Here is a 69,326-nt window from a genome sequence, read left to right as displayed (position 1 = left end):
TATGGTCTTTCAATCTGTAGAGCAATCTTTATAACTCAGGAAAAATACGAATAGAGCTATAGTAATCTTTGCAATTATTATTCAAAAAAAAAAAAGATCTTTGCAATTTCATTGTCAACTGGAAAAAAAAAGCGTTTAAAAAAAGCTTAATTATGTAACAAGAACTCTAATAGAGAGTCAGAGTAGCTGCTAGAGTGTTAACATCTCATCATAACGTTATACATGTATACAACCAAATACCCTCTTACACTCGCCCCTGATAAGGTGAAAACTGAAACCAAAACCAAATAAAAAAAGAACCTGGTTCGAGCACAATATATACATACAATAAAGGTTCTGGTTTTCAGATCATCACGGAAGCTGCTCGGAAGTCTGCGGTTAGACTGCAAACTGACATCAAGAACAGGATTGCAACTACGGCCGCCCTAAGAAGTCCTCCGGATGAACACCTCACGGACACAAACTTTCTAAACAATAATCCGGTTTTGTTCTTTGATGGCTTCCCCTTCTTCATGGCTTCTCCATCCCTATCCTCCTCAACCTGTGTGTGTAGCATTCAATTTGTTAAGATGTAATCCCAAAGAATAAAAAACAAGAGAAAACCGAGTAAGTCATGTGAAGGTGGTTATTATTCTTACCTCTCTCTTGATAGTCTGAAGCTCTAGACTTCTCGATTTAATACCTTCAAGGTTACTTTGCAGACGCAACCTTTTTGAGGCACTTCCATGGACTATATAGTCAGTGGCACAACCTGAGGGTTGTTCCCGCCGAGCCTGTAACTTGATGATACCTGTTCTTGAAACATCATTGCTCATGTCACCTACCGAGTGCTGTGCATATGCAATCTGATGTGGCGCTGACCCTTCCTGCTCTGGAACTGCGTCGTCGTCTGGGAGATCAAGAATCGAGTCCACAAAGTCGGATATATATGTATCCACTTCGTTTGTACCGTACTGAGTCTGAACCTGGGAGCTGTTGCTGTGGTTCCCTGAAAAGTCACTCAAGCCAGACTGAAATGCGTTGAGAGAGAATCCAAGCTCGGATTGGAGTTGAGAGTGTGATGGGGAGAACATTGTGTAGTTCAGTGACTCCAGCTCCGGAAAAGCCAGATAATCAATATCTCCAAGCTGTGATTCAATATTTAAAAAAAAAGAAAAAATCATTTAATTTGCAAAAACTACACTTCAGACAGCATTTATCTAAGTTAAACTCTGCAATGTCCTCACCTGGGCGGTTGTAGCCTCAACGCAAGCACTGGAGACTAGAAGAGAAGATTCGGAAATGTCATAACGCTTCACGTCTTCTGTTTTAACGACCACTGATACTTGAGATCTAGTCTCACCAGGGGAAGATGTTGCAGCAGTTGGAGACAAGACATCCTGTTCTGCAGCTTCATCCAACTTTGAATCTTCATCGGCTAAACTCAGGTCTTGTTTCTTGAACAGCTTGCATATAACAAAAGGACTCTGCATATATATCAAAAAACAAGTACATTATGGTTGTCAATGGGTTACAACTAACTCTACATGTGTTAGCATTTTAATTTACCTGGCCAGGATTGGTGCCACTGAGGTCATCCTCGGTGGCACGGTACTCGTGCATGATCCAGTTGGTTCGTGTCCCCTTAGGAGCTCGACCAGAGTGGAAAACCAGAGTTCTCTTCACGCCGATGATGCTGTTCTTGCCGGATTTGATCTTCCGGTCTTTCCCTGTGGCTTTCCAGTAGCCTGCGATTGTTGCCCGGTTCTGTCTACTTCCGTTTGGGTACTTCCGGTCCAATGGACAGAAGAATAACCACTCTGAGTCGTTTGTCTTAATCACAGAGAAACCTACAACACATATGATCACAATCAAACACCCAAAACCTATAACTCCTTAACATATTCCTAAAATAGGAAAAAATTATAACTTAGATTCAAGAAAAAAGTACAAATCGTGAATCTAAGTCAAGAAGAAGAAGATAAGGTACCAGGTAAATCCCAAGGTTCCCATTTGCAGATGTCGATCTCTCGGATGGCTGTGACGTCGTCATCGTGGCCGTTGATTTTCCTGTGGAGATAGAAGCGGACTAGCTCCTCGTCAGTTGGACGGAATCTCAACCCCACTGGTAACGAATCTAACGTCAATACTTTTATATTCTGATTCGTAGATGCCATTTTTTTAACAAATCGGGACAAGGAAGAACCACCCAATATTGAAAGATTCCTTTTTTATTATTAGAGATGCGATTCGAAGGTATCGAGAAGAAGAAGAAGAAGACAATAAAATTTTCACAGTTGCCCTAAGATTGGTTGGATACGATTTGGTAAAGTGAAGAAGAAGAAGATTGTGAAGTTTGATTTTTCTTTATCATTGTGGTCAAAAGTATTATAGAGGTGATTACTGGCGCGTGGGGTCAATTGCTATATACACGCGCCAAATTACGCGGTTTGGGAAATTACTGAAAGTACTGTTTTATCCTTGACGATCTTTAAAAAGAGCGTAATACTGAGATTATCGCAGGGGTAAAGTAGGGAAGTTGATGACATGTAAAGTAAATTGTTTAGTGTTATGTCAGAGTACAAATGATATCATGACACGTGGATTCGAGCAAGGAAGTTTCGGTGTCGGCTCCACTTGTTGAGTTTCTCGGATGGTTCCTTGACTTGGGAAAATTGTTTTTGTTTTTTTTGTTTTCGATTCTCTCGGACAATGAAAGAACAAAAATGTTGTTTCTTTTTCTTTCTTTTTTTTTTTTAATTCAGACGTTGTTGCTTCATACATTTTTAGTTATGGATAACAATTATGATATGAGGTAAGACGACCATGACTCAGTCATATGACACAAAGTCTCCTTCGTTATTCCTCCTCAATTGGCAATTTATGTCATGCCCTAGTTTTTTTGGTTATCACTAACGGTGACATTAGGTAACTTACAATGCTGAATAAATATCAAGTCCCCCTGCGATTAGTGAATTCAAAAACTCTATAATTTCTCTCTCAGATTCAACATTCAACAGTAAGAATGAGTTGCACAACTTGTTACGCTCAATCCTTTACCTTCTCTACAGAGCAGTCTCGAGCTGACTGTCTTTGCAAGTTTGCCCCATCACAAGTTTCCTTCATGAGAAACTTGCTAATAGACACCAATGTGACATATAATTTCATTTCTACTATTACACCAAACCAATGTGACATTATTTTTTAAAAAAATTGATCATCTTCTTCACATGTATTTCTTCTCCTTTTTCACGATTGCCATGGTGTAGCTGATGTTGTTCTCTCATGATCAAACTCTTCCTCATTACTCTATTCATCTCTGTTTCAGTTTGCTTGTGAGAACAAATACAATAAAAGGCAAAGGCCCATGGTATTGGAATCATTTCGTGCCAATCTTACTACACAATACCGCCGCCGTCTAGTCGCTGGTTCCACGGTCTCTCCTTCTCCGCCGACGTCTAGTCGAAAAGAGCAGTTCCTCCAGTAGAAGCTATGTTGCCGTGAATCATCATCACATGACCCCCCTCTTACCATCGTAGATCCGACTATCATGTTCCTCTTTGTGCTATCCTTCTGATTTTTTTCATCTCTTTCTTTTGTTTCTCACTCATTTTTTTCACAAATCAGATAAGTTCAACTTTGAGTTATCACTATGCTTATATGCACATATATTTGATGTTTTCCAATTAATGAATCGTCGAATCCAGATGTTAATGGAACAAGTTGACCATAGCATTAGCTGGTTTAATTAATTTTAGTTCGTTTGGCTAAGAGTAAACTGAATAAAACTAGCAAACCGATGTAAAATTATGGTGTTAGGATTTAAACCTTTGCCTAGTGCTTTAAACTTAGATTGAAATCAATATCAAAAGCTCTTCCCTTTATACACTCAAAGAAAACTGTTTCTCAAGAACAACTATAGAGATTACAACCAATGATTAACACAAAAACCCTAACACTCGTAATTGCTTAATCTCTTGTTATCTCTCTTATGCTCTTGCTCTGTCTCTCGGATGATTTCTTTTTGGGATAATTCAGAAGCCACGAAACCACCTCCTTTATATATAACATGATCACCTCCTTTGTAAAGTCTTTGACCGACATCAACTAACGTAGTTTCCTTTTTATGCAGGATATTTTGTTGGGCTTCGAAGGATTTGGCCCAATAACTCACAATCTCCACCTTTGGGCCCAATCTTCTCATCGTCTCCTTTTCTTCGATAATACCGTAGAAGCTTTCAAGCTTCCATCTCCTTCCACCTTTGATCTGAAAAGCTATCTGTGACAACTTCGCTGTTGAATCACCACTGTCTGCCATGCTCCTTGTCCTTATATTTGCAGTGAGCCATGAACACCAAACCAGAAACGGCTATCTTCACTCATCTCCCTTTTTCACCGAGAATCTCTTGCGACGGTGATGACGTCTCGCCAACGAATTCTTCCGTCTCCGGCGAGTCCCGTTTCTTCACCCTATCTCACTTTGATTCCTTATACCGGATTGTGATGAAGACGACATTCGCACCTCCAATGGCGATGAAGATGACCTCTGAACAGAACCTATATTATCTGGTGAGTTTTGTTTCTCCAACCAGAGTCACATCCATCGTTAGCTTTAAGCCCCTTGATGGTCTTTCTCTTTTCTGATGATGATATCAATTCTGTTTCAGATTAATTCTGGCCAAAACCTGCAAACTTGGATGTGTTCCACAAGACGAGCTTTCTCCTTAATGCGATCAAAACCATTGATGGCATTTAATCGGTTATCCGATTCCTCTGTCAGAGAGTTCTTCAACTTCTCAAGTCTTCAACTCAACCTCCTGTAAAATCGCATCATCTGATAGTAACACCACCTTGTTCTTCATCGTGAGATGCCCGTAATCTCCAAGAAGCTCGCGATTTCTTCATGGTGACTGACGAATTTCTAACTACTGGTGTTGATTGATTTAATCTGTCTTGCCGATGATACTGCAGCTTTCCGGTAAGATCATATGAGTTGTGACTCTGCTTTGAAGACTTTCACTTATTTCCTTGAGAAGTTATAAGCACTAATCCCTTTTGATTTTTGACAGTCCTTCCTGCGTTTCCGGTGACCCTTTGGAGAGTCCTCTGTTTACTACGAACCTGTCTCCCTTCCTGGTAAGGTAATTCTCGTCTCTTTAACCTGATTAAGATGATGCCTGTGATGTTATACTTGTCTGGTGATCTACTTTGATTTCCCGGTTGTGATACTCGTCTCCCTTCAGCTCTCCTTGGTGTTTATCCTCCACCACAGCAGCTGTTTAAGACGTTCTCTCCTCTCCGGTGATCTATTTCTTCTTTCCTCGACCTAGATACTCGTCTCCCTTCAGCTTATCTTGCTGTTTAAGACGTTTTTTCAGGTCATCCCTTTCAACTTTAAATTTTCTTTTAAAGTATACTCCTCATCCGACTTTTCAAACCTTTTGAGCGACTTTTCTTGTGTTTCAGCTACTCCACCTTGAGCTGAAACTTCTGCCTCGCATCTATGCTCACAGGTAACTATCTAAACTCCACCTTGAGTTTTCCATTATCAATATAAACCTGAAACTGACTTGTTTCTCCTCCTCTGTCTCTGCGAGTTTGAGACAGCGTTGATAATGGAGTTACCTGGAGCGTCTTCCTTCTTAGGCGGAATCGCAGCGAACCTGAAGCTCCTCTCCAGGTACTGCGTTGATTAATACTCCTGCTCGATTTTCATTGGAATGGTTCTTAGATAGTGTTATATTCTCCTTGACTCTATCTCCGAAGATACCCTCTCCCAATATATGTGACACTTTTCTCACAACGCCATTCCCGAGTCTTGTATTCACGTATTCCCTTTTTCCAGCCTTCTTCCAGTCTTCCTCGCAGTCTTTAGATTCTTCTTTTGTACTAAGCTCTTGAGGTGCAGTCAAAACATGTGCTGAGAGATCACCATCTTTATGCCTTACTTCTTTTCCAAACAATACATCATCCGTTGAAGATTCTGTTTTCTGAGATTCTTCACTGCTCGCCTTAGACTCAATTTCTTCTGATTTTTCTGTCAAGAAAGAGTCTCCACCTTGAGCTGATGAGTCTTTTGTTTCAAGACCATATGGAGTAGGTCCCTGAATCAGAACTTTTGCGAACGTCACCGTTTTTGACGTCTTCTTCTTGATTATTTTCTCCACTCTAGGCATATTCTTCTTACTCTTAGCAATTGTGCCTTGTAGATAATAAACTCCCTTGTGATATTTTCCTGATATCACCCTCTTATTATCTTTGTAGAAGTGCACCATAAAATTGCTTCCTTTGTACTTGCAACCTGATTTTTCTAACATCCCATAAGAAATTAAATTTCTTCTCACCTCTGGAATGTACCTGACACCTGTGAGTATCACTTCAGAGCCATCTGAATTCTGAATCTTTATTTTCCCAATTCCTTTGATGTCACACTGAGTGTTATTAGCCATTAACACTGAACCACCATTGAACTCCTTGAGATCAAACATAGCCTCCCTGTCTGATGTACTATGATAAGAACATCCAGAATCCATGATCCATTCTTGCTTAGTGTCTTGCACACTAGCTGTTAACACTAACGGTTGCTTCGGCTCCGTCGCAATGTTTGCAGATTCTTTATGTCTCCTCTCAGGACATTCTCTTTTCCAGTGTCCTTCTTCTCCACAGATAAAACAACTTGTTTTGCTTTTATCAAACCTTTGTCTTGACTTAGATCTACCTCTGCCGTTAGATTTTCCTTTGTAACCCTTTTTATCTGATCTCCCCCTTGAATCCTCCACATACAAACCCTCTGCATCAGACCTGGATTTATTCAGCAATCCCCTTTCCTTTAACTCCACTTCTTTGGAGTATGCTGAATTTGTCACGTCGTTCATGGTAAGAGTTTCTTTTGCAGTCCCGTACTTGAGCGTGTCAACTAGTGAATCAAATTGCTGGGGCAAGCTAGATAGAACTTGAATTGCCTGGTCTTCATCGCTGATGTTGATGTTAAGACTTGCAAGATCTGAAACTAGCTTAAGAAAAATATCTAGGTTTTCCTCGATGCTCTTGTGATCATCCATCTTGAAGCTCGCAAACCTCTGCTTCATGTAGATCCTATTAGGAAGTGTCTTCGTTTGGTAATCTCTTTCCAAAGCCTTCCAAACTCCTAACGCAGTCGTTTCCTTCATCACCTTACGCAGAACCAAATTTCCTAGGCTCATGCATATTAGATTCTTTGCCTTCTTATCCTTCAACGGATCTACTTTGACCTCAGGTAGTTCTTCGTCTTTCTCCTTGCCTGTTTCAGAAGGCGTGACCGTAATTTCCTGAATTGTAGAATCTAACCCTAGAAGCTCCAACTGCATTAGCATCTTGTACTTCCATAACCCGAAATCACCTTTTCCATCAAACCTCTCGACCTCGAACTTTCCAAACTTTCCGGATATCAATTCCATATCTCTCCTAGCACTTGCAATCAAACTTGGATTGCTCTGATACCACTTGTTAGGATTTAAACCTTTGCCTAGTGCTTTAAACTTAGATTGAAATCAATATCAAAAGCTATAATGTGATATAACAAACTAAGTCCCACATTGGAGAATTAGACAAGGAGTGTCTAATATATAAAGAGATGTCCAACTCTAATAGTACGAGGCCTTTTGGGATGGAAACCAAAAGTAAATCCATGCGGGCTTGCCAATTAGGCCCAAAGTGGACAATATCGTACTAATCGGATAATAGAGAGTTGGACATGGGGTTTAACAATCCCAACAATTGGTATCAGAGCCAGGTTGACGAGAAATCTGCAAGAAAGACCTAAATACCCTTTGAGTGATGAATGAGTGATGAATGGGTATCCTATGAGTTAGGAATGAGAGGTGTGTGGCAGAAATCAAGTCAGAAGATTCTGGAAGTCAGTTGTGGGACACGAGATGAATGTGATCCTTAGTTTGAAGGGAAGAATGTGATATAACAAACTAAATCCCACATTGGAGAATTAGACAAGGAGTGTCTAATATATAAAGAGATGTCCAACTCTAATAGTACGAGGCCTTTTGGGATAAACCAAAAGTAAATCCATGCGGGCTTGCCAATTAGGCCCAAAGTGGACAATATCGTACTAATCGGATAATAGAGAGTTAGACATGGGGTTTAACAATCCCAACATATGGTTTATGGGTAATTAAGTTTTGAACTATCGTTTCGTGGAAAAATAGATTTGTAACCTTCAATTTGTGGTGATCTAACACGAGGTTATAGTTTGGTGGGGTTCTAATGCTATATGATACTAGGGACTGTCCCGGGCTACGCCCGGGTTTTTGTCAATAATTTTAGTATTTATAACTTAACATTTGTATTTGTAAATGTACATTAGAATTTATCATACGTTACAAAATAATAAAAAATCTAATTTATTTTTGTATTCATTGTTTTTTTCAATGAATTCAAAATGGTTAAAACTCACAATTAGTTGTGTTTTTTTACATTGAAATTTGTATATAGTATTGTGAGAAAAATGTACTGACAGTTATTAAACTTTAGTAATGTTCAGAAATATATTTTATTTCAATTATTTTGATGTAAAATAATTGATAAATTTATAAATGATGTAACCATTGTTATGGCTTTAAAATTATTGAGCTCATGTTTATAGGTCTTCCGTCCTCAAAAGAAAGTACAAACCAACATATTAACTGGCTTCTTACTTGGTTTATTTCAATTGAGAAATTAAGTTCATTGGTCTAACTAAGTTTACAGCTAGGCAAACTTTGTTTGACCAAAACTACAAAAGAGTATTGTCCTCCAAACCGGGGCATAGTTCATGAAAACACAATACAAATTAGAATATGACATAAACAAAACTAAACCAAAGAAAAAATCAGGCTTTTCTGAAAAACTTGACATTTTTTTTTCCAGAAATAAGCTAAGCTTCTTTGCCGAAAAATAAGATCCCTCACTCATGTTTACTAAGTGAGGAACCAATGCTCTTTTTTTTTGGCATCGTCCTCCTCGTCATCGCTTGTTAAATAATCTTTCTTTTCTTTCTTTACTACTGGATTTTTTTTTCCTTTTTGGTTGTAAATGCACTTATAAAATAGTTTTTTGTGATATCATAGGACACAATCTAATTTCCTGTGTTAATCTTTTCATAAACTTAGAAACTGTCGTATTCAGTTAGTAGAAAAAATCCATATAGACACGAAATGGTCACTATAGTTCGTGACTATTTTTAAATTAGATACGAAATTGTCACAAAACTAGAATCGTGACAAAGAAAATCATGAAATTGTCACGAAACAAAAACCGTGACAAAAAAAGTCACGAAATAGACACAGATAAAAAACGTGACTGTTGAAAAACACGCTTTTGCTATAGATATTTGGTGACAAAATGATCATCAAGATAAACATGAATAAAAGTGTGACAAATTTACAAAAAAATTTATCTTTGTCACGGTTTAGTCACTAATATATTCGTGACTATTTGAAACCCTAAACACTAAACGAAATAGTAAGCCCTAAACAAAATTTTAAAACCCTACAATATATACAAAACCTTTAAAATCTAACATTTTTTTATATTTTAACTTTAAATCTTCAAGATTAAACTCAAAATTTGATTCCAACCTTAATATAAACCCCCCCCCCCCCCCCCCCCCCCCAAACAATATACTACGCATCTACTTATCCAAACTCCAAAACATATATCATATATCTGATTTAAAATTACTTTTCATTTTACTCCAAATTCACTCTCTAAACTTTAACTTTAAATTTCAAATTTTAACCATAAACTATATAATATGAACCATTAAATTATTTTAAAATCTTAATCCCAAATATAAACTTAAACTTTGAACCTTATTCCTAAATTTCAAACCACATGTTATTGTTTACTATAATTTTAACCTTCTACCTTCTCTAAGAAAAGTTTTTTTACATCAGGCTACTTTTAGTTATTCAGTTATAAACGAATTGGACCATAAGCATAACTCGTAAAACACACCCCAAACCCTGAACTTCTAACTCGTAAACACAAACACTATCAAGTTTATGTTATTACGTCTGCGTCAACTTCGAAACAATAAAAAATACTTATTTAATTAGTAGGTGGTTTCTCATTGGCTAGTTTATGAAAGAGCGGATTGCACTTTGTTTGTTATCCACCATTGATAGAGAAAAATCTAACGGACACAAATGATCTATTCTTTTCTTTCCTCTTTCTTCCTTCACTCAACTCTTTTCTTTCTTCAGATTGAATCTTTTCTCCTGCTCTCTTCGTTACACGTTAACATAGAACGTCTATGATTAAGTGATTTTTTTATTCTCTTCGTTTATCGTCATCTTCCTCGTCTTATTTCCCTTTTCTTCTTATACTAATTGCTTGCTATTTTTTTTACAGATCTGAGAAATGAAATAAGTGATGAAACGCAAAGGAGAAGTGGTGGCGTGATGAAGCAGACGCGGTGGTGGCGTGAGGATCGGAGGCAGTGTGACGAACTGGTCCTCTGAACAACGAAATGAATTTTCACAAGAGCCTGAGATGACTCGGTGGTTTCAGTTTAGATGACTCGGTGAGTTCGAGAAGAGGAAGATGGAGATTGGTGAATGTGTCCAGGCTAGGCGGCGGTGGAGGCGAGACGAATGAAAGCTTACCGGTAGTGGACGTGTGATACGGAGGTGAACCGGAGGCGGAGGTGACAAAAGCGGTGGCGGAGGCTCAACGTAGAAATATGTTTTTTTATTTGTTATATTTTATAACTAATTAATAAAAATATTTTTTTTTTATCTTTTTTTTTTAATAATAGTCACGTATTAGTCATAAACAGAACGTGACTAAAATAGTCACAATTTTTATATGTCTATAGCGTGACCAAATTAGTCACCAGATTGTATGTGGCAAAAACGTGACTATTTAGAGCATCTCCAATCCATACCTATTTTTTTCTTTATAATTTTCACAAAAATAGAGTAACTCTTTTATAGAGTAAACCATTGGAGCAAAACTTATTCTATAATAGAGTTACTCTATTTTTGTGGGAATTATAGAGGAAAAAATAGGTATGGGTTGGAAATGGTTTTAGTCACGAAAAAATCACGGTAAAAAATGGTCACGATCGTATAGCCATTGTTTTTTTCTGTGACTTTTCGTGTTTATTACACTATATAGTCACGAAATCTTTAGCTTTACTCACGGAAACTACCGTGGCTATAGACAATTATTCAATGTAACTAATTAAATAACTTCTTAAATTAGTGTTTTGGTTTGGAAGGCCAAACTAAATTTAGTTGTTACTTATCAAATCCACCACAAATGCAATTGCTAAATAAATCTCAAATCTATTTCAACAAAGAATTTTATAAAAACATATATATACACACATTGTAGTCATCATCCCTATCTTTTGTAATTTCTTCTCTTTTTGTTTGTTCATTTTTTGCTTAGTGTATTTCTTCGTAACTTTGCTCCTGATTGAGTGAGTGATAAAATAAAAATTTAATATCTTTTCTATAGTCTGGTTTATATCCTTCTGCTGCGGGCTTGCTTGTAACATCTGAAAGAAAACCATTGGTTATGGATGTTTTGAACGTTATGGACTGGTGCATTCATGATTATGCATCTGGCGTTCTTTTTTCATTGACTAAAATGTTATCTTTTTTATCTTCAGCATAGGAAGCGGGGATACAAATACATCCACAGTGGTGAAACCAATGAACATGATCATATTCGTGGAGCTTCAGGTCCATGACTTAATCTAGAAAAAGATATAGGTTTTCTGCATGATATTTTTCTGACGCATGTTGTATTTACCTGCAACATACTTTTATCATTTCTTTTGTTTTAAGCGAATTTACTATGTTGGTTCTTCGTGGAACAAACCCAAAACCTTTTCTAGGAGAAGTGAGCCGAATCAAAAGAGACAGAGAGTCATAAAATATTGTGAAGCTTATCCATCTCTAGAAATCTGTAGAGGAAAACAACAGCGTCATCTCTTCTCTCCCGCAATTTCAGATTCCTTCTCCCCATATATCTCTCCCTCGCACCCATCTTCAACGCCAGTCTTCCAACACCCTAACCCCTTTTATTATCCTCCTCCTACCACTGTATTTACGACTCCAGTGGCGGCTATGGCGATGATAATCATGACTACAACAGAGGTGAAGTCAATTTCCCTCGTTGATCCGCACAAATGCTCTCCATCTTCTCCAAGCATCCATTGTTACTCACAGTTTGAGAACATGGGATCTGTGGAGCCATTAAATACTGTCCACAATGGAAGACTGCTTTTTACTTCAGACCGTTCAAGCTCTTTCCGCTTCAGTGAAGCTTTGTCGAGCTCTTCAATCACATAGAAAGAGAAAACCTGGGATGAAAAGAAATAGTGAGAATCTTCACTAAATCAGTAACATGTACGATCATGTTTAGAGACCTCCCTTAGCAATAAAATATTATATTTGAAGGAGAGGAATACAAACCTGGAGAATGCGCAGTCTAGGATTCAAAAAGAAATTGGTCGCTTACCTTTAGAAGTTGAGAGATAATAATATCGAACATCATAGTCTGAGAGAGTTGGATAAATGACTTTAAAATCATTATTGATCACATGACTGCTTGTACATTTGGCGCATTAGCATCTCATTTATCCCCACAGCTGAATGCTTTCACATCCAAGAGGATGACAGTGCTTCTCATCACACTGAATAGCCATTGGATTTGCCGGGTCCTGTAATCATATTGAGAAGTAGAACAAATGTGTTTAGTTTTTTTTTTGTTTATAGCCATTCAAAAACCTCTAAACATACAAAAAATGTCAACTCCAATCCCAGAAAATAAAGTAAAACCAGAGTATCTCAATATACACCTCTATATTGTTGAGTTTATTTTATATATATATATATATATATATTTCCAAACACGGCACGTTATCTCTTCCCAAGTCTCACTGGTGCCAAAGAACGTTGCTAGTGGAAAAGATAATGTAACACTTGAAGTTGAACTAACAGCTAGAAGCTGCGACTTGAGAGGATATTAACACATGTGCGGTTAAACAAATTGCATATAAAACTTAACAGGAATTGCAGTTTTAATACCAATTTCATTATATATTAGATAACATGAATTGCAGACCTGATACATATAACCTTAACAACAATGAGAGGACTGAATATGACCGTCGATATATAAGCTGCACCACCCACTGACTTCTCTTCCCTCTCCACATGTTCAACCTGTGAGAGAAATATAAACCAATTCACAATTTTATTTTAAAAATATGTGTAAGAGACTCATGACTCATATGAAGATACCCACATAACACACATTTTTTTTGTTCTTTCTTCTTCCTTTCCTAAACTCTTCTGCTTTATTTCCATCCCATGTTTCTCCATATAAATAAAGAAGGTCAGGCTCTCCTCTCATGGAAAACTCAGGTAAACATTCTGGAGAGGCTTTACCTTTCAGGAACATCGTAGAGACAAATCCTTGACAATGATGAAATGCGAGGCAATTCTCGGAGATACAACTACATGTCATAGAATTTCAAGCTCTGTTACTGACAATTTATCCCCAGAAGCTAAAGTCTATTACTTCACTCTTAACATCTGTGAAGCACAAGTTTGATCCCTAACAAAATCAGAGACTTGTTAAGGCTTGAAGTTTTTTTTTTTGTTTCACCAGCAATTCTCTTCCCGGTGATTGTGAATCATGTCACTAAAGGTCTCGCCGTGAAAAATCTCTCCGGTAGACTTCTGCCGTTGAAAGGAAACCTGAAACATGTTCAGAAAATAGGTAATCAATCACTGAGGTTGACAGGTAACATTGAAAAGAGTTTTAAAGATGTTCTTCGAGAACATTCTTAAACGTTTGTCGGCAAATCTTTTCCTATCCTCCTTCTGCAATGATGTGCATAGCAGCATCAGAAAAACTCGGTGCAATTCTCACTGATAGAAACTAAAGATCGATTATCAGAAAATAATTCAGATTTTCAAAGAATAAACCTTTTAATGATAGCTAAACCTGAGTGCAAACTGCAAAGATTTGATTAAAACCTAAGACAAAATCAAGAACTCACAGTGCTGCCATGTGTTTCGGCAACGCGTCCCGTCTTCTTTGCAGCTTGGGCAACCTCCTACCCCATCTCCGAAGCGTCCCTTCCACAGACCATCTTGGCTGATCTAATTATGAGAGTGTGAGAGAAAGATCAGTGAAGGTCAAAGACTCAAAACTTTATCGTCGGTTTAATGAATCTGTGAATAGAAGTGAAAAGGAAGACATACAGACTTGTAATTAAAGGGATGATAATGAGACAGAAAGAAAGGTGAAGAGACTATTAGTTTCAACGGAATTAAAGAGCTCTATCGATTCATTCGCAAAGAAAAACTTACGTTCTACTGCTGATGTGGCAAAAGTATAAAAATTGTGGTTAAATTTTTATGCTTATGTGGATAGCCTGAATGTTGAGTATATTCAACTTTTAGTATTGTAAGATTATTATGGGAAAATAGATCGTATCCTTTTATTTGTAAAAATAGTTTGTTGTTGGTATAAAACAATTAGATACAAATCCATATAATTTTATAGAAAAATATGCATAATAAATAATAGATCATTTTCAAATAAATGACCAATAAATATTTTCATATATTGTTTGGAACGGTGACAATAAAAATGAGATAATAGACTAAATTAATTGATGGATCTTAAAACAAATGGGAAAAAAAGGAAACTTTCTTTTCACTAATTAAAAAAAGGAAAATTTCCTTTACTCTATTATCGTCCATCTCCATCTTCTATAAATACAGTTCTTTGGATAACAAATGAACCCACTCACTCAAGTTGCAATCCATCCCACAACAAGAAAGCACTTACACCAAGAAGAAGAAAGAAACTCTTAGAGGGGACTTGACGATTGGACCGATTGGATATTCTCTCTCCTAAAAGTTTTTCTCCTCCTTCTCTCTACTCGACAAGACTTCAGCGCGACGTTTCTCCGGTGGTCGCCGCCGCGTCCTTAGCGTGGCCGCCGGAGCCCCCTCCCCGTGTTTTCTGTTTCTTCTCCGTCTCTCCCTCTGTGTTCTCTGCGGCGGGTATAACTCCTCCTTGGTTTAGATCTGGGTTCAGATCCGTCTGCTCTGGAGTCTCCTTAGTCGGAAGCTAGGAGGTGGCGCCGCTTGAGGACGTCGGCTGCTCCTTCTCGTTACCGGCGAAGGTCTCGTCTAGGGCTTTCTACCCATCAGTTTTCCTCTGCTAAGGTTGAGTTTGTGTGCGAGTGGAGGTGAGTGTGGCGTCGTTGAGGCCTTTCCGGTGCCTGTGTTCCTTTCCGGCGTGACAGTGTGGCGGCGGTGGTACGCAAAGCTTCGGTATCGGTTCGGATCTGAGATCTCGCGAGTCTAGGGTCCGTCCCCTTTATCTCCACCGGTGGTCTGTGGTGGAGGCGCGTGGGGTTCTTCGGAGGTCGCGTTCGACTCGATCTTCCGGTTTCTCCAGTGGCAGCGCGTGGTACTAGCGACGGCGCGTGGTGACGGCGCGTGACGGTCCGGCAGCATGTGGTGGCGGCGCGTGTGGTCGGTTGTTCTTCATTGGCTCCGTTTTTTAGCGGCATTCTGGTTTTCCCGGTTGTATACCTCGTCTCTTCCTTGGGGCTCTCGGCGGTGAGGCCATTCATCTTCCTCGTTCTACCCATTAAGGGTGACATTGTCTTGTTTTTCCTATGGTCGATGCGGCCATTCTCTTGTTTCTATGCGGCAGTTCGGCACTTGGGTTTGCTGCTTCTCTTGTAGGTTCACTTCTGGAGGTTTAGCTTTTGTACGGTCCGCTCTCTCTATATGAGATTTCGGTTCAATGGGTGTATACGGTCACAAAGGGTCGGGTTTGGAGACGGCAATCTTCAGGTCTGCCGTTTGAACGACGGCATCGTCGCGTGAAGGCTCTCTCTCGTGCCGTCGGAGGTGCGTCTGTCTGGTTTGGTAGTAAGTCTGTGCTATGATTCTTCGAGTTGGTTGTGTTGGGAAGGTGGTAGGAAGCTGCAGGAGCCGTAGCTTCTAGGTTTGAGGGCGCCTATCTATCGGTAGCTCGTGGTAACTGGCTATCTATCTCCGACCTTCTGGTTTCGCTTGGTCTTAGCGCGTCTCGCTGTTTAGCTAGTTATTAGGTTTGTCGCTCTTCTTTGGTTTCAATTCATTGTTGCTTTTGTCCGTCTGTTTAGTTTCATTATGCAATTCCGCTACTAGTTGTCTCTGTAAACTCTGTCAAAACTCGAAAATGGTATAATATTTAACATTTTACCAAAAAAAAAAAAAGAAAGAAACTCTTAAACCTGAGAAAATGGAGATTTGCTTGGACTGCAAGAAATCTACCGAAACAGTGATAGACCTAAGAACCGGCGACACAATCTGCACAGAGTGTAGCCTCGTCATCTCCGATCACTACATCCACGACTGCCAAGAATGGAGAACTTTCGCTAACGACGACAACAGCGACCGAGACCCTAACCGTGTAGGTGATCCGACCAACCCTCTTCTCAAATCCGGCGGTATCGGCACCATCATCGAAACACGCAAAGAAAACACTTTGTCCTCCGTCCCTAAAAACAACGACATATTCGGTTTGTCCCGGGCTCAGAATCTCGTTAGGAACAAGGAAGAAGATGTGTTCAAGAAAGCGTGCAACGAAATCAAGAGAATGACTGAGGATCTTGACCTAATAAGAGGTGTCGAGTTTAGGGCTTGCGAGATTGTCTCCAAGTTTGATGTTGACAAAAGCAAGAAGTTACGCAGAGGGAAGCAGTTAACAGCTCTCTGTGCTGCCTCTGTTTCAACGGCTTGTCGTGAGTTGAAACTCTCGAGGACGTTGAAAGAGATCTCCACGGTGGCTAATGGCGTGAGTTTGAAGGATATAAACAAGGCCAGTATGGGGATAAAGCGTCTTCTAAGGTCAGATCAAGACGAGGCTGTTTCTGATGCTCCTCCTCAGGTGATACTCAAGACAGGAGAACTTGTTCGCCGCTTCTGTTCTAAACTCGACTTAAGTGAAAAAGAAAGAAAGGCTATTAGAGAGGCTGTTGAAATGGCTGAGAATTTCGATATCAGGAGAACCCCTAAGTCGGTTCTTGCTGCTATCATCTTCATGATCTGTCAGCTATCTCAGACCAAACAGAGACATATTTCAGATATTGCGTTGGCTTCAGAAGTCGTGGAGAATACCATCAAGAAGTCTGCTAACGACATGTACCCTTACGCCTCCAAGATTATACCCAAATGGTATGCTTCTGAAGAACACATTATCAACAAGTTAGGAGGTAACATAGGTTCTTGGGATGGTGCAAAACTTACAGTATAAGCAAGTCTTTACTGCGCAAGAAGTTTTTGGATTTATGTTGAAGGATATGTTCTGATTAAAGATCTATGGGATCTATTTCTGCTTTAAATAACAAGTTGTATATAGAGAGAGATTTGTTGACACACAATGTTGAATGAAAATATATAGACCTTCAGAAAGTAATATTCGTTGAAGTGCATAGAGACTAAGTGGGGCTTATTGGATTAGGGATTTCATAAAATTTTAGATTTTTGCCAAATCCTCCCTTATTGGATTAGGTATTTATAAAAAGTTTTACAAATCTTCCCTTATTGGATGTATCATTTATAAAAACCCTATTAAATCACCCCTTATTGGAAAATATGGATTTCATCAATGAATTCATGAAAAGTTATTTTGGATTATTAAAAACTATCATTTACACTTCAAATCTAATAGAACAAAACTAGATTTTGACCCGCGCAGGCGCGCGGGTGTATATTTTGAAAAATATGTTGATATTTGTTTTTCATGTAATTATTAGGATTTGAAAAAATGAATCCGAGGAACATAACCGATACCGATCCAAAGATATAGTACCAAACCCAAACATAAATTGATTAAATATTCTAATTATTCAAAATTTTGTTATTTAGAGAACCGAATCTGATCTGAACCGAAGTATTTGGGTATCCGAATTTATCTAAAAATAGATTTATATACTTATATATATTAATTATTTTTAGATTTAACGTATATAAAACATCAAAAATGATACTTTTAAATTGGTTTAAATACTTGAAAATATATATAGATAGTCAAAAGTAAATATCTGAAATAGTTAAAGTATACTCAAATCACCAAAAATACTTAAAATAATTATTGATTTCATATCCAAAATTTTAAAGCAAGCCAATTGATATGTTAAGCTTAAGTATTATGACATATGTTATTCAAATTTATACGTAATATATTATTTTATTTATACATTTTGAGAAATTTAAAATATATAATGATTTAAGACTTTAAAAATAATTTAAATTAGTTATCCAAACCCAAACCAAACCCGCAAAGATCCAAATCGAACTCAAACCAAAATTTAGAAACATTCTAATAAGGCTGAAATCTTTGACCCCGAAAACCTAAAATACAAACCGATCAGAACTATACCCGTATGGGTATCCAAAAGCCCATCCCTAGTCATTATTATATATCGTATTTTATCATCATATAATTAATCGTATTTTATATGTACCATCATATAAGTAATCATATAATTAATAGTATTTTATACATACCATCATATAAATAATTACATATATTATATTTTTAAAACTTAATATGAAATATGAAAACCATAATTTGAGTTGGTATTTCAAATTGGGCTTTGTATTATATTTTTCTTATATATATTGACAATATTTTTTTATAATGGTTATTGAAAAATAGTTTAGTAAAAATCCATTTTTGAATATATGTATATTTTTGAATCAATTTTTGATATAAATCAAATTTGAATTATTATTTTGATTTGAAATATGTATATAAAGTTTAAATTTTGTTTTATGGTTAGTTTAGAAAAAAAAATTTTAGGGAATTAGATTGACCCATTTTGGTATATTTTAAAAGTGGCCTAGATAACTTTCAATTTTTTAAAAAAACATAAGCCCATTACTTTTTTTCTTAATACTACTATCCTTGTTTTCAAACAAAAATATTTTTTTTTAAAAGACTGCAATCCATGTTTCCAAACACTCCAAATTTTTAAAAGTCCTATTCAAGTTTCCAAACACTCCAATTTTGTACTTGAGTTTTAATAAGATAGATACCATCTAAAGAGATGGAATTTAAGAAAAAAACAGATTATTTCATATTTACTACGATTTCCACGAGATCTTTGCGACAAATCTAAACTATCAGAGCTTGTAGCCACAACATTGTCCACAAAAAGGTCTGGAAATGAAGATGGCGTTGAAGGCAGGGAAGAGTTATAAACAAATTGAGTGCTGGTTTCGACTGATGGGGACATAGACTGAGAGAGGGAGGTCACAACATCCAGCTATATATCTTCTTCTAACATGGCTAGATTAGCAAATCTGTTTGATCCTTTTGCATCACTTAACTGTAAGCAACTATCTGGAAGGCCATCTACACTGGATTTACATTTCAAATCCACCACAGGGATAGACAGTGATAGTGTACCTGCAGCAGCAAAGACTAAAGGAGCAGAAGAAGTAGGTGAAACAGAAGTTGATGTAGTGATGTTCCCAATGAAACCTGAATCAGTGTTAAATTGTGTATTTCCGGAACACATACTATATCAGATGGAGAAGCGCTAATAGCTGTGGAATTATCTGCTGGTGAGCTTATAGGAGGGACTGGATCAGTTTCCATTGAGGCAGAATGAGTTATTTGGAGGGTTGAGACATTTGCATCAGTGTTGTATGCAGTAGCTTGAGATGGTACATGGAAAGATACCTCTTCAGCTAACAAACCTTACTTCTCTTGCGGTCTTCAACATCTCCTAAAACAATATATCAGGCAAAAGATGTTGACGTAAAGTAGCTGGTATTGAACGGAAACGTATCAGAAGTTTGCGATCTGAAGAAGCGGCCATGCTCCGCCTTCAAGAGCTAGAGCTGGTAGAAAATCTCTCTTGAGTTCTTCTTTAACTTGATCTTGCCCGTAGCTTATCCCATTATGTGAAGAATATAAGTAGATCTATGGGGCCAAAGATAAGACCATCCATTGCCACTTCTTCTTTTTGAAAGAAAATCCATCCATCCAGCCATCCATCCATTGCCACTTCGGCTGCCACTGTGCCACAAAACGTGTTGACTTTGGTACATATCGAAGCTTTAGTTTTATGAATTTATCAAGACCTCCGTACCTGCGATACCGCAAGTATAACAGTTTTGCTGGATTAGGTGAGATGCAAACATGGGGATTTATAGCTAAATGATTATGAAAGAAGCAGGAAAGAAACCAGAAGTGGCCAACAATACCGACAAAACCAAGTCCAAACATGCTTGTGATAGCTTGAAATCTGCATCTTTATTTGTGTCCTGTTATATGGAAACATAGATTAGCAATATATTAATAGATCAATTCATCCGGCAACCTATATATATGTCAATACTTTAGCCACAAAATCATAGCAATATATAACAACCGCAAATATAATTTTTTTCCCCTACCAACCTATATCCATAGACCTTAGTTACAAATAGGAATAGAAGGTTGTGGCCGAAACTATTATTAAAATATTTTGGAAATATCTTACCAAATCCTATCAAAAGTCTCTTTTTAATTCTCAATCAAAATCCCTGAATTCAACAAAACCCTCCATCAAAATTATAGAATTTAACAAAATCCTCTAAATCTTAAAATCTTGAAAACCTTCTCAAACCCCTAATTCAATAAGCCCCCCTAAGAAGAGATTAGTAATTCACATATTCTTTATTCTCTCGTTCTGGATAGACTAATTTACATATGACAATGTATTTTAATTTGATCTTTAAAATATTCTAAAATGTCTTGACTTATTTATTCTCAAAACTAGGCTTACTTCATTCAGGGACGGCCTGAGATTAGGGGGCACAAACAATTTAATAACAACTTTTAAAAGAAATTTAAATAATTTGAAGGTCTATTATGTTCATATATCGCGAATCGAAACCAATATTCACTTGACTATGCTGAATACCGGCTCTGACCTCATTCAAACCTGGACTAAATTATTTGCCCTCTCAAGCTTGTTAGCCACCCTCTTTCTTCATCATATTAGTCCAACAGGTAGGTATATGTACGTTTCTTCTTGTATCTGTTTCTTCCGTTTGAGGACCTTAGTAACCATCTTACTGACCGCAGAATATCACATGCATAGTGATTGATTGGCCGAGCACTAATGCCTTTACTGTTGTTAAAACTATAACGGTGTATATTTTCTGCTAACGTTTTGCTTCTGGCGTGTTCCCTTTTGCTACACTTGTACATTTCTTATGAGGAACTCGGTTGGGTTTAGTGGTCTTTTTCTTTTATATCTTGTTGCAGTTACTTACAATTGGCCTATGTAGCTTGCAAGTGTGCGGTAGTTAGAGCTGGTCAGTTGATCGTCCCAAAAATTGATATCCATTATTCTCGAGAATATATTTTACCCGACCTGTTCATAGCAGGTTACCACTTCCACAGGTTTTGAAATTTTATCTAGAACTTACAAAATGGTTTTGAGTAATGCAAATTTCTAAAAACAACCGAATTAATTAAAGATTTACATATAGTAGTTTTATTAGTATTAGGAACGGCTAAAAATAGAGCGCAAGTCTCAAGGGACGAGAGGTCCACAAACTTCCATTTGTCTGACTCTGACCATATCAATTTCAAATACAGAAACCCCTAATTATGCTCCTGGCTAGGTATTAACTCTAATATAATCCCCTAACCTTCTGTAAATAACTAATCTTAGTCATTTCCAACTTGAATTATTCAAACCACCCAAAAAAAAAACAAGGGCTATCCATGAAGTTCGGAATCATCTTCATCTATATAACCTGACTATGTTCTCTTCGTTTGTTCCATCCTCGGGTAATCGAAGAGCAAAATAATTTTTCAAACTCCACAGTCTAAACCCAACCCTAAACCACAAAAACTATAAATAAATAATGGGTGGCTGTGCGAGTAGACCCAAGGAGTCAGACATGAACAACGAAGGCTCTGTTCCTAAGCCTGTGTCTGAAAACGTAGTAGCCAAGGTACACGACATAACCATTTCGGTTTTTTATATTTGAAAATTAGGTTATAGAACCGTGCTTGACAAGTTATGATGTTTTGGTATGATAATACAGGAGATCAACACAGAAGAAAGCGGTGAGAAACAAAACCAGACAGAGACCACTGAAACAACTTCTGTCGAAGCTGAGGAGACATCTGAGGTCGAACCGACCAAGGAAACAGCTCCTGCTGCTGAAGCAGAGGTTGCAGCAGCCGTGGAGGAGTCATCTTCTGCTGGTGAGGTTGCAGCAGCAACTGAGAAAGTGGAGAACGTAGCGGCTGCAACAGAAAACGTTGAGGCGGTTGCGGTAGCTGCTGCACCTGAAAAGGTTGAGGCCGAACCAGTAAAGGAAGAGAAAGAAGCTGTCGTCATTGTTTGATCGGATTAAAGCTGTGGAATATATTTTGAATGTTGTTGTATACCACCTTGATTTAATTTTCTACTACCTGATTTAATTAACTGGCTTTGGTTGTTCTGTGTATGTCATAATGATTCTTCTTTGATTCAATTAAATATAAATCAGTTTTGCTTCATGAGAATTTCATATCAACATTTCTTTAACCGATTTGCGTCTTCTTTTTCTTTTGTATTTGCTTCTAAGTTCCAATCTTATCGAAAACAATGGAAAACGCGATTTTGACAAGATCTTGTTACTAGCTCTTTTTCCATCTTAACTTTAAAGAGAAAAATAACATTAATGTCTTCCAAAACAATTTGATTTCTTTCTTTTTACAAAAAAAAAAAAACAATTTGATTTCTTGATTAGTTCATTTTAACAACTCTTGATTAGCTCTTTAATCTTGTGATCTTGCTCCATAACTTATTTACGTACCATGGACTATTCTATCACATAAAGAAAATCCCAAAGAAACAACCAAGAGATAAGTTCATGTTAAAAATTAATGTTAAAAAAATTGTTAGGTGTTAATGTCTAAAATTATTCGAAGAACTTGCATATATATTTCACCAAAGAAACAAATTTCATTAGATATTTGATGGAAGGATACAAGATGGAATACGAGAGCCGACTCAACACAAAGATATCTCTGGAAACAAAGCCCAAAAGAGAGAAGGTAAGTCCAAAGAAAAACAACCTAGTCAAATTAAAACACAAGATTAATATTATTAAAGAGACAACAACTCTACAACTGGGACTGGTGAACCAATCGATACTTGCGAATTTTTCATAGTAACCAGAGACGTTCGAGCTGAACCAATAACCACATAACTTGAGCAAACCCAACCCCGAAGGGAAACTCTAAGCCAATAAAAAAGCAGCAATCGTAAACCATAGACTACTAGCTCCCTAATCAAACAAGATCAAGCCGAACATCGCACCCAAGATATAAGGACCAAGGAAGATGAAAACTCACTTGGAAAAACGTAATCGAAGATGAACAACTTTTACACACGGACAATCGTGACCCGTGAGAATGTATCGTTAGAACAAGAAATGCTCATCTCCTCGCAAGAGAATGATGATCGTATACATGCTTCGTCTAGAAACCAAGACCCCAACCCCGAAAGAACTTAGGAAAAAGGGAAGGGACCATATAGCTGAAAGAACCGGGGAGTAGTAGAAGCATCCCGACACCAAACTAATAACTACCTTGACTAAACAAGTTGAGAGATAAACACCACACAAACAACGAGCACAGATGATATGAATCAAAGGTGACCCATTAAAAGAAATTTTATAAAATTGAAAAAAATTCATCTTTGTAAATAGAGATGTTTATTCTAGAGGAAAACATGGAGACGTGCATTGGTGATGTTCTAAATACTCATGTAATATCATTTGGGCTTTCTAATAAACAAAGTCGGCGAAGAAAAAAAAAGAGAAGAAACATGGGCCATGAGGCCCATAATATGTTAGAATAGTAAGCACCCAATAGAGATTGAAAGAAAGGAGATAAGACAGCAGGAAGCAGAACCGAAAAACAAAACTCAAAAAGGTCGTGTAAGAGAAAAAAAAAGAAAACGATAAAATGGGTGTAGGCGGCGGAGAAGGTGAGCAGAGGAGAGGAGAGATGATGGCGATATCGAGCTTATTCAACGACCAGCAGAATCCAATTCAGCAGGTACAAGTCAAGTTCAAGGAGGTGGAAGTGGGTTTGAAGACGTGGCTGTCGAAGCAATCGATACCGGTGGAAGCAGCCGTGGTGTCCACGATGAGCGGCGTGCAGGGAGCTTTCATAGGAGGACTCATGGGAACACTCTCCCCTGAGATGCCTCAGACTGACCCTCAAGCCATGGCGTCGATGAAGCAAGCTCAGGTTCCTTCTTTTTTAACTTCCCCCATCTACTAATTATATGTGAAACAATGGAAGTGAGTTTCTTGATTGAAGGCGCTTGTGGGTGGGCCATGGGTTCAAGCTCGGAACTTTGCTGCGATTACTGGTGTTAATGCTGGAATTGCTTGTGTTATGAAACGGATTAGAGGCAAAGAGGATCTTGAATCTGCGTAAGTCTCACTTACTTGTAGTCAATACTTAGTGCGGTCCTAGGCTCTAAATTCTTCGCCTACATGCACAAGTTGTGTTAGTTACTTAAGTTGTTTTCTAACATGTCAACAATAGTGTTTTACTACTTAATTGAATCACCACAATACCAAAAAAACTCACATTTGGTACCTAACCTTCAGGCATTTTGTTTTGTTTTTGTTCTTCTTGAGCTTTCATTCAAATGACCATTGATCATGATCTTTTTCTATCTATCTTAAGTGTTTGTGGTTAAGTAAGATTATTCTTGGAAACTTACTCGTTGGCTTACCTGTTGGTTATCATTGAGAATACAAGTGTTTGAGAGAATAATGGTTTGACATTGCAGCGTGGTTGCAGCACTAGGTTCTGGATTTGCCTACTCTTTGGTGAGCCAAGGCTTGCAAGGACAGCCTATTAACGCAATCACTACTGCTGCTGGTTTCGCTGTATTCCAAGGAATATTTTTCAAGGCAAGTTATATCATTTGGGTGTTTCTTTCTTAATATATATATTATGAATCATGCATAATAAGCATCTCTTCTTACCCCCAATTATTTTGTAACTCAGTTGGGAGAAAGATTCTCGAAACCGAGTCCTGAAGACCCGTTTTACACCAGATCAAGAACCATGCTGTTGAAGCTAGGCCTACAGAAGTATGAGAAGAACTTCAAGAAAGGACTTCTAACAGATCCCACTTTACCATTACTCACCGACAGGTACTTTCGTATTACATATCCTCTTCAAGCCTTTGTTTATTTAGCAACTTAAGACTAACTAGTGACTTATCGTTTTTTTTTTTTGAATGAAAGTGCGCTAAGAGATGTGAGCATCCCACCAGGGCCGAGACTTCTGATACTAGACCATATCCAGAGGTTCGTAAACCAACCTTCTCCGCTCTTCCAGACTGAATCGGTTACAATTACTGAAACTGGGTCGAATCGTTCTCTGTTGTTTTTGAGTGCAGGGACCCTGAGATAAAGGGTAAACGAGGAAAGTAGTAGCTGATGAGCCTTTTGTTTATATGGTCATTACTTGAATCAGTCTGTTTTGGCCGTAAGGAATGTTGAAACACAAATGTATGGTCTTGTTTTAATGCTTTCCTTTAGCTGATATTGCTAGGAAGAACTACTCTTGTTAGATTCTTCTGCCTCTACTAGCAATGTTTTGATTCTCTTTAATATTTGAAAGCATTTTATATTCTGAATAAATAAATTGGATATGCTTTGTATAAGATGATCATATATACGGCTGGCTTAACCATAAACATGGGCAAATCACAGAAGGCATTGTGAAATACAGTAAACTTATCAAAAAAATCCATGACGACATTACCATAGATATGAATATTGAAAATGGTTCGTTGACGTTGGACCTCGATTTACCCAATCTAATATTTGTTTGTTATAATTCTCTGTTCACCTAATTATTCTTTGTTTATCAAAATATCTTCAATAGAATGATATAATTGTTACCACTCAGAAAAAATATTTGATGTGATGAGACGTCTCTGTCTGACAGTTGTCCGTAATCGTAAAGTTGTAAAGAATAAAAAAACAAATCTCTATTTCACGTAGAAAACTCTAAGCACTGATTGATGAAATCACACCATCAGAAAAGATATCATATTCTAATGTAAACTCTGCTTGGCGTTGATGAAGGAAATAAGATATAACAAATTGTTAACTCTAATAGTTGGTAGGATTCTGTCCCAAAATATTCTTAGTTGTTAATGGACCAAGATCAACGTCCAGTTTTTTTTATTCTTTTTTATGATTTTCAAATTGATGAGAACCATAAAAAAAATTGTTTTCTAGGTATATAAATGTTGAATGAAAATGGAAATTTTAATACAGTATTGATCTGTTTTACTTTTTTTTTTTACACATCGGACTAGCTCTAGAGGTTTTGGATCCTCCTAACCAAAAAAAAAAAAAAATTTAAAACTGGTATAGATCTTAGGATTCATATTAGCCATTTTTACAGATATTATATATTATACATATACTCCGACACTACGAATTCATAACAACGACTTCGAGAGAGGAGGAAGAGAGACGAGAGATTTGGTCCACGAGGAAGTGTATACGAGACTCATACTCACGCGCCTGATCTAGAGACTCAACCTCCAGCTCCGCCAGCTGCGAGCAGAGTCTCTCCTCCGCCTCTTCCGCCACCACCGTCCGCCTCCACAACTGAATCATCTCTTTCTTCATCTCCTCCATTTCTCTCTCCAATTCTCCGTTCCTCCTCCGTAGCTTCTCAACCTCTTCCGCCGCCACCGTCAGATAAGCTCCTCCTTTTCCCATTTTCTTTGAATATTGGAAACAACTTGATTTGGTGGTTCCGTTGCCTCTGTTTGTGTACTTCACTATTGTGTCGTTGATCCTTTTAATAAGCGTTTTGGCCTTGGCATGCTAAGTGTCCAGGTTCAATGTATCTCGTGTTTTTGAATTTCTCATTATTTTGTTTTCTTCTGACAAATCAGTGTCTGTCGTGTTTCTTTGAAAAGTAACCACACGTGGCGCATTATACGTATTTGACTATTGCAGATCTTTTTCTGATAAATAATTCAATAGTTTTCTTTTTTGAAAAATGGCTTACTAATAATACATCTATTTTATGGGTATGAGAATCCATTTTATTGGTACCATAATTTTTTCTTTCTAATACATCTATCTAAAATTTCTTAAATATTTATTTCAAAAATTAAATTAAATTATATTTTCAACTAAACTGAGAATCACACAAATTGTGAGAACATCAAACATATAGTATTACATTTTATGGACACCTAACGCAAAATCAATTGGTAATGAATATACTAGCATTTTCTTTAAATAACATTCTATATCTCACCCGCGGGTGGTTGCTTCATCAGGTTTGCTTGCTGTGTTGAAGCTGTTGTTGCATGCCATCGTATACTGCATCTGGTAGGAAAGAAACTCGAGGATTTTCGCGGCCACAATAACCTCTGAAGCAGGTGTTATAGCGCAGGTGGACCATCTCAGCAGGGACAGACTCATCTCTTTTCCGTCCACCTCAGCCACTGATCCGTCAATGTTGCAGGTCTACTACTCACAGTGGCGGATGTAGGTTCATCAAGAAGGTGACACTTGCACCCACAAAAATTTCAAAAACTTCTTTGTAATATACCTAAATTTTAGCTATATTTTCTTATTAAAAACTACATTTTAATCTTAGTTTATATATTTATGTGTGATTTGTCTCCTCAAAAATTTCATGCTACATCCGCTCACTCTCCTTCAGACCACCATAGTCTCATCCATCAAGTCTCTGCCTCTGTTTTTCATTTTTCCTTTTTCATTTGTCTTGTAATAAGTGGTTTTCAAGATCACATCTCTTGTAACAAAAAATAAAAAGTTTGGTATAAATCTTAACAATTACACAAAAAGGTTTATAGCATAGTTTGGACATGAATCATATGATTCAGTTACATCAACACAAATATACTATGTATATCCATATTGATGTATACGTATATCCGACGTATTACTAGTTACTAGTAATCCATACCGGCTAGAATATGCAAGTTCATTAATAAGGTATGAGCGCAACATGTTAAATAATGTGGCACGACGGCCACACTCCAGAGCCAAATAGTTCAACAATGTGTATTTTGTTTTCAACATTAGTTGAACACCATTTTTAAGATGAATCTAAACCTCATCTCCTTATCAGATACCTATAATAAACCATTAAAGTTATTAAATCTTGTATTTGAAATGTCCGTGTGCTAAAGTTGACGCATTTGGACGGTTATCTTATGAACATCCTATTAATACATTTGGATCTGTTACCTCTACGGCTCCACCCATAAAATATTATATAAATTTTAAAGATAAAAATACTAGGTTCAATCTCAGGAGCTACATAAGATTTAGCAACCAAATTTTATTCTGATCTAATAAAATTATGCGTTTCGATCCATAATTTATTAAAAAAATAAAAAATCATATTAATATTATATATTGTATAACTTGACTCATTTTAATAATGATTAAGAAGATATAAACACATTTAATAAATACGTACTCTCAATGTAAAAGAAGATAATAGAAAAAATCGAGAAGTAATATCGGTACTATATTTTCTATCCTGATTTAATACGATTCACACCTACAAAATGTGATGCGTCATCAGTTATTTGAATAAATGGCGCTGGGAGATAATTATTTCTGTAAGAACTTAGTTTGCTAGAAGAGAATCTCAACAAGTTTACTTCGCGAGCTTTGTCTCTTTCTTCCTCACCCTGTTCAGATAAATAATAAAGAATATAAAAAGAGAAAAAGTATCAAATAATAATAATTGCATGAGGTTAGAACAAAAAAACCAAGAATTTTTTTATCTATTTTTTAAACAAATAATGAAATCGAAGACCAATTCAAGTGATATGAAATATTTAAAATAATGGATAAATCTATACAGTATTAGAAAAGGAAAAAAAATAAATAAATCATGAAATAGATATTTTCAACAATTATTGCCAAAAGGATCTGTAGACAAATTCAGAATATCCACACATAACTTGATTGAATTCCTTTACGTCCAGGTTCAATGTATCTCCTTGCTTATCGGGTGTAGTTTGACTCTTCCAAATCATATACTTATGTTCGGTTCACTTCAGTTTAATTAGAGCCAAGTTGCCAACGTATTTGCTTTGGTTAGCTTTGCTTGGGATGGTTGTTCAAAGAAAAAAAAACTTTGCTTGGGATTGAAAATAAACTTCAAACAACTTGAAGATTCAATTCAATCCATTGTCGGCAGGCTTGGTTTAGTCGGATACCGTCATGACTTAATCGACTAAGATGAAGATGTTAAAATTGTAAAATGTACGCATGGAACTTTCTCGTCGTCTCGGAAATGGGAATGGTAAGAACATCAGCATCGGTTGATATGTTTAAAAGAGTATCCCTTATAATAACGACTAGATCATGACCCGCCCGACCGGGCGGGTGTATATTTTTGTTTATGTAATGTATCAAAATTATAGTATAAATGATGACAAAAATACATCACATAATACAAAATTATAATACGATTTTTTTAAATTTTTGATTAATATTGAAATAGTTAAAATTTAATTGAAAGCTTCAAAGTGTGTTAAATAGAAAATATTTGGTCATTTAGATTTGCAAAAGGTCCATAATTTTATAAGCCCATATCTAACAGTTTTTTTTTTCCGGGAAACAGAACTTATTTTTGGAAACTCGGGAATAACAAACTGTTGATGTTCTCTTATCTCTCTCTATCTTATGCGATCTCTCTATCTTCCTCGAGGAGAAAGGTCAAAAACGTAGTCGATTCTGCACCTCGAAGTAATTCTTAAAGATAGATGATCGAGAAATTTAATTCCATCAGAAGAACTAATGCAAGGTTATCATCTGCAACCCTAATCGAGTACTTTAATTACGTTTTTTTGTTTAGATATATATTGAACTTGCAGATCTTACAGTGATTTGGAGATATTAGACATGGAACCATCAGATATTCAAACTTCCTTGATCTACCGACGACTTCATCTCATACGATCTAGGATCAAACTTCCTAGATCCACCGATGACTTCATGTCAGTAGTTCTATCTTTAAAACAAAAAGGTAAATTGAAACTCACATATTTGTTTTTGATCTATAACTACCACTTAATCTTTATTTTTTTAACAACCAAATAATGTAATGATTTGTAATTGTACGAAGAACACCAGAATCAATTAGAATTGGATCGTGCTTGGTTAAATTCAATGGAATATTTTATATTTGTAAAATAGCAGGTGGTAACTAATTTTTGCTTTTCATTTAACAGAACAAATTATTTTTTTTGGAAAACTGATGGCCATGAAGCAAATTCCTACCGAAGCTTTGCGGTAGACAGATAAGTATATGACTACAGTTTTTTTGAATTGTCTTATAGTAGAATTAGATCTTTACTATATAGATTATAGTCATCTATTTTATCTATGCATATATTTATGAGCAGGTGTCTGATGGGCATCTTTAGAGGCAGAGCTTTGTCAGGCGGTGAAGGACATAGGAGAGAGACTAAACATGATGCAATCCGTATCCAAGTTAGTACATTTTTAATAGCTTAACAATATAGTAATTAGGCTTGGAACTGAAAAATGGTAGTTAGGCAGGTTAACCGGAGATTATTTGATGAATATTGATTGAAGTTATTGGTAACAGAATATGCCATTGGTATCACTTTAGATGAAAAATTGTAGAGTCATATAGGATTAGAAAATACAATACCAAAAAGTATCGGTTGAATAATAATGCATTTAAGGATTCTTAGGAATGAATGTTTATGTAACAATACCAAAAAGAAATAAAATTTCAATTCTTGAGAGAGAAAATCCACTGTAGCTTGTAACAAATAAAAACAAATGCATAATCTAGAGTAAAATAAAACAACGTCAAAACACTGATGAGTCTAGAACAGCCATCTTTTCAACCAGTCATCTTGAATTCCATGTGTGTCTGAATCATGATAAGAAAAGTAAACTATTAAAAAAAAACGAATCACTAAATCACGCAAAGTAGATGTAAATCACATACCTGATCACTGAATATGTCAAAGATTGTTAAAAATCTCTTTGAACACAACATTCATAGTTTTCGTCTGAGGTTTATCATCTTTGTCCACAATCAATAACTTCAAACCTTTTTTAGATGTAACCCTTGAAATACCAACATAGAGCTGTCCATGTGAAAACACGGGTCTTGGGAGAAAGATACCAACTTCAGATAATGATTGACCTTGACTTTTATTTATAGTTATTGCAAACGCCACAGCCAAAGGTAATTGCCTTCTGCGCATCTTAAATGGTAATCTCGTGTCTGATGGTGTTATTGACAACCTAGGGATATCAACTGTCCGCCCCACCTTTTCTCCAGTTATAATCTTTGCTCGAACCATAAAATCCATTAGTTCAGTGATCTGAAGTCTTGTTCCATTCATTAAACCAGCAGACGGATCAATGTTTCTTAAAACCATCACAGGACAACCAACCTTGAGTCTAAGGCTATGGTTTGGCAAACCAGAAACCTTGATAGTGTTAAGGAAGTCTGGACCCAATGCTTCATTGTTTACAGAAATCTTGTCTGATGGATCTATACTATCAGCGCTAATGTAGATCTTCTCATCACCTGTAATAAAAAAGTTAAGCGGTAGAACACTATTAGAAACAACATAAGCTATAGAAAATAAGGCGTGAAGCATTAAAATATACCAGCAAGTCTATCCAGCATGTACTCGTTAATCATATTAACATCCTCATTTGTTGGACACAAAATAGCTCTTTCTTGGAAAAACTTAGGGTCCTTGTTTTCTTGAAGGGAAATAGAATCACCATAAACAGCTTTGCTGATTGCTTCTATAGGTTCGTCTGCGTTTGTAATCAAAAACTCAGGAGGAATTTCAATCTCTGCTTCGCCATCATTAGGCTCAGTAACTTTTCCATCCCCAATTTTCAGTATCCACTCTGAAAACTCCTTAAGATCCTTTGAATCTTCAACTGACAAACAACCTGATAACAATCGCATATTCTTTGTGAGTTTAAGCACTTTACAGTGTTCCCAAAGATATGATGAATTCAGCGCCGCCAACACAATTTCTGCTCTTCCAGCTCCATTAATTACAGGGAGAACCTGCCTAAAATCACCCCCAAAAACAATGACTTTTCCACCAAAAGGATTGACGCTATTGTTGCCCATGATATCAGACAAGCTTCTATCAAGTGCTTCAAAACAAAACTTGCTCATCATTGGTGCTTCGTCCCATATAATCAGTGAAGACTCCTTAACCAAATTAGCCTGATCAGATCCATGCGATATATTACATGAAGAGAATTCATCGGGATTTAGTGGAATCTCAAATCTTGAATGAGCAGTCCTACCACCTTGCAACAACAACGAAGCAATGCTACTGGATGCAACATTTAGCACAATATCACCTCGACTTCTAATAGTTGCAGACAGTAATTTCCAGAGAAATGTTTTTCCAGTACCACCAAATCCATCAACAAAGAACATTCCACCAATTCCATCATCCACAGAAGAAAGGATCTCATCATATACTTTTTTTTGCTCTTCTGTCATTTTCTGGCAGTCTTGATCAATAGTTTGTAGGAGTGACTCACGTGAATAGTTTCTCTCATCGAGTATCAAGACATTTGAATCCTGGGTCCTTGTCTTTTGCAGTTTTGGCATAGTCTCGAATTTTCCTAGATAACTACCATTGCGCCTCAAAATATTGTCAATCTCTTGCAAGGCATATTTCTTTTTATCTTCGTCAGTTATCAATAACCCTACAAATCAAAACAAAGAGAAAGTCAGAATACTACAAAAACAATGCTTTGATGAATCGGTTTTGGGAGTAGTTTCAAAAAAATTACCTGGTCGTTTAAAATATTTTCTTCGGTTATACTCAATATCTTCCGAAAGGCATTCCCATGTACGTTCCCAAACAACCTCTGGCATAGATAAACTGTCGTTCATCAGCATCATAACAAATATTTGTCGCAGTTCACTTGCTGTGCTTTCATAACTTCTCCTTAAAATATCATCTATGTACTCCTGATCATCATCTAGTAACCCACGAGCAAAACATGCTGCCTTGTAGCTAGGGTAAAGTACACCTTCATATATTTTAAAGTCTTCGTAACTGGTAGGACCTTTGACGATGTTCAACAGCACACGTAAAAAGTAAGCATCTTCCTGTTTCCGCGGAGCATAGTTAATCCTCCCAATGCTAAAACCTCTTTTGCGCCTGATCCCCTTCTTCTGCTTCTTGTTATATGTAAAGAAGTTTGGTATCTGCGCATAGGTTAGAGTTTTTGCAAGATCATCAATCTTATTCAGCTCAAACCATGCCAGGAACATTGTATTCTCGATGAGTTTTCGAGTGACAACAGCTTTCAGTTTATCCTTCCCCTTGAAGAAAACTATTTGTTTACCGGGTAGATGAAAACTCAGCTTCTCAACTGATGCAGACCTATAGTGAATTGGAAACTTGAAAATTCTCCAAGTCCCTTCACAAGCAGAAACATATCTGCAATGAAACAATCTGTATCAACAAAAACCGAATACTATTTTGTATTGAAAATAACTGTCTAAAAAAATATATAATGTACCTGCAATCAAAAAAGTCCTTGATTTCATTCTTCTTCTTCTCAAGAATTCGTTCAGTGCCATCATGAATATTTCCGGCCGAATCTGAAGTCACATGTGAATCTGTATTAGCAGGAGGCTGGACAGGTGCATTTCCTTCGCCATTTGCCAATATGCTGTCTATGATATGAGCAGGAGGTTCAACAGCAACAGTTACACGATCCTGTCCTTTATTAATGTACTTAAATAAGTACTTAATAGAGCCAGCTTGGTTGCACCACTCTACATTTATGTGAGCTCTATAACGAAGAGATAGCTTTTTATTGTAAGGAATAACATATCGGTTATCACATCTAACCCCATTCTTCTCAACAAAATCTTCTGATTGCTCACGCCTTCTGTAAATAGGAAACCCTTCTTTATTAATTGTGGTCTTCACAGCAAATGCTTTTGGGTATGACTTTGAACACAATCCATTCTCCATACATGGAGAATTCATGTTAGCAGCTCCACAAGGACCATGAATCATCATATCTTTAATCACATCATAGAGTTCGGGTTCGTCCACCTTGTTAGGTACTTCCGCAGATATAATCTTGTCAATGTCGTCTGTGTTGGGAAGCTTGCTGGTGGGGTGGAGAAATAAGAGAATATGGGCATGGGGTAGGCCACGTTTTTGAAACTCGATAGTATACATTGCTGTCACAATAAAATTTCCAAAAAGTTAGTGATTAATTTTCAACGAATAGATAAACTGTAATAATTTCAGTAGTTAAACTTACATGCCACAGTCTGTCCTAGCATATTCTTTTTGGTTAAATCGTCCATCAATGATTCAAGTTTCATCTTGAATAGCCTACAAATAATGTCTGGTCTGTCCTCCGGATTTAAATTCCTTTTCTTCAGATACCTTGTGATCTCTGGCCATTTAGGATTGCAGGTAAAAGTAATGAAGAGATCCGGAAATCCAAAATGCTTACATATTGTCATAGCATCCAAGTAGTTGTTTTTCATATATCTAGGACTCCCAACAAAAGAAGCTGGCAATATGAACTATGTCCCTTGCTCATGCATATCAATCCTTCCAGCATTTTCAGACTCCTTTATAGAATCATAACTATCAGACCGTAGAGTAGACTGGTTGAACTTCAAATAGCGTAGGCGGTTTGATTCCATAGTTGTGAAGGCATCAACGATGAATTGCTGAAAGAGCCGCCTAGAATGTAAGAGACAGTGAGACTCATTCTTACGCTCATGAAGACGATAAGCAAAGAATTGCCTCATACTGATATTAGGCTTCTTAAGTTTTTTTGATGCTGCGACCCCTTTCTTTATACCCAATCTGAATCCATCTTCTCCATAAGTAAACAATAGAGGATACTGCAGTGCAAGGTACGAAGCATGAATTTCGTTTATCCTTATTAGCTTTCCTGATTGTTGCTGAAGAACAATATCTCTGTTATCCATATCTAGATTAAAATCACCAGGAATGAGTGCGGCAACTTCAGTAGCAGTGGGAGTATTATAAGTTCTTCCATCCTGTAAGCGATCACTCACAATACGCATGTGAAACGCATCATCAGGATCTGTCCTAAATCGATCTTTAGCTGATCTGAATTGCTTCACATAAGGATTAACTTCATTTAACATCTTCATCAACATGTCAATAATCTCGTCCTTGAGCCTATCTTTCTTCTTTGTTTTGAAATTTGATTTTCCTTTGCTGTAAAATCAATGAAACCATACACATCAGAAATCAATAAATGATTTAAACTATATTCTGAGTGCAATGTAATTTCGAAATGAGTAATGGTCTAGTTTATCACGAGTGCAAGGTTTAACATTACCTCAAACAGTTCACTCTATTTTCAACTTCATGTTCAGTGTCTACTATATATAGCTGACCAAACTTGGCTTCATTTCCATCATTTGGTTGTAGACTTCCCATTAGATGATAATTTTCTCCTTGAAGCTGAAACATAGAAGGTCCTATGCCCTTCTGTACTGATCTATCAACTTTCCCCCCAAGGGAAGTAAATGAGAAAGCCATGTTATAAGGCCTCATATTCTTCTGGAAATGCTTGCTTAGTTTGTCATCTCCTTCCATCAGCTTTTTCAGCACCATTGGTGGTTCTTTTAGTAATGGTAACTGTACTTGACCTTGCAAACAACATAGTGAAAATGTAGGCTTTGAAGCATTTCTACGTCTGTTTAACCTTTCGCCATACCACATAATAGCACCACAATGAGAGCATGAGTAATCGGGATCGCCCTCATCAAGATATTCTGTTCAGGTGCAACATAATAAGCAGTATAAGAAATTTTCTATTTTGTAAAGTCAGTTTACTAAAATAGTTGTAAAAGTAGACATGTTCAACACCTTCTTCTTTTGGTTTAGTTAGAACCTTAGTTGACCTCTGCTTACGATTTTGGCAGCGTTCCAAAATCGTTTTCATACAAAATGGTGGTGGACGATACGGATCATTGGCTGGTGTAGCATGAACCTCTACATTGTCTGCTTCATGTTCAGAGTCTGTACTTTCTTGAGAACTACAATCAAAATCAAGCTCGCCTTCATGACCAGAGATACCTAAAACAAAGGCCATAAATATCTTGACAATATAACTAATGTAGCAGATTATACACGTAGGGATTAGTACCTCCAACAAAATCATCCTCAAGAAGTTCATCATCCTCTTGATTCATATCAAGATGTATGTTTGTAGTTGTTTCTTCATTTCCATTCGATAAAGAATGTGAAATATTGGTAATATCATCCAAGACAGAACGTGGGGGCTTTCTTCTTCTCTTTTTATTCTGGGATAGAGGTGTTGTAATTGGAAAATTTCGACTGAATGACACTACAAAATAGTTACAGATGATATTATAAGTGAACATGTACATATTTAAGTCTTGATATTAGTTTAACTCACAGTTCGCATTAGTCAAACAACTCCTATGAACTGTTGAACATGATGGTTGGTTTAGAGTCAAATCCACACCTAAGCCGGCATCAAAGTGACAACATATTACGATGTTAGAACAACTGATGATAAAAGTAATAGCTTGAGAATTAGTATTTATAAACAATAGGCTTACCAAACAAACGAACTGGAGCAGTAGATGGTGTGTGAGGTGAAGCCGAATTACTACCCTGTACAGCATGTACTGGGTGTAAGGTGGTTGTAGATTGTGAGGATCCGATGGTCTGGTAAACCCTATTAAAAATAGATGTCAATGGTACAGTAGAATCGGAGCAATCACGAACTGGCCGTGCTTGGTTCTGTAAGACTGCGGGACTTATTTGTCTACCATAAGTAGAACTGCTAGGAGGATTTTCGTTTCCACTACCATGAACCCCGTTTCTTTTCCTTTTCATAATACGCGAGTAGAAGTTTTGACCTTAGTTTTTTCAGATAGCAATGGGTGTTTGACGTGATGATTGTGATTGCAACTCAATACCCAATTTTTTTCTGAAAACGTTTTTTTAAAAACAAAAGGGTTCGTATTAGGGCAACAAAATTTCCAAAGTGTATAGATGTTAAATGAATATTTGTTTTCGAAAAGTATAATATTAATAAGTTTATATAAATATTTTTTTTTGGAAACTTCATATAATGACGTCATATTTGTTTTCCATTGTTTTTTTTTGCCTAAAAATAAAAAGTTAGATTTGTTATATTTAATAAGTTTTCCTAATTCTGACCCTCTATCTAATTTTGTCCAAATATTATATTCTGATGTTTTAGTAAAGTATTGCGGAACATTCATATTGGCTGTAATGATATTCAATGACATGAATAATAGGGTAAGACCATGATTTCGAATGTCTAAGGTTTTCAATACTTTCATAAAAAAATATACTTTCATAAAAAATTAAGTGATTTATAGATATGTTTTAGTTAGACGAACATTTAAATATGCTAAGTTGTTTAGTTAGTTAAGTTAGTTGATGATAATTTTTATAGAAAATATCAACCAAGAAAAGGCAGCTACTTTATTATAAAAGATCGGAGAACAAAGAATCCTTAATAAAGAATACATCCTTATTAAAAAACTTAAAGTGCAGAAGCAAACAACAGAAGCTAAAACCAAAAATTAAAGTGCAGAAACAAAGAACGGAAGCAAAAACCAAAAATAAAAACACTCAAAGCAAAAAACATAGGTATTGGCCAGCAGGAAACAAATGTAGTCCTTCAGATTTGAAAAAACTAATCGATCTTAGATTTCTCAGTCTTGATTGTGGGAGTGCACAACTTCTTTGAAGTAGATGTTATGTCTGGCAGTTCTGAATCAGTTTCTTTTCTTTTCGAGAAAGGAGTTGCACAATCTTCTGATGATGCATGAGTGTCAACATCCTGCAACATAACCTACATTCCAAAGAAATAACAAAAAGTTATGCAACAACTTTATATAACAGAACATAATATCGTTCTAGATTTCAGAAGCACGTACCCCACCAGAAGACACAGTGGACGAACAACCTTCTATAAGTGTTACTGGCTCTGATTCAGTTTCAATTTGGTGAATAATATCTCCAGACCAGACCTTTGACACCTTATAGATCTCGGATCCGGAATCAGAGGGACAGAGTCCAAAACAGAAAGATTTGTCTACCAAATCCAGTATTGGTTGCGGCAAATTTTCAGGATCTTCAATCTGAAAAACATTAATTTAGGTAAGACAATTTTGATATCATAATTGTATAGACACAAGCTTACTTCTTCATAAGAACCATCCCAAATCTCATGTGCTTCCAAACCGATGAGTGTTTTTGCAATAGAGCCAAGCAACACGAGTTTACAGTCTCCAGTGTCATCACGAACAATCAAATGAAGTTTGAATCTGCCATAATAATTCAATGTTAGGAGAACATGTTTCTATAATTTAGGGCATAGAAACTTATAGATAAAAAGTTAATTTACACAAAAAAAAGCAAACACACTTACTTTGGAAGCACATTAGATCCATTGGTACGACACCCAGGACAACGGAACAGAGGTTTAGCAAGCTTTCCAGACACAGACCTTCTGATCCTAGTAACAATCTTCCCACAACTCTTACATCCAAAATAGTACCACGCCCAATCAGTATCAACTGCTTCCACAGAACATACGATCTTAACGTTCTCGAGCTACAATTAGTGGTATCAAATATGGTACATCAAAATTAATATGTGATAAACTTATGATGCGTAATTCATATTAGTTGTAAGTGTAAGCTTTGACAAACAAACCTCAGAAGTTTCATGTAACTCAGAAATCGGGATGATACCAACATCATCCCAATCATCAGCAACTTTGATAAGTTCCTTTTTAGGGTCACGCTGGTTATCATTCCCAGCAAGAGCAAGCACTTGATTTTTGAGCCTGTGTACATATATAAAAAAAATTCTAATTTTCATAAAAATATTAGGTGCTAAAATATTGCTGAGTTAAATATTGTACTTCTCTTTGAAATCCAAAGCCTCAGCCATAGTTGGATTTAGATCCAAAAGTGATGCATCAAATGCATTTGTTATTTGAACTTCACCTACAATATTGATAGTCAAAAAAAATTCAAAACCGCATAAACATCTACTTATTAAACAACTTAAGAATAACATGTTTTTTACCTCCAAATTCACTGATTTTAGCAAATCTAATCACGCAAACAATGTCTTCACCAACATGATTCTCAAGATGATGTTCGATTTGCTCAGCATAACGGCCCCACAGACAACATGCCAAAGCATTACCACTGTTTTACATACATGAAAACATTTAATTTTACTGAAAACTCTCTTATTTTTACGGAAATCAAGCACATAAAATCTAAGTTATTTTATTGCGTTAAATACAAAACCTGTTGTCTCGTATGCGAAACAAAACCCTTTTCCTGTCTTCGTTATGGACTTGGATGATCTGAACTTCACCAATATCAATAGCTTGGCCTATTATGTCTGTCACAAGTAAATATAGTAATGCTAGTCAGAATATGTAGTATTGAAAAGATAAAAATAATCTAAGATAAGCAGTTCAAAATTATATACCAATAAGACACTTAGTATCAGCACTTCCATTCAATATCTCTTCGTAACTTGCTAGAGATAAAAAGCTGCTATCGTCAGTGAGATCCGAGTCTGCAAAAACAGTATCGTTTGTGATACTCATCTTATAGGCAAGATTTGTAGGTTTGTATTTGCCACCGGTTCCAGAAATCTTCATGTTCTGAATAACACGCCACTTTCCAAGAGTAAGGTTACGTTGAACTCGCTTAATGAGAGTTCTCTTGCACGAGCACTGAACTTTAGCACCCTAATATATACAAATGATTGTATCAGAAATAAACATATGATTTATTAAAATTCTAAGAAATACAAAGATTATAGAAAATGCACTCATGAACTTATGCACCCTAATAATAACAAATGACTGTATCAGAGAGAAACATCTACTATATTAAAACTATTTAAAATCTAAAAATGAAAAGATTATAGAACTAACAGTTTGATCAGCTAAAACCATTTCTAATGTTTCATCAGCGTAAGGTGGGTTTTGTATCCATGAGTGAATTAGTTTCACTTGAACACGCCACACATCCTTAAAGGGTTTAAGATCGCTGATCAAATGAAACTTTTTGTTAGCAGACATGTTTTTTTGTGAAGGCAAGTCGTAAATGAATGTGTAGAATATAAATTGAACTCGGTAGAATATATAGTGGTGAGACTAAACCCTAGGTGAGAAGAAATATCTTTGCTTATTTTGCAAGGCATATTATGAGAAATAAATGAAAATAATATACGAAATTATGCTAAGATAAAGGGATTAAGATCGCTGCTCAATAACATGATGGCATCTCGTATCTGCGGATATATGTAGAATATTCTGTTAATTGTTTGTTATTGAGAAACCAACAAAATAGGAAAGGGTAAGATTATATATTTGAAATTCGAATATTGTATTTATTGTTTAGTAGTTATTTAGTAGCAATAAATTAAATTTCATATATATCTTCCTTGTTCCGAAATTGAAGGGAAAATCTTGTTTAGAAACAAAGTTGTAGATGCTGCAAATATTCCGAAGTCGGATCAATAACCACCTAAGGCATCTCGTATGGCATCTCGTATCTGCATTAATATGTAGGATATTCTCTTAATTGTTTGTTATTGTGAAACCAACAAAATAGGAAAGGGTAAGATTATATCTCTGAAATTCGAATATTGCATTTATTATTTTGTAGTTATGGGTTAAATTTCATATATATCTTCCTTGATCCGAAATGGAAGGGAAAATCTTGTTTAGAAAGAAAGTAGTAGATTCTGCAATATTGCTGGGCGGATTTGTTGGTTTAAAACTTTAAAGTTAAACAAACTTTTTTTTGGTTTATAATGATCAATAATGTAAGGGTGGGTGAATAAAAAAGCTGGTGAATATAATCTACAGGGTGGGCAGATTTGTCCATCTTATACGGCTATCAAACTACAGCGTATAAATTATAGTATTATGATGTGTCTATATCAGTGTGTATATATATGCGCGTGTTTGATATCATAATTGTATAGACACAAACTGAAAAACAATGAATATGTGATTGTTTGTCCATCTTATACGGCAATTCATCTAAACCTGTCAGCTTATTTTCAAAATGAATATGTGATTGTTTGAGTTATTAATAATATGTTTCCTTTTTTGTAGTTTGTCTCAGTTATTTTAGGAGAACAATGAATAAGTGGAAAAGACAATCATTTTTAAGATAAGACTAATTTAATTCTCAATGGCATTTGACTGTAAATATTGCTGAACTTTTAGGGTTATTCTCTAAGTGTACTTCTGTTTTAATAAAGTAGATGGTTTGTCACAAATTAAATAAATAAATAAATTTAAACAGCATAAATTAAACTGCACAATAATAATATGACATGTGGACAGCTTTCTCCAGAATAGTCTCTACTAAAAATAGATTTTTCCTCCTTTTCTTCTTTTTGTATTTCTCTCATTTCTTTTTGATTATTTTATTATTTTTCAGAGACTAGGGCTGTGAGTATTACCGGTGGTTTGAAAGGAACGCACTGTGGGACGTTAAATATGTCGCCATTCAACCAAAATTATATTGTTTGACTTTTATTAAAACATAAATAAATAAATAAAGAAAATGAAGTGCGGTACATGTTTTTTCTTGGAACGCACCTACAAATGAAAGAAAGATAAATGGTGTGGGAAAGGTAACTGTAGCGGTAGCAAAGCAAAACATTAAAAATGATTTCCTTATTCTAAACTGTTAAATACAAAATAACACATATATAAGCACTTTTTGAATGGCCAAAAAAATGCATCTCTTGATATTTTTCTATTTTATCTTTTAGAAAATATAGAAATTTAATCTTATATATACTTTTATTAGTTACCAATATGAACTCTACTAATATTTTATTTAGTTATTACAAACTTGTGAATTAAAATAATAAGTATATAAAATAATCAATATATCTAGGTTTAAATAAGTGTAAAATGTATCTTTGTATTTATACATTGCTCATAATAGATAAATATGTGTGGATTGAATATTTTATAAATTTAATTACTTGTTAAATTATATTAGTATCATTATAAAATTACACAACTAAGATAAAATAAAAACGTTCTAACATTGTTTTTTATAATTTTAGATGAACCATAATTATCTTGAAGTATCCATTTTTCGCACGAACTGCACTTAAACCGTACCGCAATACCGACATAATTTTTTTAATACAGATTTTGCTGAAATAATGGCAGAGAGCCAGAGACAGGAAATTTCAACACACAAGAGAAAACTGATTTTCATACTGATTTGGATGATGTGAAAACAGTTGAGGGAACAGATGAATGACATATGATGCAATAATAGATAATATTGGAAATATATTATAGGAAAATCAATAAAATGGACTTATTTTCTGATTGTAATTTATTTGTACTTTTAAAATATGTAAAATATATTTATAATATTAAGTAGAATATTAGTTTATATTTTTCCAGCACTATTTAGTTTATAAATATCATTTAAGCATTTGTCCTGCACTTTTTATTATTTTGGTCACCATTCACATATTTATTAAACCGCTTTTTTTAGACAAACCGCACTTGTCCTGCAGTATGCGTTTTTCTGACATAAGCATTGAATGTTAAGTGCGGGACCAGCAAACCACGTAGCGGGAAGGTAAATGTGTCGCCATTCATCACTATTCTGTTGTGTTTTATTTTCTTTTCAGAAAATAATAAATTAAAAGAAAAATATTGAAAGCGGGAGAGATTGGGACAGACCGCACCTGCGTTCCAGAAGAAGGTCACATGGTGTGGTTTAAACAGCCCACTATAAATAAATTTAGTTTTTATTGTTTATAATTATTTAAATAACACAAATATATCTACTAGCTAGTATTTTTATTTATATAATACACATAAATTCAAGTTTAAATGTGTATTATTCAGTTGACAAATGAATTATGATAAAATATTTTGTTTTCTATAATATAATTTATATACTTATAAATATTCACTATATTTAATTTTAAATAATCAAACAATTTATAATACTATTTTTAAATTGAAATACCCTACTGAAAAAAACCCAAATACCCCAAAACTGATTTATTAGAATATTTTTGTCAAAAATATTTAAAATTATCCAAATTATATATTTTTAATTAATAATCTGATATTTCATAAAAATAGAATTAACCATAAACTGGAACTGAATTGGAATTGAATGGGATCCAAGTTCATTTCGAATATTTGCTCGTTCTTGACTTTGTTACCTGAACCGAACCGAAAACCAAAAAAATGAACCAAAAACAATTATCGATTGTTCTATGATTTATAAAATTACATAATAATAATTCAATAGTAAAATTTTGATATAAACTTTTACGTTTTCTATTTTAAATAACAAACTTAATTAATTATATTTAAAAACAACTTGCGAATTTATAATATGTTAAATAAAATATAATGTTATCTATAAAGTTTCAATAATTATATATTAAATTTCATATTTCATATGTATAAAATACTTTTTGAAATAAAAAAAAACTATGTTGAAAATAATATTAGTATCACTGATATTTTAGTTTGTAAAAATAAATATATTATGTGTATCCTGCAACTACACTATTCATATACATGTCACCATTTATATTTGGTTTTGGACGGTTTATTTCAGACGAACCGCAGTTTTTCCGCAGTATGCGTTTCTCTTATACAAACCGCAGTTAAATACCATTCAAACATTTGTCCCACACTTTTTATTATTTTAGTCACCATTCACACATTTTTAAACCGCGTCTATTAGATGAACCGCACTTGTCTCGCAGTATGCGTTTTTATAACACAAACCGCTCTTAAACCGCATTGCACTAATCAATCCGCTTGTCCCGCACCGTCCAACCCGCTGTTACCATTCGGAGCCTGATGCTCTATGGCCTTGACAGCGGGATAAGGAAAACGCACTATGGGACAGTAAATAGGTCACCATTCAGCTTTCTTTACTGCTGAATTTTACAAAACAAAAATCATAAATTTAAAAAATAGAATAGGGCGGGACGGGTTGAGACTGGTACCACACCTAGATATGGAAAGCATGTAATATGATGTGGTTTGGTTAGGTATATCAGTTGTTTTTGTTGTTTTAATTATTAAGCACCTGCGCGGATATTGATTTTTACATTTTTATACATTGATATTCATTTTTCATGATTAGTGTTATATATTTTAGATGTGTCGCCGTATATTTTGTGAGACACGTTCAAGGATCAAACTAATTCATGACCCCTTCATGACCCCTATCCCTTATATTTTGTGAGACACACTGAAACCCTTATGCTTACGGTCCTTTTTTTGTGGTGGTACATCGTACATAACACAAGGTACGTCTCTCTCTATTTATACTAGTAGATTTCATGGCTCACCCTTTCATGCTACTCAAGGAGGAGATATTCGTAAATATTCTTTTATCGAATATTTCCAAATCTCGTACAAAGCCTTTTGAAAATTTTTCCTTGATGATTTATCCCTTTCCAACATAAACTATACATTGCTTAGCCTCCAAATAATCTTTAGTTTACCTCTACGAGCCCCTCGAACCATGGTTTTAGGAGGGGTTCTAAACATTTTAAGAAAAAGAAATAAAATTAGGAGAGAGAATGGAAAAGGTTAATATATCATGATTTTTAGAACCCTACTATATATCCACAAAACACTTGTAACCAATACAGTGGTTGGATTTTTATTTTACAATTAACTTTTAATTCTCTAATTATAGTTTACTAAAATATTAATATTTTTTTGTTTTTGAAACTTTTTGGAGTTCTTATTGTTGGAGGTGCTCTAATTCGGCTCCAGTTCGAGTCTTCAAATCAGTTACACAGCTTGACACATATCACTTTTTGTACTACTTTATGTTGTACGTCATGACTGGTACACAAAATGACAAACACCTTAATAAGTTGTTTTTCTTCAGCTTGTAAAACTCAATTTTCACTTCACTAACATATAACACTGCACCGATTGATCCATTCCAGTTAAAATTATATATATGTTGTTTGATTTCTTTTTTTTTTTTTTGCTAAGAATGTTAATATCATTAACTAGTAATGAAAGAGATTACAAGTTGTGAAACCTGAACCAAAGAGCTTTGACTAGTTTAGTTGTACAAGCCGAAAAAAGTTAAAAAAGCTTGTAGAACATAATAGGACTAATCTAGTGAACTAGATTAATGCTAAGACTAAAGATGTGTTGCTTTGCACTTATACATCTAAAGAGTTGTAATGGCTGAACCACCTTAAGCTGGAACCTGCAAAAGGAATCATTAGGTCTCAAAGAAGACTGATAACCAGAGGACCCCTTGGGCGGGAGGCTGCAATCGCATTAGCCAGAAGAGGTGACCAAGCTCTGCATCAGCCCATACAACGCTACACTCCGGGAATACCAACAACAGCAATCCTTGAGAGACTCTTGAGCTTCATGGTGTGGAGGCAGGCGGTAGGAAAACGGCATAAACCGGCCACAGACCAAGTCGGAAGACTCGACGAGACTCAAAGAAAGGCAGCTAACATCTTTGGGCAGCCATAAAACAATCAAATGATTTTAGGACAGTGAGAGGCAGAGCTCTCAAATCAGGAGAGAGCTACGGCGAAGGTGAGAAACTCCAGACGCCACGGAGGCTTAACTACGGAACAGCCCAAGATCCCTTGCCGATCTGCGAAGAGGAGGAGCTCACCGGAACCAAAAGCACCATACGCACTGCTGTGCAAAGAGACAGATCTAGTAACAGAGTAAACCTCCACGATGGCATCTACACTGTGTACCTGCGGGAAACAGAGAAGAGGAACTCACACAGACCAGAGGATAGCAAAACAACGACATAGGGTCTGGAGGACGGTAAGGAAGGCTCCAGGCGAGGTAGCGACGCTCTCCGTTTCTGACAAACCGTGAACCCCTAGATCTGACCCAGATCTAAGAAAAGACCCTATGTCGCGAGAGATCTCCTACTGGTTCCACTAATCGCTTCAGCTTGCTAAACCTCGCTTCTCCTCCAGCGGATTGACAGACGCCCGCCTTGCCGTTGTTAAGTCTCCGGCGAGCCGAAGAAGTCCAGAGGAGAAAAGCATATCGGAGTAGATGGAGAGGAGAAGGATTGGAGAGAGAGGCAAAATAGAGGAAGAAGAAGAAGCTGGGGTGGCGAAGAAGACCAGTACAGCAAGCTTGCCATCGATCTCCTCCACCGGATTAGAATCCAGATGTTGACGGCGCTTGGGTTTCAAGAGATTTGGGGGGAGAGATTCTAGAGAGCAAACCTAACTTTTTCTCTCTCTCTTGTTTTTCTACCTTGTTTGTTTGATTTCTTTGAAATTCAATAATGATATTGGATCCCGTGGTTTCCACACAAATTTTGTTTTTGTCACATACGCACATCATATATTGATTAATATACCACATTTGGTGAATCTTCCAACCAAATAAGGAACATAAGTGATAGTTCCACATGTTATATTTGTTAGTTACAATTTGACAGTAAAAATCTGCAAAACAGGTTAAAAAGTATATATAACTATAGACTGTTTTTTCACTGAATTTCATTCAAAGAAGAATCAAATGATGACCAGGATGGCAGGATCTGAGAGTATAATTACTAAAAACATATATTGACTACTCAACTCGTATGTTATTATTTCATTAGTAAAAAAACTAATAATAATATCACCATAATTTACTCTTTTTCACAAGACAAATCCGTAAAAGTTTCTCTAAATTTTTCCAAAAGTCGGACCATTATATGAAAATTCTGCATAAAGTATCAGAAATAATATTTCAATAACAATTGCTCGTTGAAAACATAAGATTTGTCCATATAGATCCGTTCATATACATATAATCCTTAGACGGATCTGTACTCTGCAGTACACATCCACAACAATATACAAGTAACAGTCGTATAAGTAAAATCTACGAGGAAACGATCGATAAAGAAGAGAGACGTGAGATTTGATCCATGAGGAAGACCACACGATCGTGATAGTCACGAGCCTGATCTAGAGACTCTACCTCCAGCTCCGCTAGCTGCGAGCAGAGTCTCTCCTCTGCCTCTTCTGTCATAACCGTCCGCCGCCACAACTCCAACATAGCCGTCTTCATCTCCTCTACTTCTCTCTCGAGTTCTCTGCTCCTCCTCCGTAACTCCTCCATCTCTTCCGCCGCCACCGTCATGTAACCTCCTTCTTTCGCCATTAATTAAATAAGTTGCAGTCTCTACGTACAAAGGATTTAATTTGGATATATTATATATATTGTGGTTTAGTTTTCTTCTTTTTTGGAGTTAGAGTGTTAGGGTTTGACGATGTCCTTTAATAAGCATCTTGTGTGGTAGCTTTAGCTTGTCCAGGTTCAATGTATTTATCTGTTGTTGATATTTATTTTTCTCCTCTCTTCTATTTGGGTCAACATTTTCTCCTTTCGAATTGCTTAGAAACTTAAAAGTTAAAACACTCCGAACTTATATGCTATTATTATGGAGAACAATAAATAACTTGGATTTTTAAAAGAATAGACCAAAATAAAATATACGCTTTTGTTTTCAAAATGAACAATATTATTTTTTGATATCACATTTGAAATTCAATAATTTATCATGCATACAAAAGAAAAAGACGAAATTTCCATTTTTACGAGATTTATAGAACAATTTTTTTATTCATATAGTATTAATACGATTAGTGTGTAATATAATAATCAAGAATCGTAGTGCCGTGGTTGACTGAAGTTCAAAGATATAATATTTGTTCTTTCTTATGTAAACATAATATTTGCTCACAGTAAATTTGGTCCGTTGATTTGTATTAGCGTCAGTGATCAGATGTATCATGTATGGCAGTATGGATGTGGTGTACACTCTCAGCCTTAATTTTGATTTTTTTTTTAAATGAATAGTGTACATTGATTACCGAGTAAAGTAGTGGGGCTACAAATAGTCACATATACATTGTTATCCAACAGATTTTTACATTTATATTGATCGAATTATATTTTTATAAATTTATATCAACAATACCGATTTAGATGCAGAGTTACCGATTTGATTTACAGAATCAACATGAATCTGTAAATGTTTATTGTAAAAAAAAGGAATATCGACAATACCAATCAGTCAAACAATTTTGATTATGAAATCGCATGTACATAACAGCTTAAAAAGGAAAGAAGAATAAAACTTACAACGAAATAATACAAATTAATTAACCATCAAAAGTGGTGCGACCAAGAATCCTAAAGTCTATCGAGAGCCGTGCCTCCATGGTAAAATTTGAAGCTTTCGGTCAGGGCAGCCGTTTTTAAAAATAAATTAATAGGACTTCTTTCATTAGTTATTATTTTGCTTAAAACATCCTTTATTAATTATATTATTCTAATCCTACACAATAGAAAGTATGTATATGGTTTATGTTAAAAGTTTTATATTCATTTGGATATGCTTAATACGGGATTAGATGAAGAGAATTATTGTTGCGGTTATAATGGTCTTATGACTATTTAGTGACATTTTTAGTAGTTATAATAGTAAACTAAGCAGATAAAAGTAAATAATAAAAATAGCTAATATTATAAAAATAAGACAAAAGAAAAAAATTTAAGTAATATTGGGTATTTGTTCATTGAAAAAAGATTCATAAGCATTCAAATTTTGGTTATCAGTTTTGTAAAAAAAAAATTATATTTAAAAATTAAGAATGAATATTTAGGTTGTTGATTCTATACCTTATGACAATAGTATTTTATTATTGTAATTTAAATGAAGACTTTTATTTTTAACCGCGCTTCTGTTAGTCATAAATGTTGGCACGACTATGAGGAAAGAATCATGCATACCCTATAACTTCAATTTTTATAATAGAGAAGTTTGTTGCTAAACTGCCAATTAAACCCAAAAAGCTTGCGTAGATTTGATTTATTAGTTCGTGACCCCCATACATGGTTTTAAAGCTAAAAATAAATACGAAGACAATGTTAACGGGGTTAGTAAAATTTAAAATGTTCCGAGAGTAGACACAAATGGGGCCCTAAACATGTAAATCCTCTATACCCATTAACTGCTAGTCACCATTAAATGTAGTGCGTACACTTCAAAACCTTAAGGAAATGAAACAGAGCAAGACTGGGCTCTCTCGCATTCGTTAATCACCAACCAGTATACTACTACTCATCACGATTTGGATTAAATATGTTTTATCTTCATTAAACCAGTATCCTAATACCACTGTATAGTTTGTTCATGAACATCATCATCATCTTCGTTGGTTGAGTCTCAGATAATCCAATAAGCTTCGCACTCGCTCTCTCTTTGTCACGGCTCGAAGTTTCTCTTTACCTTCACTTTACCTTCACTCTCTGCTGCATTGGTATCGTAATCGCCATCCTAGAAAAAAGACCATTCACCAAAACGACGATTCGTGATCTCCATTTCACTCCATCACCTCTATATTCGAATCTCAGTTGCTATTTTCAGAAATCGATTCAGGGGTTCCCGTCGTGCTCGTTCATCATCGAGTCTTACCCTCAAAAAGAGCGATAAATGGTACAATCTCATAATGGGAGACCGTCCTTGGGGTTTAGACAAGTTACATTCTTGGCATAGAAACATCTTAGTAGACTCAATGATCATCGACATCATACTTGTTCATCCTCATCATCATCTCGAGACTGTGATGGAGCGTTGGGTTGTTCACTACGAGAACCCACTCATCTTCTCTCCTCAACTCGTTACCACAAGGTTTACAAGAAAGCAATCATTCTGTTGCGTTCCCTTTATGCGCAGACTCGGCTCTTACCTGCGTATCGTGTCTCTAGGCAGCTGAGTTCGTCTTGATTTACAAGGTTTCATCTTTCCGTGATGATGTACTCTCTGGAGATGTGAAAGAGTTTCGTTTGTACCTCCTGGTCGTCTTTGCGCCTCTGTTACTTGACTTGTCTGAGTTTAATCTTGGTGCTCACATCACATTGCCTCCAAGAATCATAACTGATATTATCTTGGGAGTCCTGCTACGGATCCTATGAGCTTCTTTTCAAGGTAGAGCTTGTCGTCCACATAGCGGCTTTCACAGACCTTCAGGACATTACGTCACACCGAACCAGTCGTTTTCACCGGGTTTACACAATTTCCACGATGGTTTTGGTGGTGACAGTCACCAGCTTTCACCTCGCTTTTCGCGGTTGGGTTCTCCTTCTACTCCAAGATACGTTTCAGGGAGTAACATTCCAAGGATTAATGTGAGGGCAGGGACTGCTCCAGTGACCCATTCCTTCTTCAGCTATGGTTGATAGGAATCCACTCCCTCCTTCTTGTGGAGTGGTTGAATCAAATCTCCTGTCTTCAAGTGGCTCACCAAGATTCGGGTTTTCGAGGAGCCCGAGTAGATTATCTTCTGCAGATGATTTGGATGACCCTGATTGTTCATGCCCTTTTGATTTCGATGATGTTGACGAATCAGGACTCCAGTACACGTCAACTGGCTCTACCCATTTCTTAAATCTTTTCACACAAAGCTGATCAATGAGCAGCTCATACCATAGATTTTGCATTTCTTCCGGTGCAGCAAAAGTCTTGACCGGAGGAAAATTTCAAGTTCTATATCACAGTCGCTACCTATAGGGAGAGAGTCACAGGACGCAGCGGTTGGAGTTCTCGTTCAAATGCTGAAGACAGCACCACCATTGCGGCAAGACTTGAGCGCTTACATGGCGTCAATGTCTGGGGTTCAGGGAGAAGGTTCGGTGTCAGGCACAGTCTGAATTTTCCATGGCTCGAAGTACATCAGATGCACTGGACGAACTGAGAAACTACAAGCAGCTCAAAGACTTGCTTCTCTCCAAATCCAAGAGTGTTGGTGGAGCAACTCCTGTCCGCTAAGCCAAAAGAGCAAGCAAGATATGAGTTAAAGGGATGAATGTTTGTATATGGATTTGATAACGAATACTGAGCTCCCGTTTTAGTTTCTATAAAATAACCTTTGCGCAAACAAACAAAAGTTTCCGTAAAAGAACTTCAATATGCACAGCAGGAGCTCTGTAACACAAAATGTACGTTAAAATAAACCGTACACGAAAAACACACAGAAAAAGCCTCAACAGCTTCAAATCCTTCCACGACTAAACATCTATGGATTCAGGCATTTGCAAGCTTTCACCAATATATTTGCGCACAAAATAAAGCTTCAAAGCCTTTGCCTTTACAAAAAAAAAAACTGTCATCCATCTCCTGCACAGCTAACTGAGAGAATTACTAGCAGGCTTCAAAAGAGATATCTCCAGTCAATAATGTGCCCCGGAAACCTTCTTCTATATCTTGAGGCCCTGACTTCGTATCGCAAAGCTCATCTGTTGAAAACATCAAGATGGTTGTTTATTCTTTAACAGATAAATCTAACTTTAGCTAGGTAATTTGCTACACTGAAATAATTATGAAAGTTTTTCTTTACCAGCAATATCGCGGTGCTCATGTATCTCGGTATCTCTCACCCAAAGCTTGTCGCCAGGGAATATGTTCATGTCTGCAAGGGTTGCAGATTCTTGATCAATCAGTTGTGTGCCTTTGTGAAGTTCTTGGTTTTCCTTCATCACCTGCATTTTATTACAGCACACATGTCATTGTCTCTCATCCACAAGTAACCTAGTGAAACTTTCTAAGACTATTCTCGAGTTAGAAGACATTACCCCAAGTAGTTGCCATATCATCATCTTTAACTGGTACACAGTGGTCGTTGCAGAAACTTTCAGGCTGGTCTGCTTCCCATAGTTAGTTCTCCGGGAACGCTTTGAAGTACGACGGTCCACCTCAAAGCTCGAGTCAGATGCATTTAACATCGACTTTGGAGCTTCCTTTCCGCGCACCAGGCAGACAAATACATCTCCTTCAGAGTAAGTGAGCTTCTGCATCAACTCACAGCTATCCCTCTCTCCTATGCATTCCTCACAAACCTAGCGAGGTTAAAAGCTATTGTCAAACGCAACTCTATGAACCTAAAACGATTAATCAATGTAATGCAAATGATCACATCTACTTCTACAAAAATATAAATCTTAGTGCAACACATCTGAACCTCGTGCGAAAAGCTAAGCCAGCATTACAATTCCAATATAATATCACAAACTCAAGATGTTACCTCTGGGAACGTCCTGATAATAGGCTGCTGATTATCAATCTCCATATTAACATCAGGAGAAGAATCCTGATCAAGGTCAATAACGTCCTGGGATGCACTTTGATTCGTATTACTACCAGCCTCAATAAGAGCAGAGACTCCCTTCTCCACGATCCCTCCCCACTCCTCACAGAAATACTTCCAGTCATCCTCAGGGATGATTGTCAGCTTATCCGTCTAGAAAAATGTGCAGAAAACAAGAGTTCAAATCAATTCAGAGCACAATTCTCTTATTTCTCAAACTGAAACGACAATCAAACCACAGAACCACATAACCAAACTATTAAAACCAGTACCTTTATCCTAGAGATCCTAAACCCTCCCAAGCCCTAATAAAACCGGTTACGAAACACTAGGCCATCTCTCTACACCTGAATAATGTCTTACATATACTATTCTTAATTCTACGGAGACAAGTCAGTCTCTCCTGTGCCGGTAATTAACACTTTCAGTTTTCCATTCTGATCATGGCTTTTATTAATTCAAACGACTGCAATACTGATTAAGAAGCATATTACTGTATGTAATGTACTTACAGATGGATTTTTTTGAAATAAGGAGCCACGTCGGTAGACAAGTTCAGGGAGCCTTTCAAGGAGTCGAGTGTGCTGAAACCAATAACCATAGAAACAAACCATTAGTTTTATGCTCAAATTGCTAGTGGGAAGATGAAAGAAGGCTTGCTGATATACGACAGTTTATATTCACCAGCGTTACTAACACATCTAAATAGGAGTATGAGAGGGGAATAGAGAAAGCAGTCAGGAAACCCAATTTGGAATTAAGCACTTCTGTACATATATAAACCAAATCACTGCCCAGCAATGGATCTTACCTTCTGGCATGTGAGAGTATTAATGACTCCATCAAGAAGTTCAGGCTCTGGTACTGAGGAACTATTTTTTCCAGTCATGTTAATATAGCTCCTCCACTGCACTAGCCATGGAGATGGCAACAAGAAATATCGGCTTTGTGGCGTTAATGCTATACCCTTTCCCGTGGCTAACTTATCGTGATTTTGGCGCTGCTTGGCCTTTATTGTTCTGTTGCATCAGACCGAACGTAATAAAATATCTAAAGAGTATCATGACCAAGAGAAAAAACAAGTAAACAATGGTTAACCTTAATGCATCCTCGACGCCTGCAACCTCAGAAAGTTCGGATGTGCAATGAGAACATTGGATGGAGTCCAGAGGGAAACATTGACAACCCGAAGTATCTTCTGGTGTCACTTTTAAAGCATCTTCAACAAGGAATGACCAGAAATTCTCTGGAACTAGAATTCTTTTGGCCCCTGGCGCTTGCTCAGGCATCAGCTCTCCATGACTGCACGTGATTGCATTTGTAGGCCCTGCATCTGCTTCACTGGGAGCATCAATGTTTTTCCTTTTCACCCATTGCTGCAACCTGGAAACGTGATATTACACTTTAGAAGGAGCAAGATTTTTGAAACATGTTAGTGCGAGTCCCAGTGGCGTTTATCATAGAAGCAGCTAACTGTGGTAACACCCCCACAAAATAATAATAATAATAATAATAATAATAATAATAATAATAATAATAATAATAATAATAATAATAATAAAATAATAATAATAATAATAGTAGTAGTAATTAAGTGCTAAAGTCGCCATCTGCAAATGCATCAATAGTCGAACACGCAGAAATAAGCAAAAACGGTATTATTACAAACTTATAAGTTACAGGACAACTGAATGCATACCATGCTTTAGAGACGTAATAATTTCCGTCCTCGCACTTTCCCGAAAGAACATCGGTTGCTATGTTTTTCATGAATGTTCTTCGATCCCTATAACTGTCAGAAGAGACAACCATGCGAGCACCATCCATAAGACATTCCCTGCAGTAGTCCCCTTTCCCTAACTTTGGTCCACCATTGAACTAAACATAAGAGGAAATGAACGTATCAAAAATAAATGAAATAAATAATTCAAGGACATGATACTAGAACAGAAGTCTGACACATGGTTTATGATGGCAGCTGATCCAAAACTTGAAGACAAGAAAAGTTTTTGTCCTGGAAAAGGGAAAGGCACTAACCTTTGATTCTAACTTCGTCCATGCAAGTTCAGTTATACGCTTCATGCAAGTAACTTTTGAGGCAAGAACTTTCCCATGGGAACAAAGTAACGGGGTGTTGTCCAAAGCGCTACATTGTATACAAAAGAACAAATATAATCAACAACATTTGAGAGCATGGATGTTGATCTAATTTTCTAAATCGAAAATCATATCAACACTACCAGTTGGTGCTGGTATATAACAACAAATGCATGTACGAGGAGATTAACTTACGGGGGCGAAATCGTATCAGCCCATAGACGAAGCCATTCTGTGGAGATCCAAAAATATTGTTCTTCAAGTGACTGAACAGCAGCTTCTGAAAGTATAGTCCGTACTTCTTGCCTCCTTTCAATCAAAGTGTTCAATTGACTATCCTTTGTTAAATCAAATTGCTTGCACGCCTCAAGGAATGTTGCGTTCAGGTCACTGATCCATTTATCGAGATGTGACGGAAGATAACAACCTTCCGGCTGTTGACCACTAGCAACTTCTCCGTTGGCTATGTCAATAGGGTTCTCTCTTTGTCCTTCCTGACTTTCCTTTTTACCGCATCTAAGACTGTACATCAGCATATAAGCATCAGTGGATGAGAAAACCTCCGACTTAATAGAAGAAGAACCTGATTGTTTGACATCTTTGGTTTTCCCACTACTAGCGGCACCATTACTCTCGGACTGTGCAGTTGAAGAAGAACCTTCATCGAATGGATGTGTACCCAGTTCAGACACTTGCTCATCGTCAAATTTCCACCACAAGCCAGTCTTTTCATCTTTTATGTGAGCAACGTAATGTCCACTGTTCACAGCACTTCCTTTGTGGATTAACACAGCAGAGAGTTCGTATGTCAACTCATTCTCAGAAGACTCTGCCAATCTCGATCGCATATCCAGCACTTGAGGAAAGGAAAGCGAGGACGTAATCTTCTTCTTAGCCGTAGTCTGTTGACATGATCCAGCAAAAAAAAATCAGGAAATTTTAACAATGTCTTATCTAAGATTTCAATTTTTACACATACAAACGTATCAGGAGAAGGTAAAGGAAAAGGTATGAGGATGATCATGACTCATGAGTAAGAAAATACATAAATCAATCAGCCGAAGATAACATGACTCATGAGTAATCCACAAAGGCATACAAGAGGTAGAGATGTTCAAAGAAACTACGTGCACAACTGAGTCAAGAAGGAAGGCGTATTACGGATCAGAAAACCACCTTAGGGAGGAAAACACATCGTTTGAGCTGGAAAGTGATAACAGGAGGTAGTGTTCGCAGCTTAATGCAGCGTGTGGCATCTACTCTGGCATCGCAGCTCCCACAAAAATATTGATTATCCCCATTGAGATGCTCCAAGCTAAAGTAATCATTCAAACTATCATCCAAACTTTTGAGGCCCTTGATATTCAACTCAAGGGCATAAAAATCTTCGACCTTTGAAGAAGCTTCCGACTCCCTCCCACATTTTGAGCACCTACAGGACAAGAAAATAAACAGATGAACAATAGGCCAAAAAGCAGATATGTTCTTGCATTACGAAAACCAAATAAGTAGTCTTAAGATTAATCTTACGTGGTCACATGCGAGACACTACCGCGGAAGAGATCCTGCACAATTGTTTTGGCCTTGGAAACTCCAGAATGGCGTAAGCAACGCTCAAGCAAGGAGAGAAGCAAAGTCGAGAACTCATGAATATCCTGCTGAATCCCGTTATCCAACTCCAGCGTCTTCACAAAAGCATCCGAATCAACAAAAGACTTTTTGCTAGCATACAGCTGCGCGAAAAGCCTCGCAATCTGATCCAAGACAGGATACTGTCTCAATACATCAACCTCGACAGAGAAAACTCCTTCACGGAACGCAGTGTTCATGTACAAACACTGGAGTATACTATTAGCATAGCAAGTAGCTCCGAGATTGGTTAAACCAGCCGGCGTAGAGTCAGAATCACGAAGCTCCGAGGAGAGATCAGGACCAAGAGCTTGTATGATCTCGGAAGTCTTCTGCCAGAGACCAGACTTACGGCTTCCGTTAGGCGGAGGAACAAGACCGCAGAAACAGTTGGGGTTGTCACGAGTGTTGACACGGCAGCCTTGACAAAGTGGCTTGGATATCATGAAAAGTTGGTTCACGTCTTCATCAGTTACATCATTAGCTTCGTGGATCTTTCTGCACAACCAAAAAAAAAAGAGTAAAATACAGTTAGCCTCTAATTAATAAGATTTATCTTTACTGAACCACATTGAGATTAGTGTCTATTTATCTGTGTCGATTTACTTTCTCGTGTTTGTTCATCTGTTTTGCGCATTATCTTCTCGCATCAGTTATTAGATTCAAAGGGGGAGTAAATAAAATGCAAAGAAGTGAAAGATATAGTACCGGAGAATTTGAGAATAGGAATCAGCAGCGTCTGATGGTCTTGGCCGTTTGTTCTTGTTCCTGGTGTTAGGTCTCATTGTTTAACCCTAAGAGAACGAACACACGTTTATTTAACCTCTAATCTGATCTCCGATTCAACCAAAATAATTTGATGAAATTTCGCATCTAGGTTAAACGAAATCACGTCGAAACCACCGCCAGATCGATCGGAGCACTGAGAAATTGGCGATCAAATTTAACAGCAAAAAGAGCGAAGCAAGAGAAGTCAGTACCTGAGAATCTGCGGAAAGGGAGAGTTGGTAGCTAAGTTGAGAGTAACACAAAGCTCAACCTTCTTCGTCTTCCTCAACTCTTCTTCTTCTTCTTCGTCTCCGCTGCGATTTTTTCTTTTAATTTTATTTTTCTTTTTTCTTTTTTAATAATTCTTCTCCCTCGTCGTTGAACAAAAAAAAAATCTCCCTCGTCTCTGTACTGTCGTCCCGCGCTCTCTCGATTTCAGATTATATTATGCAAGAGATCATCAATTACCTCTAGATTTTAGTCTATAGGTTTTTATTGTAGTCCACAGATGAGATCTCATTCCAAATTAATCCCATTACCTTATTTTAGTTTCTTTTGCATTTATTGTCCCACTAACTGATCAATTTCACTAGATCATGGGCCAACGCAGATGTTGATTTTATGTGGATTAGTTTTTAGGATAGTTCTGGATAATTAAGATTAACAACTTTAAAGTATTAAACAATTTTAGATATTTCAGACAAATATTCAAATAAATCTGGTTAATCCAGAACTTTTGGATAATGTTAAATGTTTTAAATTACAATTATTTAGATTGATTTGGTTAATTAAATCTTTTTGGATAATTTTAGATACTTTCAAAAAAAATTATAAATCAAACTTTTAGATATTTCGTTATTAGAAACAAATATAATTAATAACTATATGTATATATATATATATATATCTATACTATTAAAACAAAATATCTACTAGGATTTTGTCCTTACTTTTAGAGTTATTTACATTGCTATGTCATTCCCTTATTTGGATTTTTAAAATAATTATAATTTTTTTGTTATTTACATTTTATACCACTCTTTAATTTTAGTGAGCCATATTAATTAAAACCAGCTAGCAAAATAAATCTATTCAAGGAATATTCCAAAACGTTATTAAACTTATTAGGACCATTTAAATTACATATTAATATGTTACAATGCTATTACATCTTTTATGTTACATAACACTACATATATTAATAATATATTTTTGACTATATAATGACGTGAATATTAACTATATGATTAATTTCTAACCAAAAAGTTACGAAATATATGTCACAAAATAATATGCTAATTTTTATTATTTACATGAGCATCACAGTACATGTGATAATATACCAAATAATAATGTACTATTTTTTTAGTTTAGATTTAAAATTCATCTTTAATGTACTAATGATATTTTTAGTCATCATCATATATCAAAACAACTATTTAAATTCAAATATAATGTAATTAAAATTTTGAAACAATATACTAACCAACTTTAATTAATTTGTCATATATAAGAAATGGTGTTTTTGGTTACCATAATCACAAACAAATTAAATATCAAATGGAGTTTAATATATATACAGGTTAAAATTTTGTTTATTTTATATAAAAAAATTAAATTAATGTTATTTTAATGTTATTGTTTGCTATAGAGGAACTTTTTGTTGTATATACGGGTCAAAATTTAGATAATACTGTAACCCAAATTTAAATAAAATAAAATATAGTTGAATAAGTTTTATCTGATATATTTCTAATTAAAATGTAATTCTTTTCTAAATCGATATTACATAAATCTCTTAAATATCTATGCTATTAAAGTGAAATACCTACTAAGATTTTGCATTTACTTTTTAGAGTTATTTACATTGTTGTGTCATTCCCTTAGATTTTTAAAATAATTTTAATTTTTTTGTTATTTAAATTTCATACCACTCTTTAATTTTAGTGAACCATATTAATTAAAACCATCCAACAAAATAAATCTATTTAAGGAATATTCCAAAATGTTATTAAATTTATTAGGACCATTTAAATTACATAGTTATATGTTACAGAGCTATTACATCTTTTATGTTACATAACTTCTATTAGTAATATATTTTTGACTATATAATTGATTTATAATGACGTGAATGTTAACTATATAATTAATTTCTAACCAAAAACTTACAAAATATATGTCACAAAACAATATACTATTTTTATTATTTACATGAGCATCAGAGTACACGTGATAATATACCAAATGATAATGTACTATTTTTTTAGTTAAGATTTAAAATTCATCTACAATGTACAAATGATATTTTTAGTAATCATCATATATCAAAACAACTATTTAAATATAAATATAATGTAATTCAAATTTTGAAACAATATACTAACTAACTTTAATTATTTTGTCATATATAAAAAATGGTGTTTAATATTCGGTTACCAGAATCACAAACAAATTAAATATCAAATTGAGTTTAATATATATACAGTAAAAAATTTGTTTATTATATATACAAAAAATAAATTAAACTTTTTTTAATGGTATTGTTTGGTATAGAGGAATTTTTTTTGTTTTATATACGGATCAAAATTCAGATAATACTATAAAATTTAAAATAAAGTGAAATATACTTGAATAAGTTTTATTTGATATATTTCTAACTAAAAATCGATATTACATAAATCTCCTAAAATATACGCTTATAATTCTACATATATCCAAATTAATAAATTCCAATTGTTTTTATATTACTATTTAAATCCTTAAAAAGTTCATTTTTCTAAATCAGCCAACAATTAATGAGTAGATATTTTTACAATTATTGTTTTTTCAAGTTATTTCATCTAATATACAAAATATTTATCAAGTAGAAACATGTTGAACAAATAGATTTTTTTTATTTCTATAAAAACTAACAAATGAGTTAATAATTTTATCAACAAAATAATCTCGTGTTTTGAAAGTCACAATCTAGCTGTATATTTTTTTAAAAATATTTGGTAGTAATCATTTCTTGGTTTATTTTTGGTGCCAACTCGGTTTAGTTTGGTATTTGGTTCAGTCCGGTTAAAACAATCGAGTCTAATTATTATGGCTTGAACTTTTAGACCAACATGTAACCTTAATGAAAGTCTGAAAGATCGTTTGCAAACAAAACAAGGCTTATGTTGCAACAAACCCATAAACACACAAAATGTTTGGGAAACTTTAAAACATACATATGAAACAAAGGTCATTAATCTCTATCACCGTTGGAGGACCTCTTCCCGCTTGATCGGCCATCATAATGATTTCGACCCTTGTCTGAGTACTCACGCTCCCTGCTGCTAACTCGTTCATCATCTTCGTCTTCCTTACCCATCACATGTCTTTTTCCAGCAGCAACATCATCTCTATACCTGTCCTCCTTATCGCCTCTGTACCTCTCCCTGCCACGCTTGTACTCTGTATCATCCTCCTTAACCGTTTCACGTCTCTGTCTGTATCGACCCCTATCATTTTCATCCTCTTCCTCGCTCGCTTGACCTCTGTACCTATCATCAACATCCTTAACAGTTCCACGTCTCTGACCAGCATCATCGCTTCGATACCTGTCCCTTCCATAGCGACTGTGGTCCTCCTCTCTTATCTGCTTCCTTCCTCTTTGGTAACTGTCATCCTTCAGCTTCCTCCTATTTTCATACTCAGCCTCACTGTCATCAGAAGAGTCCCTTGCAACTTGCTTCCTATCATAATCATGCTTGGACACGATCTCTTCTTCATCTCTCTTCTTGCTCATTCCTCCACTGTAAACTTCTACTTTACTGCGCAGCTGTTTCTTGTTGTTCCCATACTCGGTCTCACTGTCATCAGAGTCTCTTGCAGCTTTCTTGCCACCTCTATGCATGTCCTTAAGATGATCAGACTCCAGGTCTTCCTGGTCTCTTTTCTGCTTTGGTCCACTGCGGTAGGCTTCTTCTTTCTTTCGCAGTTGTTGTTTCTCATCCTCAGATTCAGGCTCGCTAACATCGGAATCATGCCTCTTCCGCCCACCTCTTCCTTCATCAGGTTTATCCCTTGAATCTTTCGAAACAGATTGGTTGGTGGGTCGACTCTTTTTGTGTGACTTCCTAAGTTTCTTGCTGTCGTCACTCTCAACGTCAGATTCAGAAGAAACACTTCTTCTGCTTCTACCACGTTTCTTTGTAACCTCCCTTCTCCTCTTCTCTCCGCTGTCACTGTCGGAGTCAGAATCGGAGCTGCTAGAGTCACTCTCACTGTCACTCTCTTGTTTACGCCCCTTAGCCTTCTTCTTAGAGCGCCTTCTGCGGTCACGACCCTTAGCATCAGACTCAGATGAGTCATCATCATGTCTTCTCTTCTTGCTCCCTTTCTTCTTCTGACGCTTCGCTTCATCCACATCATCACCACGCTGCTTCTTGCTTTCCTTACCCTTACCACCTTTCACCTCTACATCCTCATCTACCTTCCTCCCACTACCACGGTCCAAAAACGAATGTTCTCGCCTCTCCTTCACAACCCCCGTTGGCTCCTCCTCAATGATCCCTTCTTCAGCCTGCTCTGGATCACGCAAACCAAGCGCAGCTCGAAAAGCTTCCATCTGCTTCTCCTTCCTCGCAGCAACCTGATGAGTCTGTGTATCAGAGATCTTCGAATCACCAACCGCATCACTCTCCTCAGAGGCAGCAGCAGCAGCTTCAAACTTCAACCTTGCTTCCTCAAGCTTCTCCGCAATCTCGGCATCAGAGAAGCCCTGATCTGAAAGCTCGTCTTCAAGCACAGCAAGCTTGAGATGGATCTGACGCTTACGGTCATGCTCAAGGATGTCTTTGTTGGGTCTCTTGGATAAACCAGCGGTTCCCTGATCATCCGCAAACCGTTTTCCGCCACTAAGGGGCTTACCACCGTTCCTAGGCCTCACGAAGAACTTGTTCGTCTGAACGTAACCGTTAGTCCCAGATCCTCTCGCGGTCTGTAACCCTATTCCGTTGTACATCTTTCTCTATGAACGAACTTCAATCACCTCACGAAACCCTAAAACGAAGTATCGAATAGATTGGTTCAGATTCAAATCTAACGATCTGTGCGAAAACTAAACGAGGAATCAATCGCAACCTAAAACCAAAAGGAATTAAAGAAACAGAGATCTCCGATTAAATTACCAGTGAGTATGAGAGAAATCGTCGATGGCGGCGTTATGCGTGTGGACACGGAGGAGGCGATGTATAAGATTGAACTCTTCGCAGATCTAAGCGACGGGAGGTTTAACTGTGCTTAAAAGGCCTTTTAAGTATACATACTAAATGGGCTTAGGCCCAAGAAGGTTGATTTTCTTTATAGACTGTGTGAGTGGTTAAAATTAGTTCAATATACTAAAAGAAGTGGGATACCATAGAATGTGGGAAAAATGATAATGATGGGGGAAAGCAAATTGGGGGGAAAGCAAATTGGGGGGAAATAGAATATGAAGTGCAAATAGAGTAAATGTTGTGTGTAGGGAGTACAAATTCTCTTATTTTAAAATGATATGGTGAATAGAAGAAATAGTTATTTTTGGAATGAAAATCAAAAATAAAAATTATAAATGAGATGGAAAAAGGAACTAAATTGTTAGTAAAATACATTCATCACGTTTGAGATACGAAGAAGTATTTGTCTTTTCATTTAGAAAATAATATATATAATTGTTTTTAACTTTGTTCATTATAACTGGTTAATTGATTTTAGTTTCTAAAACAATGTTATATTCTAAATAAAATTATTCCAGAAAGATATCTTCCAACTTTAGTTTGTTAAAATATGAAAAAAAATTGTGAAACCAAATCGTTTTGATTGGACCAGATATTGAACCGGGCACATTGGGATGTAATAACCACATTGCTGTTTTCTTTTGGCTAAAGAACTATTTTCATTAACCAATTGTCAAACTTACAGAGGCTTTATTATCAACCTCTAAGGATTAAAATGATAAAGGTAAAAGTTAAAAATTATAAATGTGATGTATAATTATAAAAATTAAAACGTAAATAAAAATATAGAATTTTAAATTTGAAGTTCTGAAATTCCGTTTTGGAGAGCAAAAAACTACATATAGTGTTTTTATAGATGCTCATGAGGGACATTAGCTCAAAACGCAAAAATAATCACATTGCGTTTCTTCAATTTGGTCATTACGTATTTTATTGGTTAACTTAATCAACTACTATTAAACTTTATTCGATACCGTAGACGCGCATATTCTACGCATGGGAAATAAGGTATAAGAATTACGGTAATTTGTTTCAAAAAAAAAAGAATTACGCTAATTACAATCTTTAGTACTCGTTAAGTAACTTACTATATAATCCAGTATATACAAAACAATGTATTCTGAACGTTGCAAATTGTTATAAAATAATGAATATGGCAGATGGATGGAATCTTGCGGTCTTTTATCCTAAATTTTACTAATACTTTTCTTGTCAGCTATTAATATTTTTTCTTTAAATTGTACGAAACAGATAAATATATTCAAATTTCTACAAAACGTTTTAAACACGTGACATAGACATATCTGTTTCGTTTTGGAGTTTACCAATAATACATTGTCACATATGTTCCCCATATGTTTGGATATGGTTCATGGTGGAGTAAAACGGATCACGGGCTATCTTTTCCCACTGGCCACTGGGGCCGCGGTGGCAGCGTACCTAGCTGTTTGGCCTCTAAGGATCTTAAGAGACAACTGGGGGGGGGGGGAGGGGTTGATCGAAAATTAAGAAAATAACCATTTAGGATATATTCAAAATTTTAAAGTGTTATATAATAGACCAACGCTAAGATTTTCCGTCTATGTCTAATCTGAGATGGCTACAAACTTCAAGCCACACTTACCAATTATTGGTACGTTAAAAAAAAAACCTAGATTCCTTATTTTCAAGCAGATATGATTACTCTCTCATCATCAAAATTAACTTTCACTTCATATTATGCTAAGGGAACTATAATGAAACAGTGTTGTTGCAGACATCAGTCCTTTACTTGTCAAATGCAATGATCCCGACATGATGGACGATACTGGCGTGGCGGAGGTTGTCCAAAAACTAGATCGGGCTTGTCGGGACGTCGGATTCTTCTACGTGGTAACTAAAGTTAATTTGAATTTACCTTTTTCTTGTGGTTTTATGAAAATGTTCTGAATGGTTTGATGATTTGGACTGGTGAGTGTGGTGGAGCAGATTGGTCATGGAATTTCGGAGAGTCTTATGAGGAAGGTGAAAGAGATGACCCATCGATTCTTCGAGCTTCCATATGAGGAGAAACTTAAGATCAAGATTACTCCAGCAGCTGGATATAGGTTTGTTTTCAAATATCTGAAAATGTGATCTAAAACGTGTATCACGTTTTAATTACAACGGAGCTATTTTGTTCACAACTATAGACACAATCTATACTTTATCGGTGATGCATTACTTAATGAGAGTTTGGTGGCATTTCCAACAGAACAAGAGACCAGGAACAAAACACAACTTCATGTTCGTTTGAAAATAAAGATACATCATATTAAAACAGAAAACCAAATTTTTTAATGCTTTAATACGTTCGTAGCTGTTGTTTTTGTGGAGGATCATTAATGGTGTTGAGTTACACAGAGGATATCAGAGAATTGGAGTGAACTATACGAGCGGGAAACAAGATTTCCACGAAGCAATTGATGTAAGTGGTGTCCAACGTACTAGCCAATGTGTTGAACAATTTTGATCTATCAAGCAGTTGTGATTCTACTAATATGTATTTATTCTCTTATGGGCAGTGTTACAGAGAGTTCAAGCAAGGAAAGTATGGGGAAACTGGAAAGGTCTTGGAAGGGTTAAACCAGTGGTAAGTAATTTTTGCATTTACCTTTGTGTTGGTAAAAAAATAAACGAAAGGGGCAGACGGAATTTTACCAGCTTTAATTGAATAATAGATTTTAATAGGTGAGATTATCTTCCCTAAAAATTAAATTTAAATTTAAATAAAAATATTTAGTTTTAGGTGTTCCCATATTTAAATTTTATATCTTGATGAAAATGTTATATTTTTAAGTTAAGATTGTCGCGTTTAAAAATATAATAATAATTTTAGTTTGTATTTTTCATTCTTAAATTATAACTGGTTTAATATTTATGTATATATTTTAATAATAATTATGAATTTAATTAGTTATTTAAACAATAATTTCTAAGAAAAAATATAAGACTAAATAGTTAAAATTTGAGTGGCACAAATCGTAAACCACATATATTGGTAATGTTATTACAAATGATGATTATGTTTTAATAAGATAGATAGTTTTAAAATATTTTTAACAATCTTTGATATATACATATGAATAATAGCTTAGTCAAATTATTATAATATACTGAATGGCCAAATCATTTAAACTGAGTAGAGTTAGTCAAATGATAGGATATGAAACATTTTAACTGAATAAAGTTAGTCAAATAATAGAATTGTGAAAAAATTAAAACACTAAAATTTTGGTTTTCATAGATTAATGGTATTTCAAGATGTATTTAAAATGAAAATAAAGCTCATACTAAAAAAATGAAATCATTTCTGAAACATTGAACACTTGATAATTTTTATAAATATATAATATGGTAAAAATCACGATTTTAAAATGTCAAAATATACAAAATTGTCATAACATTTTAATTGATCACATTAGCTTTGTCTTTCTTTGAACTATATTTCTCTTTGTTACTTTTTGTGTGACGTTTTATTTGAAGGCCAGAAAATCCTCAAGAGTACAAAGGGTTGATGGATGAGTATATTAAGTTATGCACAGGTGTGTATTCAAGATATGTATTTCATCCATTTCGTATTTATTCTGTGTGTGTTTGTTTCCAACTTAACTAGAGATTATTTCATGATTTCAAGATCTCTCTAGAAACATCCTAAGAGGAATCTCCTTAGCTCTTGGTGGATCACCTTATGAATTTGAGGGAGAAATGGTTGGGGATCCTTTTTGGGTAATGCGTATTATTGGTTATCCAGGTGTAAACCAAGAAAATGTTATCGGATGGTAATAAACTTTTTATCATTATTGTTTTACTAGGGATACATTTCCTTTTTATTAACTCTATTAGGTGGTAAACGGATGATAATTCGTCTCTTTTTTTCTGTTTACGAAATTCCAGTGGAGCTCACACTGACTATGGTAAGTAAGCTTCAACTCATACTTAAGATACTGAATATATATCAATATTTTTTGTACCATAGCTGGTTTGGTTTTATGAAAATCCGTGATTTGTAGGCTTGTTGACGCTTATAAATCAAGACGATGATAAAACTGCTCTTCAGGTATATATTATTACCATGATCTTCTCTGGTTTTGTTACTTAGAAAAATGGCTTTAGATTTTATTTTGTCTCCGAAAAGGTGAAAAACTTGGCTGGTGATTGGGTATCAGCTATTCCAATCCCTGGATCATTTATTTGTAACATCGGTGACATGTTAAAGGTTTTGTTTGTTCTCTCTCTCTCTCTCTGTCTTTTTCTCTTTTCGTTTTGACAATTCTTGAAAACATTTGGGAATCAAATATGCAGATACTTTCAAATGGAGTATACGAATCCACACTTCATAGAGTGATCAATAACTCTCCTCTATACCGTGTATGCATCGCTTTCTTCTACGAGGTGTAATAAACTTGTATAACAGTTAATTTTTGTGTATATCTAGACTCGGATTTTGAATCATTTATCTTGTTTGAACAGACTAACTTTGACGCGATGGTTGAGCCACTGGATATCTTCAAAGAGAAGTATCCAGGAGATAAAAGATCTCAAGATTCCAAAAGAGTTGTATACGGAGAGCATCTCGTTAACAAAGTCCAGACCACCTTCGCAAATTTAGTGGAATACAGTTAATTGGATTGGTTTTCCTTTCGGGCTGGATTTCGGATTCTAATAAATAACTAGGTTAAGATCCGCGCAATTGTGCGGGATGAACGTTATATATAAAAATAATTTAATATATTCTTATTTATTTGTATTTATTTACGTATGGACAGTTTCCATAAATAGATCATTTTCAAGTTTTAGTCACAAAAATAGATCACAAGTAAGAAAATGACCAAAATGTTTCATTTAATAGGTAAAATGACACTCATACCCTAGATATATATAAAAAAATATATATAGTTTTTTTATAGTTTTAGATTATATGTTTTCAAATTTGAACTTTTTTATCATTTTTTTTTTGAATTTTTTTTTTGAATTTTTTTTTATTTATTTTCTTCAAATTTTGTTTTTATAATTCGAAAATACTTTTTGAAACTATTTTAAAAATTTTTATTTTCAAAATTTTAATATTTATTTTCTATTTTATAAAATTTTAAACCTCAAACCCAAATCCCCACCCTTTAACTCTAAACCTAAGGTTTGGATTAGTTAATCCTATGGGTATAAGTGTATACTAGATTTTGACCCGTGCTTAGAAAGCGCGGGTTTGTTTTTGAAATTAAATAAATTCTTCTTATATAAGAGATAATATACAGGTTTGAGTACATTTATCTGAGTGCATTGAACCGTACCAAACTGGAAAAAAAAACTCAAAATTAAGCTGAATTTCATAAATAATCGAGCATAGAAAAAATAGAAACCAAAGTAAGGACCAAATAAGTACTTAAAATTTCAAAATACAAATTATATACCTATTAAACATAACTAAACCATTCAAAATTTATACTATTAATAGAATTATATGTGGTAATGATCACATTTGAATAATCTATTATATATTCATATGGATTTATTGTTAGAGTAATTATATAATAGATTATGAGAGAATAATAAATGAATTCATTTAAATTATGTAAAATATTTATATAGTTAGAGAAATATAAGGTAAGACTAAATAAATAGTTAAGTCTAATGAAATAGTCCAACAACCTTGTTTATGTAGATTTTTTAGGAATGATTCCCTTTTAATAGTATAGATTTACCTCTTTAATGACACATTTTGGTCATTTTGATTCTTAGAGTCTATATTTGTGATGGAAACTTTTTTAGTGCTATCCTAGGGTATTTTCCTTTACGTATTATGTATATAATTAAATTAGAGTAAACACATAAATCAAAACAATATCTCTTGTCTATTTACGATATTTTTTTGGTAAATAAATCAAAACAATCATTTTATTTATTTTATATGGTATATAACTAAATTTCAATGACATGGATATAGATATATAATATATTTTAATGTAAATATTTATTATTGAAAATCCATAGTCATATGATAAATACAAAATTTCTAATGTGTGAATTTTTCAATACAAATTTTAAAATTAAAATATTAAAGTTTTAATTTTTCTAATACAAATTTAGAAATTAACATATTCATGTATTTTATATTTTATATTGTTTAATTTTAAACTATATTAATATGTAGTATGAATGTCTATTAAATGAGACTCATATTCATACCATTTATGATCATTTGTATATTGTTATTGCAAAAAAATTAAACCATTGATCATAAAATTTTAGTGTTAGAGATTTAACGTTTTTAGTAATTTATAGTCGTTTTAAAATTTAAAATATAACATATAAGAAAAAATATTTTTTATTATATGGTTAATGTGATTGTTTAGTATCTTTTAATAATATAAAATTAAACAAAAAATAGCTAAGATACAAAAATGGTTATCAAAAATTTATTATTAATAATCATTAATTATCATATATACGTTAATCATAATAGGTAATTTCGTATCTTTTATTTAAAGAAAGTGCGAGAATATTCTTTTGTACATTATTTATCAATTTGATAGTTAACTTAAGAAGTATAGTATAAATTAAGATTGACTAACCTATTTTCCTAAAAATTCTGAATTTTATTCTCATGCTGATACGTAGCTACAAAACAAGGTTGTAATGTTTTTCAATTAATATATAAGGGATGTTACTATATAATTTGTTACAAAAAATATCTATGTATTATGATAACTAAATATCTCCCGTGATCATACACATATGTAAAAATTTATAAATATGTAATTTATAAAATATCTTAAACGATTAATATGACTATAATTAAAATACCAAAGCAAAACTGAATTCTCAGTTTATTGTTAATTCTTTTTATTTTTTTTAATCTCTTTAAAATAAGCAGTTTAAAAAAAATGGGTGCATGACTGTATTTTAAACATCATATTATATAAGTAAAAATAAATTTATAGATTTTTTTTATTGTAATTGAAAGATATTATAGTCAGCTTAATGTATGAAAAATAAATAAAACATTTCAATAATACTAATTATAATCAATTTTTAGTCAATTAAATATATACCAATTTATGTAATCATCTAATACAATAGATAGATATATAAAAATTATTTCTATTACTTTGAAAATATATATTTTTTGTATTGTTTAAAATTATGTTTTAAATGAAATAATAGTTCTTTTTCTAATATCAAGATTATATGTGTGA

The 69,326-nt window shown here is 35.2% G+C and overlaps 10 protein-coding genes, 1 long non-coding RNA gene and 2 pseudogenes across 16 annotated transcripts; 6 read left to right on the top strand and 7 right to left on the bottom strand.

Annotated features, from left to right (window-relative positions):
• Window positions 1-119: 119 nt before the first annotated feature.
• LOC106347418 (NAC domain-containing protein 62) lies at window positions 120-2,369 on the bottom strand. Its single transcript, XM_013786942.3, has 5 exons — window positions 1,970-2,369; window positions 1,549-1,829; window positions 1,227-1,466; window positions 639-1,127; window positions 120-541 (listed from the first exon to the last, which is right to left on the bottom strand). The coding sequence occupies exons 1-5, from the start codon at window positions 2,154-2,156 to the stop codon at window positions 344-346; spliced, it is 1,395 nt and encodes a 464-aa protein (XP_013642396.1). The 5' UTR covers window positions 2,157-2,369; the 3' UTR covers window positions 120-343.
• A 7,688-nt stretch (window positions 2,370-10,057) lies between these two features.
• Window positions 10,058-10,748, top strand: LOC106347417. The gene is made up of 2 exons (XR_001270703.3): window positions 10,058-10,272; window positions 10,363-10,748. It is a non-coding gene; the product is annotated as an uncharacterized LOC106347417 (long non-coding RNA).
• Window positions 10,749-12,889: 2,141 nt separating this feature from the next.
• Window positions 12,890-17,712, top strand: LOC106347416 (plant-specific TFIIB-related protein 2-like). The gene has a single exon (XM_048782593.1). The coding sequence runs from the start codon at window positions 16,285-16,287 to the stop codon at window positions 17,296-17,298; it is 1,014 nt and encodes a 337-aa protein (XP_048638550.1). The 5' UTR covers window positions 12,890-16,284; the 3' UTR covers window positions 17,299-17,712.
• Window positions 17,713-21,820: 4,108 nt separating this feature from the next.
• LOC106347414 (translation initiation factor IF-2) lies at window positions 21,821-22,560 on the top strand. The gene is made up of 2 exons (XM_013786941.3): window positions 21,821-22,007; window positions 22,101-22,560. The coding sequence occupies exons 1-2, from the start codon at window positions 21,918-21,920 to the stop codon at window positions 22,404-22,406; spliced, it is 396 nt and encodes a 131-aa protein (XP_013642395.1). The 5' UTR covers window positions 21,821-21,917; the 3' UTR covers window positions 22,407-22,560.
• A 1,380-nt stretch (window positions 22,561-23,940) lies between these two features.
• LOC106347413 (chloroplastic import inner membrane translocase subunit HP30-1) lies at window positions 23,941-25,741 on the top strand. Its single transcript, XM_013786940.3, has 6 exons — window positions 23,941-24,303; window positions 24,376-24,491; window positions 24,857-24,980; window positions 25,078-25,226; window positions 25,320-25,382; window positions 25,475-25,741. The coding sequence occupies exons 1-6, from the start codon at window positions 24,016-24,018 to the stop codon at window positions 25,506-25,508; spliced, it is 774 nt and encodes a 257-aa protein (XP_013642394.1). The 5' UTR covers window positions 23,941-24,015; the 3' UTR covers window positions 25,509-25,741.
• A 599-nt stretch (window positions 25,742-26,340) lies between these two features.
• Window positions 26,341-27,547, bottom strand: BNAA06G15800D (protein RESPONSE TO LOW SULFUR 3). Its single transcript, XM_013791402.3, has one exon. The coding sequence runs from the start codon at window positions 26,814-26,816 to the stop codon at window positions 26,523-26,525; it is 294 nt and encodes a 97-aa protein (XP_013646856.1). The 5' UTR covers window positions 26,817-27,547; the 3' UTR covers window positions 26,341-26,522.
• An 83-nt stretch (window positions 27,548-27,630) lies between these two features.
• LOC106351624 lies at window positions 27,631-45,185 on the bottom strand (annotated as a pseudogene).
• On the bottom strand, window positions 37,848-40,268 carry LOC111198986 (replication protein A 70 kDa DNA-binding subunit A-like). Its single transcript, XM_022688379.1, has 10 exons — window positions 40,122-40,268; window positions 39,668-39,932; window positions 39,481-39,577; window positions 39,251-39,375; window positions 39,084-39,168; window positions 38,873-39,005; window positions 38,586-38,770; window positions 38,358-38,481; window positions 38,092-38,295; window positions 37,848-38,006 (listed from the first exon to the last, which is right to left on the bottom strand). The coding sequence occupies exons 1-10, from the start codon at window positions 40,266-40,268 to the stop codon at window positions 37,848-37,850; spliced, it is 1,524 nt and encodes a 507-aa protein (XP_022544100.1).
• A 1,763-nt stretch (window positions 45,186-46,948) lies between the features above and the next one.
• On the bottom strand, window positions 46,949-47,537 carry BNAA06G15780D (protein RESPONSE TO LOW SULFUR 3). The gene has a single exon (XM_013791400.3). It carries the CDS (start codon window positions 47,379-47,381, stop codon window positions 47,100-47,102), a length of 282 nt encoding a protein of 93 aa, XP_013646854.1. The 5' UTR covers window positions 47,382-47,537; the 3' UTR covers window positions 46,949-47,099.
• A 1,614-nt stretch (window positions 47,538-49,151) lies between these two features.
• LOC106350096 lies at window positions 49,152-50,936 on the top strand (annotated as a pseudogene).
• A 235-nt stretch (window positions 50,937-51,171) lies between these two features.
• LOC106347412 (ubiquitin carboxyl-terminal hydrolase 26) lies at window positions 51,172-57,386 on the bottom strand. Its single transcript, XM_048782592.1, has 14 exons — window positions 57,076-57,386; window positions 56,804-56,889; window positions 55,997-56,593; window positions 55,643-55,898; window positions 54,662-55,368; window positions 54,407-54,515; window positions 54,069-54,247; window positions 53,468-53,752; window positions 53,181-53,388; window positions 52,882-52,953; window positions 52,307-52,522; window positions 51,858-52,121; window positions 51,623-51,764; window positions 51,172-51,521 (listed from the first exon to the last, which is right to left on the bottom strand). Exons 2-14 carry the CDS (start codon window positions 56,878-56,880, stop codon window positions 51,427-51,429), a joined length of 3,207 nt encoding a protein of 1,068 aa, XP_048638549.1. The 5' UTR covers window positions 56,881-56,889; window positions 57,076-57,386; the 3' UTR covers window positions 51,172-51,426.
• Window positions 57,387-59,979: 2,593 nt separating this feature from the next.
• LOC106347411 (pre-mRNA-splicing factor cwc-21-like) lies at window positions 59,980-62,155 on the bottom strand. Its single transcript, XM_013786938.3, has 2 exons — window positions 62,026-62,155; window positions 59,980-61,897 (listed from the first exon to the last, which is right to left on the bottom strand). Exon 2 carries the CDS (start codon window positions 61,857-61,859, stop codon window positions 60,099-60,101), a length of 1,761 nt encoding a protein of 586 aa, XP_013642392.1. The 5' UTR covers window positions 61,860-61,897; window positions 62,026-62,155; the 3' UTR covers window positions 59,980-60,098.
• Window positions 62,156-63,673: 1,518 nt separating this feature from the next.
• On the top strand, window positions 63,674-66,878 carry LOC106347410 (probable 2-oxoglutarate-dependent dioxygenase At3g49630). 6 transcript variants are annotated; one of them, XM_048782587.1, is made up of 12 exons: window positions 63,674-63,745; window positions 63,869-63,984; window positions 64,081-64,199; window positions 64,495-64,558; window positions 64,656-64,723; window positions 65,617-65,675; window positions 65,768-65,912; window positions 66,028-66,047; window positions 66,144-66,190; window positions 66,269-66,349; window positions 66,436-66,501; window positions 66,604-66,878. In XM_048782587.1, exons 1-12 carry the CDS (start codon window positions 63,709-63,711, stop codon window positions 66,754-66,756), a joined length of 975 nt encoding a protein of 324 aa, XP_048638544.1. In that variant the 5' UTR covers window positions 63,674-63,708; the 3' UTR covers window positions 66,757-66,878. The 6 variants fall into 6 exon arrangements, with proteins under 6 accessions (XP_048638544.1, XP_048638543.1, XP_048638547.1 ...); XM_048782586.1 differs by having other exon boundaries at window positions 66,436-66,525; XM_048782588.1 differs by having other exon boundaries at window positions 63,679-63,745; window positions 63,858-63,984; window positions 66,436-66,525.
• Window positions 66,879-69,326: the final 2,448 nt, after the last annotated feature.

Source organism: Brassica napus, chromosome A6, assembly GCF_020379485.1.
Source record: "Brassica napus cultivar Da-Ae chromosome A6, Da-Ae, whole genome shotgun sequence".
Lineage (NCBI taxonomy): Eukaryota > Viridiplantae > Streptophyta > Magnoliopsida > Brassicales > Brassicaceae > Brassica > Brassica napus.
The sequence above is the reverse complement of the archived record's forward strand: the minus strand, read 5'-3'. Positions and strand labels throughout refer to the sequence as shown.

What these genes read in the sequence shown, in the direction of transcription:
- LOC106347418 (XM_013786942.3), bottom strand. Translation starts at nt 2,156, where the DNA reads ATGGCATCTACGAATCAGAATATAAAAGTATTGACGTTAGATTCGTTA. An exon ending in GGAACCTTGGGATTTACCTG is followed by an intron (nt 1,830 to 1,969) that starts GTACCTTATCTT and finishes TATGTGTTGTAG; the next exon opens with GTTTCTCTGTGATTAAGACA. An exon ending in TTGAGGCTACAACCGCCCAG is followed by an intron (nt 1,128 to 1,226) that starts GTGAGGACATTG and finishes ATTGAATCACAG; the next exon opens with CTTGGAGATATTGATTATCT.
- LOC106347416 (XM_048782593.1), top strand. Translation starts at nt 16,285, where the DNA reads ATGGAGATTTGCTTGGACTGCAAGAAATCTACCGAAACAGTGATAGAC.
- LOC106347414 (XM_013786941.3), top strand. Translation starts at nt 21,918, where the DNA reads ATGGGTGGCTGTGCGAGTAGACCCAAGGAGTCAGACATGAACAACGAA. An exon ending in CTGAAAACGTAGTAGCCAAG is followed by an intron (nt 22,008 to 22,100) that starts GTACACGACATA and finishes ATGATAATACAG; the next exon opens with GAGATCAACACAGAAGAAAG.
- LOC106347413 (XM_013786940.3), top strand. Translation starts at nt 24,016, where the DNA reads ATGGGTGTAGGCGGCGGAGAAGGTGAGCAGAGGAGAGGAGAGATGATG. An exon ending in CGTCGATGAAGCAAGCTCAG is followed by an intron (nt 24,304 to 24,375) that starts GTTCCTTCTTTT and finishes TCTTGATTGAAG; the next exon opens with GCGCTTGTGGGTGGGCCATG. An exon ending in TTACCATTACTCACCGACAG is followed by an intron (nt 25,227 to 25,319) that starts GTACTTTCGTAT and finishes TTTGAATGAAAG; the next exon opens with TGCGCTAAGAGATGTGAGCA.
- BNAA06G15800D (XM_013791402.3), bottom strand. Translation starts at nt 26,816, where the DNA reads ATGGGAAAAGGAGGAGCTTATCTGACGGTGGCGGCGGAAGAGGTTGAG.
- LOC111198986 (XM_022688379.1), bottom strand. Translation starts at nt 40,268, where the DNA reads ATGTCTGCTAACAAAAAGTTTCATTTGATCAGCGATCTTAAACCCTTT. An exon ending in GGATCTAATGTGCTTCCAAA is followed by an intron (nt 38,482 to 38,585) that starts GTAAGTGTGTTT and finishes TTATTATGGCAG; the next exon opens with ATTCAAACTTCATTTGATTG. An exon ending in CCACTGTGTCTTCTGGTGGG is followed by an intron (nt 38,007 to 38,091) that starts GTACGTGCTTCT and finishes TTTGGAATGTAG; the next exon opens with GTTATGTTGCAGGATGTTGA.
- BNAA06G15780D (XM_013791400.3), bottom strand. Translation starts at nt 47,381, where the DNA reads ATGGCGAAAGAAGGAGGTTACATGACGGTGGCGGCGGAAGAGATGGAG.
- LOC106347412 (XM_048782592.1), bottom strand. Translation starts at nt 56,880, where the DNA reads ATGAGACCTAACACCAGGAACAAGAACAAACGGCCAAGACCATCAGAC. An exon ending in GATGTGTTTTCCTCCCTAAG is followed by an intron (nt 55,369 to 55,642) that starts GTGGTTTTCTGA and finishes TCATGTCAACAG; the next exon opens with ACTACGGCTAAGAAGAAGAT. An exon ending in GGCGTCGAGGATGCATTAAG is followed by an intron (nt 53,389 to 53,467) that starts GTTAACCATTGT and finishes CTGATGCAACAG; the next exon opens with AACAATAAAGGCCAAGCAGC.
- LOC106347411 (XM_013786938.3), bottom strand. Translation starts at nt 61,859, where the DNA reads ATGTACAACGGAATAGGGTTACAGACCGCGAGAGGATCTGGGACTAAC.
- LOC106347410 (XM_048782586.1), top strand. Translation starts at nt 63,709, where the DNA reads ATGGCTACAAACTTCAAGCCACACTTACCAATTATTG. An exon ending in CAAGAAAATGTTATCGGATG is followed by an intron (nt 65,913 to 66,027) that starts GTAATAAACTTT and finishes ACGAAATTCCAG; the next exon opens with TGGAGCTCACACTGACTATG. An exon ending in GCATCGCTTTCTTCTACGAG is followed by an intron (nt 66,526 to 66,603) that starts GTGTAATAAACT and finishes TTGTTTGAACAG; the next exon opens with ACTAACTTTGACGCGATGGT.